We start from the raw sequence: 72,089 nt of genomic DNA, 5'->3' as shown, positions 1-72,089 counted from the left end.
TCTTTCCCGCCAGCAACAGGTGGGAGAAAGTTCCTAGTGGTGGCAGTAGATTACTTCACAAAGTTGATAGAAGTTGAACCTCTGGCAACGGTCACAACCCGAAACATACAGAACTTCTTATGGAGGAACATAGTATGTCGCTTTGGGCTACCTTGAGTACTGATCTCCGACAATGGCAAACAGTTCAAGGATATCAAGTTCCAAGAATGGTGCCAAGATATGGGAATTCGTCAGAACTTCACATCGGTCGCCCACCCGCAGGCAAATGGTCAGACATAAGTAATGAACAGAGCCATCCTCCGCGGACTGAAAGCACGACTAGACCAAGTTAAAGGGTTGTGGGCGGACGAGCTACCAAGTGTTCTATGGGCTCACCGAACTACGGAAAAAACCTCCATGGGAGAGACCCCCTTTAACCTCACCTACGGCACCGAAGCAGTAATCCCGGTGGAAATCGAAATACCTACACTGCGACTAGAAGCATATGACGATCAGACAAACGGAGACGAGTTACGTACCAACCTCGACCTATTGGATGAGGTAAGAGACCTCGCGCACATCCGGACAGTGGCCTACCAACAAAAAGTAGCTCGGTACTACAATGCCAGAGTAAAGAAGTGGAGCTTCCGCGTCAACGACCTGGTTCTCCGTAAGATCATGGTACCCGAACCCGGCGTGGGCAAACTTGGACCAAATTGGGAAGGGCCCTACAGAGTAAAGAAAGCACTCGGGGGGGGGGGGGGCATACGAGCTCGAAAACTTAGAGGGTAAACAAGTACCCCGAGCATGGAACATCGTCAACTTAAGGCGATACTACCTATAGACCACCAAGCGAAGTGGACAAAATCGCTACCAGAGCCTAAGGGCTAGGGTGCCGAGCTAACGAAGGAACCTCGGCATAGGCAAGCAAAGAAAAGTCAGCCAAAGGCGAAGCGGAAACAGCGAAATAATAGGGACATCGGCATCTCAGAGACTAAGTATTAACACCAAAACAGGCCGTGTGAGTGCAGTAACCCGCGCAAGAAACAGATCGGACGTATGGTCAGTTCGGCAAATACGGTCAGTTCGGGAGAAAGAACAACCAACACTTAACCAAAAGAAAAGTCATTCCATTTCAAAATAAGGGAGTGTACATTTCGAACAAAAAAAAATTCACAGGCCCGGAGCTACTTCTTCATTATTGGAAGGCACTTCAACGATACCTGAAGGCCCTGCCTCGCCCTCGGAATCTGACTCACCATCAGCAGCATTGGCCATCTCCTGAGTTATGCGCGAAGTGGATATGGCACTGATATCAAGCTCGGGGTACGTATTCCGGATCATCCACCGGCTTAGCTTAAAACCCCTTCTGTACGAGTCCACCATCAGGTCATCAAAGCGCGGCGAGGCGATGTACTCATCGACGGCCTTCTTCTTGGCATCTTCGATGCCTTGAGAAAAGATCTGCGTCGTTTCCCTAATGTCCTCCTGAAGGTACTCAACCTGATGCTGCAGATCCAGCCTTAGGTCCGCCATGTGCTTCACCACTACTCCCATGGCCTCGGAATCTCTCTGAGACCTCGTCTGCCAGATCTGTGCAACGCGAGCAGCCTCGTCAGCAGCGCGAGCAACCGCTTCAGCAGCTCGGGAAGTCATCTCGGCAGCACGGAGAGCCTCTTTGGCAGCTCGCGCTTGCCTCGAGCTCCTTTCCACTTGGGCCGCCAAGGCATGGATAGAAGAGTTCACCTACCAAAAAAAAAAGAAGTGATCAAAAGAACGACAGCAAGAGGGATAAAAGCAAAAAGAGCTCAACAAAAAATCTGACTTACCACCATGGCATGAGTGACAGCACGATAGACCACCTGGTTCAATGGGAGATCAGTCCATGCCGCGACCTCCTCGGGGAAAATGGCCTCCCTACTCTTCTAAAGAGCGTGGTTCGGCGACAACACACTCCTAAATTCCCCTTGGGCCCCCGAGCCTGAGGGCCCAACTCGCGTATAAGCAGACCTAGAATAAGCAGGAGCACCAGAATAAGTGGGAGCCCCCGTGTAAGTAGTCTCAGCATAAGGGGCCCCTGCCGCTTCTTGCATTGGAGGAGCCATCTCGGGCTCCCTGGGCGGATCCTCTGACGGGTAGTCCGGTACCACAGGCTTCGCATCCCGGGGCAGCTCAGCACGAGTTCGTTTGGCGACTCGCTTCCTCCTCTTCATGCCCTGAAATAGGTGCCCACCACGAGTCCTTTCTGTGTCCATCACACCTGCAAAAAGAGTTCGGCATCAGAAAAAAAAAAAAAAAACAAAAGAAACAAAGCAAAACAAAAAACCTCTTAAGTAAGGAACCTACCCGAACTCAGGCCGGCCGCAATGAGCTTGGCCTCCGTCAGATACTGATGACACTTTAGCCCAAGCCACGCCCATTGCCAGAGGCCCTTCACCGTCTCTTTGTCAAGCGTAACACCGGAGTCAGGGGCGGCCATCCCCCACCCAGTCTAAAATGGCCACCCCAGTACACTTTGCACCCCGAAGTAGTCCCGCTTCCACGCCGAGACCTCGTTGGGAAGTTCATGTAAAAGTTTAAAACCCGGGCGAGGAGACAGGTAATACGCCCACCTACGCCCGGGAAGGGGACCCACTTGCTTCTTAAGCATTAAGATGGAAGAGAAGATTTCCAAGTCTAAAGGAAAGCCCTATTCGCAAAATTGGGAGATTGTCCCCACTAAGTTACGAATGGAGTTCGGGTGAAGCTGGCCGACAGTAACGCCGAAGTGGTTCATGACCTCGACAAGGAGAGGGTGGAAAGGCGGGCGCAACCCCACGGCGAGCTGCTCTCGGAATATCATGATCTCATCAGGACCGAAGGTATGAAGTAGGCGTACTCACCAGGCAGGTTAAACTGAGTAATAAGGGACTGAAGCCCCTCGGGCGTCATGGTCGAGGGCCCAAACTTGTCTAACATTCGACCTCGACGAGAAGTGGACGCCAAACTGCTCGAGGTGACTTGGCCTATGGGCTCGAACTCTTCCTCAAGTTCTACCTCAGGTTCACTAGAACCGTCGGGGGATGCAACTCGGTTCGTAGAACCTGCATCGGACCCCCTTGAAGAACTGTCTGAGCTATCCGAGCTAGACATCGGGAGGAGAAGATGGATTCTAGGAAAGTACTCACCCGGAAAAAGGCTTGAACGGACTGCGAAAACTTGAACACGAGCTAAAAACTTGAGTGCAAACTAAAAGCTTGGACGCAAGCTGAAACTTGGACGCAAGCTCAAGAAGCAAAGCGCAGAAGTGACAAAACAACTGGGGTCCCCCACTATTTATACTCACAGTAACCGAGAATCAACGGCTCAGATCAAAGCCAATTCAATGGCCCGCAGTTGTGCTGACCACACGTCCACCAAGACCGAGACGTGATTGGCGCACATCTTTCTGAAACTGACAGAACGCCGGCGCATGTCTTTTTGAAACTGACAGAAAGCCAGCGCACGTCTCCTCGCATTAAAGGCGGCAGCGGCGCGTCTTTTCAAATTTGAAAAGACCCGTTGTCACGTCACCCAGCGACACACATTTTGAAATAAGCGCGTGCCGCCATGTCTGTCAGCATTTTTTAGACAGATTGGTGCGTTTTCCGTCTCTTTGGCGTTCGAGAAAACCCAGAAAAATCCAGACGAGCACCTCGCGTTATCAGTCAAAACCAGTTCGAAGTACGAGACAAATCCACCTGCCACCTCGCGAACTCCTCGCGCCAAGGCAAATCCCTTGAACGAGGAGTGGGGGGCAATTGATGAAGGAAGATTTGGCCCGACCTCGTAATCACTCAACACGTGGCAAAGGCAACAGCTCGGCACAATAGCACGCCCAAAGCGCGAGCACCGAAGGGAGGAACCAGCAGTCTGAACTCCCTACCAGCAATCCAAACTCCCTACTAGGGGCCCGAACTCCCTACAAGGAGCCCGAACTCTCCCTTAGGCCCCGAGCCTCACACAAGGCAACAACCCGAACTGGCCCGTCCCATGGCAGTTCGGGACACTCCCCTATCCGAACTCAAGACTTCACCTCGCTCACCACTCCAGCACTTTGCCTCCAAAACGCCAAACTGAACAAACGTACCATACCTGACACCGAGGAGGTCCGTATCCAAGGGCGGTGCACCTGACTGACTTGGGATCTGATGCTTGATAGCCACACTTCAACGGCCACCTGCCACCGCCACCAACCACAGAGACAACTCCGACAAAGAGAGCAGTGGCGGTTCTGTCCAGCAGAGGGGATGACACCCGAACTAGCAGGAGCTCAGAGATAATCATACCTGATCTAATAGAAGCTTAGAAGTGAGTGCGCGAGGTGGTTATAAAAGGCTCCCTACCCCCCAAGAACAAGGTATGTGAACTTTGCGCCATCTGGTTTTATCTTGCCTTCGAGAGAATTCTAACTTGAGCTTCGGAGCAATAACACTGGGTTCCCCCCGGAGTTTTCTCATCTTCTCCGTTTCAGGTTCCCTGTAGCTCCGTTCAGAGGCAAGGTCGTTGACAGCTAGGACCGGCCGGATTGCGCACCATCACAACCCAACCCAACCCAATTGCAAATATGGCATCTAGAGTTGTGTCTGTGAGAGAGAGAGAATTGAATATGCTATAGAATTCTTTCACTATTATCAGCCTATCATTCTAACAATATGATGATCCAATCCCATAACACATTCTACAACAAGATATATGAAAAATCTGATGAAGCATGTGTCATGGCTAATAGATGCTTGAATATATACATTGTACATCCCTTTCATGGGTGGACAATCATAAATAAGATGATCACAAACTTAGATGTGTCATGTTCAGGTCTCCTCTTCGATATTTAGAAGAGAAGCAATGTATAAAGTTTCAACTTGAATTCAGTTAGCATCTCCAATGTTAGAATTTAATTCAGTTAGCATCTCAATTTTTTTCATCAACGTATATGTGATTTTCTCAATTTCACCAGTAATCCTTGCATGAGCAGGTACTATTCTCCAAGTGATGGAAATGACTGGCATCCCTGACAATTATCTTCCTGCCTATGACTTTGGAACGAGTTTTGTAGTAGTGTGGCAATCCACAAACACAGATTTTTAACCATCTGGATGGTCATGCCAGGTTCTGAATTAAGAAGAGCAAATTCCATTACTAATATTTCACCATGACCATAGAGGAATGATTCTCTTTCTTCCTCTTCTACATTAGGTGATTCTCAGTTGTGGAGGCATTACTCTAAGAACAACTTATGTTATTCTCAATTTTTTCATCAATGTATATGTCATCTTCTCAATTTCACCAGTAATCCTTGCACGAGCAAGTTCCATTCTCAAAGTGATGGAAATGGCTGGCATCCCCGACAATTATCCTCCTGCCTGATTTTGGAAATGAGCTTTGTAGTAGCTTCTCGGCCCCAATGCATAAATGGTAATTTGGTAAAAGCAGAAATTCCGACTCTAAGTAAAGACTTCCAACCAGCCTCTACTGCTGGATGGAATTCCCACATTTTATGACCTACTAGTAATTAAGCACATGCATTGCACGTGAGAAAGTTTTCTACATATTAATTAATTGAATTTTAGATATCTCATAGTTAAGATAGAAACTAAAAATTAGCAAAAGTAACAATATGATTAAAAATAAACTTAAATGTTTGTAGAAAATAACAATTATTATTATTAAATTTTGTATTCCATTTCTATCATAAATAAAAATAACTTTTATTTTAATAACTATTTTTATTTAATATGATGAATATATATAACATTAGAAATGTTCTCAAATGTTTTTGACAAAATTCTATGCATTTTCATTTTTGATGTTCTATATTTTTTTAAATACTTATTATTCAATTATGACATCATGGATTTCTTTGAAAAGTTGGATCATTGACCTACCATCTAGATAAGAAAATAGCTTTGCTTTCATATTAGTTTTAAATTAAGGAAAATTATAGTTAAAGCCAGTTGTTGTACATTTAAAATTAAGTTATAGGTTGATCCAGAAACCAACAAACTCTAAGAATCGACTCTACATTTCAAATTATAAAAACCTCACCATGTCATCAAAAGCTTATGTGGTTATTGCCAACATGGGACTCTTAATCCATGTTGGACACAACAAAAAACTTAATACCAAAATTGCCCTTTAATGTTGGGTGATTAGAAAATAAAAAAAGGGATTTTAGTTTCTCCCCCGCCCTCTCTCTCTCCCACTCTTTCATTCTCACGGTTGTCTCTCTTTGTTTAATGATTGTGTGATTTGAAAATAAATAAAAATGGTTTTCGGTTTTTGTATTTACGTTCTCTCTATCAATTTCACTCATTCTCTCTTTACCTATCGTTCTCCCTCAGTTTCTCTCCTGTTTCCTCTCTCATTCTTCTTTTTTTATTTTCTTACACACTTAAATGGTATTAATCAAATTGTATAAAAGCACATGAGACCAACTTGGTATGGTTCAAAAATCATTACACAAATTTGCTAAAAATTTACAAGAAACTCTTGACTATAAAATTTACACCAACTTGGTAGAAATTTATAACTTGATTGTACAAGTGGTTGGTCCCTTTAATTCTTTTATATGGTTTGATTAATATTGTATAAGTTTGTAAGAAAAAATAAAAAAGAACGAGAGAGGGAGTGGGAGAAAGACTGAGGGGAACGATAGAGATTTTGAGAAAAGGAGATATTGACCGAGAGAAAGAGTTTGGGAGAAGAATGAGAGAGAGAGAGAGAAAGAGAGAGAGAGAGAGAGAGAGAGAGAGAGAGAGAGAGAGAGAGAGAGAGAGAGAGAGAGAGAGAGAGAGAGAGAGAGAGAGGTTTTGATTTGGCTACAGGTCGAAGCTGAGAGAGTGGGAGAGACAAAGGGAGCCGGAGATTAAAAGATGACTTGAGCATGAGAGAGAAGGGAGGGAGATCGAGAGACAGAGGGAGTGGGAGAGAAACTGAAAACCTATTTTTGGTATAGGCTTTTTGTTGTGTCCAATATTGATTAAGAGTATCATGTTGGAAACAATCACATAAGCCTCCAATGACATGGCAGGAGCTTTTATAATTTGAAATGTAGAGCCGATTGTCAAAGTTTTGTTGGTTTCTAGACCAACCTACAACCTAATTTTAAATGTACGGCTTAGACTATAATTTTCCCTTCAAATTACATATTTCATTTACATTATATAAAATCATTTTTACTTATCACACTTAATTTTTGTTTGTCTATGATATGATTTGACCCAAACCACTACCCCACCACCTAAAAATAAAAATAGTTTGATTTCTAGGTTGACATTAAATTTTGTATTATATTTCTATCATTGATAAAATTATTTCTTATGTATAATACTTATCTTTGTTCAATATAATGTATGCATAATATTAGAGATATACCCAATATTTTATTTTTTATAAATATATAACATTAGTTATGTGCCCAAAATTTTCTTTATTTTTTATTTTTATGATTCTTTGTATTTTCTATTTTTAAAATTTTTCTATTTGACTATGACATCATTTCATTTCTAGGTAGATTTTAAATTTGGCATTCTATTTTCATCATTAATAAAAATACTTCTTACATTTCATACTTATTTATTTTAATTTTTATTATTTAATTATGACATTATTTATTAACCCATTTGACCCCAAATGGTCGAATTGCTTGCCTACCACTAGGAGGGAAAAATAGTTTTGTTTTCAAAATATTTATTTTTATATAGTTAAAATTAATATTATGGGTTTAATTACAAGAATTTAATGATGAGAAAAATATATCTTAAATATAGGATTTAATGAGAGAGAACAGAAAAATATTTTTATTTCCAATTGGTTTAAAATTTTACATTCCATTTCCATCATTAATAAAAGCATTTCTTATTTATCATACTTATTATTGTTTAATATGTATGTTAAAAATGTTCCCAATTTTTTTTATTTTCTATTTTTTTCATTTTATCTATTTTTTATTTTATTATTTAATCGTGGCAACATGGATTGACCCATTTGATCCACAATGGTTTAATTTCTTACCACCACCTAGATGAAAACACTTTTTTTTCTAGTTAGATTTTAAAAGTATAAGCTTTTATGTTATTAGAATGATTAATTTATTAAGCATGGATTTAATTAATAGAACTTAATGATGAGAAGAAACAAAAATGACTTAAATATATGATTCAATGTACATGAATGCAAATTAATAACTTAAATGTTGGATTTAATGAAAGGGAATTGAATGCATTGAATATCTTAAAATTACCTCTTTTCAACTCATTTAATATCAATAACCTATTACCCTATTTGCCCTCATTTTTTATAAATAAATTCAATATAGAGAGGTAAATTTTGTCCTAAAAAAATTATAGAAATATTCTTGAGGCCATTCATGCTTTTTAAAGTAGTATAGATTAGAGCTATTCTTGAATTCCTTCATATGACTTCACTTCTAATCCTGTCATTTCTAGTTTTACTGATCCAATCACCTAGGTCCAAGGGTTTACATTTTGATAGGAAATTCAGAACTTTGAGGTTTAAATTTTGAATCATTGGATCTAAAAACTTTTAAGAAGTTCAAAAATCTGAAGTGTCGTGTTAAATTAAAACAGTCGAGTAAAGATCATGATGCTTGATTTTTCTTGATTTTCAAGTAGAAATCAGGAGTTACTATTTTTAGTAATTATTATGTATAGTAAAATAAGATCTAGTAATAGAAACCAGAAGAGGATAGATCGAGATTAAGAGTTGATCAAACGAACATGACTATTGATAGAAATTCCAAAACGCCAAACAATAAATATGAACTGAATGAAAGATAAAAAGAGAAATAAGTAAGAAACATAGAAGAAAAATAGATGATTAAGATATGTTAAGTCTATTTGGCATGTTGGGTGCTTCTTTTGAAGAGGAAATCCTTACCGCATTTGCAAGAGCTTGTTTCAAAGCAGAGAAAACTGGGATTCCTACAGTTCCACTAGACTTCATCAACCATTCACTTTGAAGAGTAATTAATAGAGGATGGATCAATATGATAGTAGTGAAGTCATGATGAGTTGAATGGACTCAGGTGCTTCTGAATCGCATCCAACCAAAATGGATTAACTACGGCCAATGGATGAGGAGTCTGATTCTGAACTACTTGATCAGGTCAGTTGTCTTCTTAACTTCTTTTTCATTAATTGTTCCTTCTTCCCAGATGAGGAGTTTGATTCTGAGTCTTTCCTCTTACAATGGAGGATACAAAGCTTACTTTTTATCAGAGGCCTTTCTCCATTCCTCCAAGAAAGATTGTTGGTTGATCATAAATGACAAGGTAAACTATTTTCTTATATAAAATGTATGTGCTTTAGAAATGACAAGTACGTACCCAGTCTCTAGTCTCCTATGTTTAGGTATTTTATTTAGTTCTTCAATATATATATATATATATATATAGTTCCTTACCATTTCAGAGAATCCCATCAGGGTCTGTTTTGATGATTATTTCTAGTTTAATTCAGGTTTATGATGCAACCAAGTTCTTGGAAGATCATCCAGGAGGTGAAGATGTTCTTTTAGAGGCATCAGGTAGAGAAAATCCCAACTCTATGAGAATTTTATAATTTCTGTTTTTATTAATGATTATAAGAAATTAACAATTTGAACCAGACAAAACTTCTTGGAGAGATCAGCTACATGGCTTTTCAAGGCCATATCTTCTGTCTAGTTAGAGCCTTCTTTTCTCAACACTGATAGGCTTAAGAATTTTAATTTGAAAGGTCTTTTATTTCAGTGCTTGAATTCCAAGAGGTAAAAAGGCTAGAAGGCAAGTCATTCAGTGAAAATAGTTGTGACATGTGAACCACCTCTGGATGTTGGTTTAAACTAAAAGACAAATGGGGTGTCTTGACTGTTGTTCCTAACATATTTCACATAGTTTTTCTTAGATGTTTCAACTAGCAGCAAACAAAAAAAGGGGTTTTGCAAATCCAGAGAGAATTGGTCTAATTCGATTAATTCTTTGGTAGATGTGTGAATGCCTAATTACCCAGTTCTTTTAGAGGTCTAATACATGCAATTGAACATAATTCAACTGAGCCTCAATTCCACCTACTTGGGTCTGGTTACATGAATCATGTCCCACCATTGTGTTCTATCAAGAGTTAGCAATGTTTTCTAATGCCCTGTCATTGAAAAAAAAAACACAATTTAGGATTTGTGTTCATATTGGATTGGATAAAGGTTTTGATGTTGGTTGCCAACCTGACATAGTCCTCTTTTAAATGAGCTTGAACCAGTCCTTCCATGGTGGTTAAAATATAAGAAGAGACTAGTCTAGAATGTCCAAATTGTAAATCAGCACCAAGGGGTTATCTTCATCTTGTTTTCTCCTTTTTATTTTTCAGTTAATAGCCTTTTTGAAAACCTTGTGGAAATGCTATCACTTTATCCTAGTTTCATAGCATTTGAAATCATAGGCTTGTGTTCATCCAAAATGATACCATGGACCAAATGCTAATAGAAAGCAGAAATGAAATCACATTGAATAGCTAAAATGAGTTCATTTTATCATTCCATATTAGGTGAAATGATTTCTATCTGTTTGTTTTCAAAAGCCATAATAAATAATGATTTGATTTTTGAAAATTTCATCATTTTCTACTAATGATGGTGTATATGCCATTGACTATTGAGATTTGATCATTTGAGAGCACAAAGCAGAGCAGAAATGTTGGCACTTGGAAGAGACGCAGATGGACAAAACTTAGCTCTCCACGTTCCAGAGCCTAAACCATACCATTGTGCTTCATTGTGATGCAGCGTGGAAGCGATAAACCGGGCTGGCTATGCAAGCACCGGGTGAACCAAGTTTATAGCGAAACAAGAAAGAGAGAAAATCTCTAGAGGAGAGAGAAAAGGTGGCGAGAATTGAATAGAAAATCTGAAGTGTGTATTAACTGAAAACAATAGCAGTATTTATAATACATCTGGAAATCATAGAGTAACTAGGAAAGAACAACTAAGATAGATATCAAAACATCTAATCTGGATAGGATCGGATTCTTTGCCATGATCTTCACCGTCCGATCTCCATGCATGAATCTTGGAAGTCTTGGATTATCTTGATCTCTTGAATTCTTGATTATCTTGAATTCTTGAATTATTGATTATCTTGAATTCTTGATGGATCTTGAATCCTTTCTTGACTTATCTCTTTCTTGGATCTTGACTTATCCTTATCCTAGGAGCTGCCGCCCCTAAGGTGATGTGGGCCTTGTGATGGGCCTCCATCATTCTCCCCCACTTGGAAAGAACTCGACCCCGAGTCGTGACTAGGATATGCAAGTGTCATCTCTAGCAGGTAGCGATGGATGTCAGCAACATTGAAGGTCTTAGAGATACCCATATGATCTGGTAGGTCCACGACATATGCATTGTCGTTGATTTTCTTCATGATCTTGTATGGACCGTACTTCCAAGGCTGCAACTTGTTGTATTTTCCCATGGGAATCCTTTCCTTCCTCAAGAATACCATAACTTCGTCACCAACGTCAAATACTTGGGGCCGACGATGCTTGTCTGCTGCCAACTTGTACTTGGCGTTGGTTTGCTCTAGTTTCTACTTCACGGCTTCTTGGACGGATTGGATCTGGTCCGCCATCTGTTCTGCGGAGGTACTGACACCGGGTACTCTGGGTAATTTTACTAGGTCTAGTGCATGATTTGGAACCTTCTTGTAGACAATGGAGAATGGAGACCTACCTGTAGAACTATGTACTGCATTATTATAGGCGAACTCAGCCTGTGCAATGGTGAAATCCCATTGTTTTGGTCTCTCCCGACATATACTGAGAATCAAGTTACCAAGGGTCCGGTTCACCACCTCGGTTTGTCCGTCTGTCTACGGATGGGCTGTGCTGCTGAAATTTAGTGAAGAATTAAATAACCTCCATAGGGTCATCCAAAAGTGGCTTAGGAACCTTGTGTCTCGATCTGATGTAATAGTCTTGGGTACCCCATGTAGACGGACAATCTCCCTGAAAAATAATTTTGCTGTTGCTGATGCATCTGTTGTTTTCTTGCATGGGAGGAAGTGAGCCATTTTAGAGAACCTGTCAACTACCACGAAGACGGAGTCCATGTTCCTTTGGGTCTTTGGCAGGCCTAGCACAAAATCCATGGACTGGTCTTCCCAAATAGCAATAGGAACGGGTAGGGGTATGTAGAGACCAGTATTTTGGGTTTGCCCCTTAGCTGTCTGGTAAATATAGCATCTACTCACAATGGTGGACACATTCCTCCTTAATTTCGGACAGTAATAACGCCCCTTAACTGCTTCAATTGTCTTGTCCCTTCCCAGATGTCCTACTAATCCACCCCCATGCAGGTCCCTAATGATTTTTTCACGGAGGGAGGTGCAAGGGATGCACAGCTGTTCCCCTTTCATAAGGAACCCATCATAAATGTGGAAATCATCTGCTGACTGCCGATTCACACATTTCTCCCACACCTGTTGGAAGTCCTCATCTTGGGCGTATAGGTCTTTTAGGCATTCAAAACCCACAATCTCAATACCGAGGGTCTTGATGAGGGCTACTCTTCTGCTAAGGGCATCGGCCACTTTATTCTGTTGTCCAGCCTTGTACACAATTTTGTATGGGAATTTGTCAAGGAAAGCAGACCATCTAGCATGCAAATCACTCATTAATTGTTTTTGCCCACTGAGATATTTTAGGGCCTGGTGGTCAGTGTAAAGAACAAATTCCTTTGCAATTAAATAGTGTTCCCATGTTTTCAAGGCTCTTACCACAGCATAGAACTCTTTGTCATAAGTAGACCACTTTCTCCTGGCTTCACATAATTCACTAAAGAAAGCAATGGGTCTCTTTTCTTGGGACAATACAACTCCTATGGCAACTCCACTGGCATCACATTCAACTTCAAACAGTTTATCAAAATTTGGTAAAGCAAGGACAGGAGCAGTTCTTAACTTTTTCTTTTATGAGAGCAAAACTTTGCTCTTGTTCTTCTCCCCATTGAAATTTCCCATTTTTCAAACATTCAGTGATGGGAGCTACAATACTACTAAAATGCTTAATAAATTGCCTGTAGAAAGTTGCTAACCCATGGAAGCGCCTCACATCTATGACATTTGATGGGGTCGGCCACTCCCTAATGGCTTTCACTTTTTCTTCATCTACTTTAATTCCTTCCTTGCTCACAATGAATCCCAAGAATAATAAATTATCACTCATAAAAGTGCATTTATTCAAATTAGCATATAATTTATTTTCCCTCAATGCTTTTAGGACCTCCCTAATATGTCCCATATGCTTAGTGATAGATTTGCTGTAAATTAAAATATCATCAAAATATACCACAACAAATTTACCAGTAAATGGACGCAGTACCTGGTTCATCAGCCTCATGAATGTGCTGGGTGCGTTGGTTAGTCCAAAGGGCATGACTAACCATTCGAACAGGCCATCTCTAATCATGAAGGCTGTCTTCCACTCATCTCCGGGGCGGATTCTGATCTGATGGTATCCACTCCTGAGATCGATTTTTGAGAAAACCACAGCCCCATTAAGCTGATCTAGCATGTCGTCCAGCCTAGGAATGGGGAATTTGTAGCCAATAGTAATTTTGTTGATAGCCCTACTGTCGACACACATTCTCCAACTGCCATCCTTCTTGGGTGTTAGCAAAGCTGGTACTGCACAAGGACTCATACTGACTTGAATGTGTCCCTTTTTCAATAATTCTTCTACCTTCTCCCGTAAAATTTCATTCTCCTTGGGACTCATCCTGTAATGTGGGAGGTTTGGTAGACTAGCACCTGGAACAAAGTCAATATGATGCTGTACATCTCTCATGGGAGGGAGTTCATTTGGTAATTCATTTGGAACTACATCATGGAATTCATCCAGTAGTCCCTACACTTCCACTGGAATTTTATTTTCCTCCAGAGTCTCATTCATATGTTCTCCCTTTACTACTAACAAATGTATCTCATGGGTATCCTTACATTCTTTCATAAATTCAACAAAATGATGCTGTACATCTCTCATGGGAGGGAGTTCATTTGGTAATTCATTTGGAACTATATCATGGAATTCATCCAATAGTCCCTACACTTCCACTGAAATTTTATTTTCCTCCAGAGTCTCATTCATATGTTCTCCCTTTACTACTAACAAATATACCTCATGGGTATCCTTACATTCTTTCATAAATTCAGCAAAATGATGGGTAATAGTAAGAAATTTTTTCTCATTTGCTTTTGGGACCTTAGGAATATTCTTTTCAGCCATGGGTAACAAGGTGTAGCGTATACCTTCCTTTTCAAGTTGGTAGGTATTCTTCCTACCCATGTGCCTTGCATCTATATCAAATTGCCAAGGCCTACCCAACAAAATATGGCAAGCATCCATGTTTACAATATCACAATATACTTCATCATTGTACTTACCAATAGAAAATGGTACCTTGCAGCGTTCCTCTACTCGTACGCCGCCTCCTTCCTTAATCCACCCAATTGTGTATGGGTTTGGATGTTTACAATATCACAATATACTTCATCATTGTACTTACCAATAGAAAATGGTACCTTGCAGCGTTCCTCTACTCGTACGCCGCCTCCTTCCTTAATCCACCCAATTGTGTATGGGTTTGGATGTTTTTCAAGAAGTAATTGTAACTTGTGTATGACATCCCTGCAAATAATATTTTCTTGACTGCCACTATTAATAATTAAATCAAATAATTTACCCTTGATAGTACATCTAGTACGGAACAATCTGTGCCTTTGAGAGGTATCTTGATTTTTCTGGGACAACATTAATTTTCTTACAACACAAGTATACTCTTGATGTTCGTATGGACCCTCTTCATCTTCCCCATCAGGTCCACAGTATACTTCCTCCTCCACATCTTCTTCCTCCTCCCTTTCTACCATATTAACTGCCTTCCTCCTAGGACAATCACTGGACCTATGTCCAACCTCATTACATTTAAAGCATTTAATAGGAGCAGGCTTTGCATAGGGATTACTGGGTTTAGGAGGTTTGGAAGGGTTACCTCGAGTATGTCCTCCTGTGGGAACCTTACCAGCGTTAGTTGTACTTGCCAGGTGGGAAGGCTGAACTGCTGGGACTTATTTGTTCCTGTCGACAGTTGCCGGCCTGTTGTCACTCCCGCTGTACCGGCGATAATTATCACTACGTGCCTTGTCTTGGAACATCAATTCTGCTTTCAAGGCTAGGTTCCTTGCTTCCTGCACACTAAGAACCATCTGTACACCAATTTTATCTCTAATGGACGGTCTCAAACCGCTCAGATAACGGATTGCCTGTTGGTTATCACTCTCAGATAATTGATTTCTTTCAGCTAATCTAAAAAATTCAGATGTATATTCATTAACACTACGAGAACCCTGCGCACACCATTGGTAAGATTCAAACATGTACTGTTCATAATATGGGGGTAAAAATCTACCTCTTATAAGCTGTTTCATGCGCCTCCAGGTTCGAACAAGACCCCTTCCTTCTTTGATCCAAGTCTCTCTCATGCGTTCCCACCAAACAGATGCGCCTCCCATTAATCGGAAAGCCACCAATTTGACCCTTCGTTCCTCTGGTATCTCCATGTACTCTAAGAAATGATCGACTTTTGTGATCCAGTCTAGAAGTCTCTCTATGCCAAGATCTCCACTAAAAGTACGAATGTCTACCTTGAGTTTAAATTCATCACTATTCCTATGGGGACTGAAATTACCTTGATTGTGCCAATTTTTGTCGTTTCTGTCGTTGTCGGGAAAAACTGGAGCACCACCGAATTCTAACTCATCATCACTATCGCCATCAAGAACTGGACGTCGGAACGCAGTATTGATGGGTGGTCTGTCGTGGTCGTCTCCTTCGGTTGGATGTGGATTCTCCCGGTTCCGTGGAACAACCTCCCGTAACAAGGTTCGCAGTTGTTCAGCCATCTCTGCCAACTGTTGTTCGATGTTACGTGTGGCCGTGCGCTACTCTTCAATTGCTCTCCAAACAGCTGGGAACTCCTAGTCTCCGTCACGGGGTGGGTTGCGACTGCTACCGTTTTGGTTGGCCATATGACTGGGCGAATTCCTTGCTTTGATACCACCTGACGCAGCGTGAAAGCGATAAACCGGGCTGGCTATGCAAGCACCGGGCGAACCAAGTTTCTAGCGAAGCAAGAAAGAGAGAAAATTCTAGAGGAGAGAGAAAAGGTGGCGAGAATTGAATAGAAAATCTGAAGTGTGTATTAACTGAAAACAATAGCAGTATCAAGAAAGAGAGAAAATCTCTAGAGGAGAGAGAAAAGGTGGCGAGAATTGAATAGAAAATCTGAAGTGTGTATTAACTGAAAACAATAGCAGTATTTATAATACATCTTGAAATCATAGAGTAACTAGGAAAGAACAACTATGATAAATATCAAAACATCTAATCTGTATAGGATTGGATTCTTTGCCATGATCTTCACCGTCCGATCTCCATGCATGAATCTTGGAAGTCTTGGATTATCTTGATCTCTTGAATTCTTGATTATCTTGAATTCTTGAGTTCTTGATTATCTTGAATTCTTGAATTCTTGATGGATCTTGAATCATTTCTTGACTTATCTCTTTCTTAGATCTTGACTTATCCTTATCCTAGGAGCTGCCGCCCCTAAGGTGATGTGGGCCTTGTGATGGGCCTCCATCACATTGGTTGGGGGCTTGGGGCTGACTGCTGAGCACTGATGATAATTTTTTGTAATATTTGAAGATTTTATTTTACGAATTTATAAATAAAGTTTTAGATTGTTCAGCTAAGAAATTATAAGAGATTGTGAAACAAAGAGCTAAAATCGTCATTTTTTTCACTTTTTGCATAAAATGAATCACAATATATGAATAATATGGTTTTTTCAAAAATGAGGTCAAGACTATCAATAATATTTATACATATCTTAAATAATGTAAACATAATACAAGCATCCCTACTGTCGGCTTAACTATCATAAAATATATTAACTAGAAAAAATCAATATAAAGATACAAAAGGATCTGAACCTACAAAAGTTAAAGAAATCACTAACATTAAACTGAATATGTTTCAGAAGCAAAAGAGAGTCTCACCTGTTAATGTCGGTACCTAGTTGTCTATCTGGTGGTGAGAAAGCCAAGATCGAGGTCTCCCTCTGGTCCGGTTGTGAGAAAATCTGGACCGAGGTTGTTCTCCGATTGTGAGAAAGTTGAGATCGAGGTTGTCCTTTAGTTGCTGTCCGGTTGTGAGAAAATCCAGACCGAGGTCGTTCTCTGGTTGTGAGAAAGTTGGGAGAGAGGTCAGCAATGTTTTTAAACGACCACTGCTATATATTAGTATTATTAACGCTGCCGGTTTATAGCCACTTCTTGAACTACCGCAACAAATAATATATATTTTTTTTGTAGTGAGAGGTACTGTTCAAAACTAACCATCGGAATTGTAAAAGTAGCAAAGGTCAAAGAGTTCCTGTAATTCCCACACGAGCACATGCGGCATGATGTGGTTGAGCACATGCAACTCTTCGGCACTGCTCGTGTAATTGTCAGCTATCGAGTTGCTTGAATTCGAAGACGCATCATTGATTTGGAATCTCGATGCGGAGATATTGCGTTTGAAAGTTGAATTCCTTCTTGTATAGCTTGTCTCTTCTAGAGTTTCATAATGTATTCAAAGTGGATTTGGAGAGTATACAAAGAAGAAGAAGAGGGACGAAGGTAAAATTGTGTTTTAAGAAAAATTATAGGTCTCGTGTGTATAATTTTAATGGAATATTAACGAATACTAATGGTAAGAGTAGAATCAAATAGTAGGGATAACGTTAGACAATAATCAAACAATAAAGATATATTTAATCCATTAATTAAATTATAAGAATAATTTAAGAAATTTACTCAATTTTTATTTGATTTTAATCGAAAAATACTCGCCCCTATTCGGATATGAAAAATGTGTCTTATTGGATCCACGAGCAAAGCAATATCGACCAAAAGATCAACCTTCACAGGAAGGGGTAGGTATGACATACTGTTCAGGTTAGAAAATAAACAACAACGAAGCACCTTCCCGGCATACGCAACAGCAACACCTTGCTGGATTAGGAATTGGCTCCCTGACGTATGAAGCACCTTGCAGGGGGTTCAGGTCTGCTAGACAACATTGGTGTCGAGGCGAGGGATTTGATGCTGTCGACAGCAAATTTACTGGCGTCACACCCTTTAGTCATCGAGACCGGATCTGCTCTTCCACAAAGGGCGCTTCACTCATGCCTTGCACGCACATCGTATCATGCATTGGAAATATCTTTCGTATTTATGAATTATGATTAATGGAAGAAGTTCTCAATGCACGGTGGATGTGCATGTGAGACACCCCGTGTGAGGAGCAGATCCCATTCCTTAGTCATCGTGAGAAGCAATCTCCTTATGCAAGTCCCTTTCTGTAGCTATCCCTCTCTCTATGGCATCCTTATGAAAGTCCCTCTCACACAGTGGTTAGGGTTTGGGACAAGACCGGCTTCAGTCAGAGCAAGGCTCATTCAAACAATGTTAGAACAGCTTTTACAACTTTTGATCGAAATATTTCCTACTTCTATACTTTATTTCATGGAGAGATATTCCCAATGCAAGGCAATGATAGCTGTTCGAATGGATTTGATCCGACTAAATCCGGCCAGAGTGTTTTTATCAAATTTCAATGATAGGCAAAGCACGCAGATCACTCTCCCTCAATCATCACATCACCGTCCATGTTAGCACCACGTCATATGCGCATTTCGTGAAACATGAAACCGTTGGGGGAAGCAAAAAATCTACCATTTTCATTTATTGGTGTTTTCTCGATAAACAATCACACCGAACATGCATTTAAATTTTAATAAACTTTTATCGCGCCAAACGTGGCGCCTAACGGCGTTTTATTGAAAAAACGCCCACGGTTCCAAATACGCTTATACGGTCCGAATCCGATTAGTTGGCAGTTGCTGTGCCCACGATAAGTATTTCTTAAGTCGTCATGTCACGTGTATAACTATAATTTCTCGAGTGTCCGCGGGGAGAAACCTACGCGATTTTCGAGTTTCAACGCGAGATCGGTTCCGAGACCCACTACTGTCACCGTAAGTTTACTTCGATCTACATCTAATTATCTTCTTGTCCTCGATTTCTCTTTCTTTTTGTTTAATTTCGTTTATAAAGTTATACACATTTGATGCGATTTAATTTCTAATTCTTGTCTGTTCAATCTGATCTTCTTACAAAGAAAATCTAATTTTTTTTTTGTTCACTTTTGATTGCTCGTATTGCAATATTCAGAATTCGAGAATCCAATTTTCTGTTTTAGAGTTTTGGGCTGCACATATAAGTGCTAAATTTGGGGGATCTAGATCTATGATGCTTTTGTGTTTTTTCTTTTCTTTTCTTTGGCTGCATTTTAAGGTACTAGGGTTTTATATTTACAGAGAGAATTATAGTACTTTTCCTGAGGATTTCCTATGCCAATGGCTCTAAGATTTAGACTACTGATGATAAAAAGGAAAATTTTTACTATTAATTAGTTTAGATGTTCTTTTTTTTTTTTGGTAAAAAATTTAGATGTTCAAAGATAGGGAAAAGATACTTTTCCATCTGCTGGCGGAGGAAAACTGCTTATGGGTCCGAATCGTTTTTCAAGTTCTTCGTATTCTTATCTGGTGTGTCGGTAGAATGAGGAAAGAAAAAACGCAGAACGGTGGTTTGTGATTTTCTTTAAGGGCTTTTAGCCGATAAGGGCAACTTTTTGCCCTTAATATCAATAAAAATAATAATTTTTATATAATAATTAAAATATTTGAGAAAAATATCAACTAAGGGCACTATACAGTACTCTTGTTCGTCTTCCTCCGCTAATAAAGAAAGAGTTACCTGTGCCAAAGAAGAGTTTTAATGTTTTAAGAGATGAATCGATATAGCCGCACGATTCCTCACCATGAAAAAGGAAAGGAAAAAATCTGAAATAAAACCGGTAAAAATCATGGAATGGACATCGACCTCCTCTCCGAACTGCTGTTCCAACGCCGGAAAATTAGGAATTTCTGGTGATAAACCGCCTAACATGAACTTCCCTGAAACCACTCCTGTTTTCTTCTCTTCTCTCCTCTCTCAAAGTAGTCAATTGGATGAAAAACAAAAACCGCACTCCTCATAGTTCGTCGATTTAGCTCCTGGCTTCACTTCGCCCAGTCTCTCTTTCTCTCTCATGGAAACCTCCAAACCCCCACCGCCATTGCGACCTTCAAGTAACGAAACCACTTTCATCTCATGATTCTCATCGTCTGTGTTTTCGAATCCAGATCCTGAGATTTTCAATAATTATATGAAAACTATTATTTTTATTGATATTAAGGGCAAAAAGTTGCCCTTATCGGCTAGAAGCCCTTTCTTTAATCGTCTCAGAGACCCATTTGATTTAGTCTTTACATGCATATAACTCATGGATCCTCATATACGGACAAAGATATACCTTCTTGAATTCAACTCAAATAAGCCTTTGGAGCTGTTTGATAACTACCGAATTGCTTATTAATTTGGCTTCTGCTAGATAAAATAATCACATAATGAAACATTTAGGGTTAAATAGTCAGTTTAGCATGCCATTCATTGATTAAGAAATGGCCTCTTACTCTAACTACTGGATTGACAAACCCCGCTACGTAGTTCCTCTCTGTTTAGACCTTATCTTTATTGGTCAAGTTGAATCTCACTATATCTGCCCAGAAAACAACGCTCATGCATGCTAATGGGCAGAAATTTTTTTCACTCTGAAAAGTTTCAATATTTCTATCCCTTTGAAGCAAAAGGGTTGTCCGTCACCCCCAACTATTCACATTGAAAGACATGCTGCCTATAGGAGGGAAAATAAAATAAAAAAAAGAGTGTCTTTTGGTTTTGATGTTCTGTATGGTGACCATGCATTTGACCTTTATGATCTTAATCCTACTCCTACCAAGTTCAGTTTTGTCCTTGATAGATGGATGCTTTTCTTAGGGTGACATATGGTTTACATATTGACTTGGATAATTCCTTATAGCTATATTTTTGAAATAACTCGTGTTTTGATAACTGCTATAGAGGAGATTTACCTGCGTTGGATTTAATAGGTTTTCTTATTATATAGTTCATAGCATTTTCAGTTAAGATCACATCTGTAGTTTTTTAGATCATTAATTAATCAGCAGTTGGTTCATATTTGCACATTGATGTTCCTATTCATGAAAGAGTGCAATCACTGAATCAGAAGCCACGGCAGAGGAGTGTTATTGTCTGGTTATTTTTTGCATTTGTTGGAATACAGAATGTGTATCTGGTAGTACTTATTATAGATATGAAGAGCATAAGTGTCCTAGACTAGCTAAGTGAAGCTCCTTATCTCCTTCCCCTTCCAAAACAAAATGGAAAAAAACTGAGAGCTTTGCTGTTTTCTGTATTCTTTCGTGAAGTGGGAACTTAAGTGACTAGAGTGCAGAATGACAGCACAACAATTGGAGCACTTACCTTGAATATTGAGAATATTCCCACTTCATACTATATACACACTTTTCAACTTCCAGATCATATTGATGTTCATGATGATAATAGTAGTATTATGGTTCTCGTACAATTTATAAACCTGTACTTGTGAAGAAAAAACGGAATTCATGTTTCTGCAGAAACAAATTTTCAATATCATTTCTGTTATCTAACTTGGATTATGGTAGTTCTGAATTACTACTAATAGCATGTGGTGTTGTTTGTTTCTTCTGCTCTTTTGCAGATGATTGACGACCGAGATTTGGGATTCATTGCCAATTTTCTTGGCATTTTTATAATTGCTCTTTTAATTGCTTATCATTATGTGATGGCTGATCCAAAATATGAAGGCAACTGAAAATTTGTCTGTTAACCTTGAACAAATACATGTCATCAATTTTGTTAAGAGAACTATTTTACAAGTGGAAATAGGTTTGATGTAGTTAACAGATTTTCACCCTTTCCCAGTGCATTAATGTTATGATTGCTCTGCTATTGTAAAGGGATGTTAATATGAGTTGGCGTAATCTTTGTTTCTCAACTTGTGGGTAGAGGCATATGTTTCTAACTAGAGATCATATCAGCACCCTGTGGGGCACGCCCCACATGCACATCTCAGTGTTCATTGGGAACATCTCCCATGACAAGATGTTCCCAATACACGGTTGGAATGCGCTTTGGGGCGCTGATGTGAACTCTTCTAACTAGTATTATTGAATGGTTGGAATGGTCTGAGCAAGATGTTGGTCCGATGAGTGCTCTGTTTGCGTTGAGATTGATCAAGGTACTCTTTTGTGTTAAACTAACATGACATACCTTTGGCTTGGATGGTTATACTTGTATTGCCAAGTTGGTAGTTTTATGGGTATTTTGTTTTGTTGAGATGTATAAAAGCCATCACTACCTTGGAACAATTGAAAGGGGTCATGAAGTCATGCCATTGTTAAGATTTAAATGATGAGTTGGCCCTATGGCTGTGCCCTTAGCCGAAGTTTCTATAATGGTTGAAGGAGTAATTCAGCAGTTAGGATGCAATTATCATCTGTGAGTTCGGCTTCAGTCAGGGCAAAGCCCATTCGGGCAGATTTTACTGTCTTGCATTGAGAATATCTCTGTATTTGTGTACTTTATTTCATGGGGAGATATTCCTAATGCAAGGTTACAAAAGGCTGTTAGAATGGTGTGGGTACAGATTTTCGCTGATAGAAAGGATCACCATGTTAGAGGTCTTGAATATAATGATCCTTCTGTGCTGCATTCACCCAATCCATATTTTATTTGTTCCTAACTGAACTGTATGTAAAAGAGGCTTTGGTACTCTCCCTTTTCTCCTAGCCATATTTGCAAGGGTAAATGCTTGGATTTCTTGTATGCATGATTTTAAATGTCAATTTCCATAATTCAGTTTCACACAGCCTGACAATTGCACGTAGTTGTAGATTTGCTAAGTAGGTTCTTGCAGGGTGTAGTGCTCGATTGGTTACCAACCATCAACATAATGCCCCAAGTAATTGAAGAAGCAAAAGGACCATTTAAAACCAGGAAAAAGAAAAGCATATAGTAAGACATGATTTCTGTTGGTAAAAGTAGTGAGGCATGATTAAAATATGCAAGGTGGAGTGTTGTTAGGGAGTTAGATATTTCATCCTTGCATCCATCGTTAGAAGAGAAAATCAAGTTCATAACCGTCATCCTTTGCCCACAAGGGGTGGGACTATTTCTTGTTGCATCTGAATGCATTATTGGGTAACTGTTTTTTAAACGTCGGAGTTAAGGTTTGAATCCAGTCTGCTCCTAAAACCCCAAGTAGCAGGGACCAACGTTGGGTGATGGTTTATGATATTTGTATCCTGTGCTTGTGAACCTCCATCAATAGCCCTTGCAGCGGCAATTTCTTCCAAGGACAAGATAGATATGCTTCGAATATTTGCCTCAACAAGAACACTGCTGCTGGCCTGCCGCCACCATCTGTCAGAGAAATGGAGCAACAACCATTATAAATGGCCAAACATAAGAACTAAACAGTAAGGCTCTATCTGCTTCAATGTAAAATGGATAGAAAACTTTTCAGGCTGAAATGTTTTTACCTATATTTACACAAGGTTTTTAAAACTGAATCGGACAACGAACCGGTCAGGGGTCCTGTTCCTGGGCCGGATGAATCAAATGGATGGCTCATTCTGACAAAGAACGGCTAAAACCATTGGATGGTTCGAATGATTCAAACGGTTTGACCGTCTGAATTAGCAGTTTGCTGACCAAATCAATGGTTTTTGGTGAAATAACGATTCTGGTAAAATGGAACCGGTCACCTGACCGTTTTCCGGTTTTTCCAGTCTGACCGTCTGATTTTGAAAACCATGATCCACTGGACGAACATTCTCTCCCAACTGCGCGAGTTGTTTCACTTGCCAAGTCTGCCGGTTATTCAACTTTCAAACATGAATGGGAACTGTAGTTGTATAATTTTTGCCATTCTGAAGTTTTGTTATTAAAGGGAAAGGCCTACTTGTCGGAAATCTTCAATGTGGCCAACTTTCTAAATTGAGAGGTCTAAACGACAGGAATCTTCAATGTGGCTAGATGGTTGGTGGGTCTAAACGGCCTTAGCCACACTTCGGGTTATCCTTTGTTCAATGGGCCTTTTTTTTTAAAAAGAAAGAAATAAAAACAAAAGAACTTAAGGCTATGTTTGGTTTGAAGGAAAATGCAGGAAAAGGAAGAGAAAAGTAGGGAAACTCATACAAGGTTTGTAAAGGTTCCCCACCTTACCTTACTTTTTCCTTCAAACCAAACACAGCCTAAGGGAACCCTATTCTAAATTTGAAAGCATACTCTGAAAGAATGATTCTCTTTTGTGCCTTTTTCCTTGAAAGTTGAAACCACAGCCCATAGAACCCCCAGATTCGAGAGTTTTGCACTATAACTTGCATACCAAAATTGTGGTTTGAAATGAAAGCCTCAACGAGTATTTGGAACTGCAGTGTTAGTGTTTCCATTTAGCCTCCACATAAACACCTTGTAAATGTAAGGTTCAAAGTATCAATACAATATATCTGATACAGGGTGTATGTATTAGTTTTCAGGGTCATTGATACTCTAAATTTAAACAACTAAGTTATTTTGTCTTATTTAAATGTTAACAGGTGATGCGATATATTACCTGATAAACTGCTATAAAAAACAAATTAAAGAAAGCAAATGAAACTCTCTTAGATATGCTACTTTTGTGTATCAGTACTTTTAACCATGAGTACACATTTTAACTACAAAAATCAGATTTGGTTAGGCAAATTCAAATACAAACATTTCTATCATCATTTATGTCGGGTTATGCACAAGGGGGTGTGAGTAGGTGCCAATTGGACTGAATTTGGTCTAATTCGATCCAATCCAATATGAGTCTATTATAAATGGACCAGGTCCAATCCAATCCAATGATTGTTTTAGACCAATTTGAACCAGTCCAATTCAATGTCTGGACCGTCTAATCTGTTCAAATTCATTTTGATTTAGATTGGTTTCAACTCAAACCCAGTCCATTGACACATATATTCTTATCTTATATCAATGGACCAGATATTAGCTTAATCCAACCCAATCTAATATAAATTTGTTACGGATGAACCAGGTCCAATCCAATCTCATAAATATTTTAGACCGGATTAGTTCCAGTCCAATGTCTTATTGATCCGTCCAAATTGATTTTGGACTGGACGGGATCCAATCCAAAACCGGTCCATTGACACCCTTAGGTGTAAGAAGAAAACTTTTTTTTTCTTTAGTTATCTTATGTGATCTCTAGTGGCAGTGTGACACATACTTAAAAGTACAATTGACAATATGTACCAAAAACACCTCGCTTTACTAATATTCAATTCGATAAATCATGCACAATTAAGACTTAACTCACCATGGTACCAAGCATCACCGAATGGTGTAATCATTTACGAAATTATCATTAAGGCTGTGTTTGGTTTGAAGGAAAAGGAAGGAATAGGTAGGGAAACCTATTCGAATAGGTTTCCTTCAAACCAATCACAAGCCTGAATGATCATTACCAATAATCTTGGGAGATCAAATCTCCACAGAAAATAGGACAATTACACCAAAATAGTAGAAGCAAGAAATACGTTGGCTTAATACCGTGGCATAAAGAAAATCAGTGGTTACCAATAGAAAATAAAGAAAATAAAAGAAAATTTATGTACATGGACTAGATGTACAAGAGAATGACAACACATGCCCCAAACAACAGAATCTGGCACACGAAAATAGCAGTTATATTGAGAGGTGGCAACCAAAATAATTGTTTTCGACAAAACATTTTTTGGTTGGGTGAGGGTTAAATAAATTGGGGAAAGCAGCTTCCTAATGTCAGCTTTGTTTTCTCAGGATTTAAGCTGCACTAATTGGAGGTGGAGATGCTTTTTTTTTGTGAAGTCTCACCATCTTCCCGAATACCAATTTCTCTCACCCCACTGTCCTCAATATCAATGTTTCTCACACCACTGCAGCTTTCTTCCACACCCTTATCATCCTCTTCATCAGCTTCGTCATTCAAAAGAGATCCCTTCTGTTGGAGTTCTTTCACCTTTCGGTACTCATCATAATGTGCTTTTCTGTGTTCTCTAAAGCTCAAACTGCTCCTATCAGCTTCAGAATCTGAGGAAATACCAAAACAAGAGGGGTAAAAGAATAACTGCTAGTAAGAAACAACGAACTCTATATTCTAAGTTCAGATTAAATACGAAATCAAGTATATCTCAGAAAAAACTGCAGAAACATGTTAACAATTCCATCTTTATTATAGAGTGTAGTTTAATGGAGTAGGAATTTAAGAAGATCAGAAGAATTGGCCATTGGCAGAGGGCATGAGATCATGCCATAATGATGAGTCCGATCTTAAAAAAAAAATGAAGAAATGAGTGGAACTTGTTTAAAAGGTCAAGCATAACAAATAATAAGCAAATAATAAAGACAATAATGGATTATGAATTTATAAGAAGGGTAGGTGGAGCGAGAAAAAAGTCAGGTAGCAAATTTTGAAAGTTCAAACTACTAGGTCTGAGTTAAGAGAACCTTCATTGTCCTGTTCCATGGCATCTGCCTCATCCTCAGAAGACCAACCCCCTGAATGGCTGGAGTGGTTTCTACTCGAGGAAGCTACATCATTCAAAGCAGTCCGAATAGCTTCAGCATGAATAACATCATCAATGCATTCATCAAAAGCCCGCCGCCCGGGCGGAGGACCTACATGAGCAGACACTATCAAGTTAACATTACCAACAATTATCCAATTTTATATTCATGATAGAGTTAGACAATGGGCAATACCATCATCATCACCACCATCATCATCATCATCAATCATAGGGTGGTACGGAGTCTTGGGCTCAGTGATTTTCTGCCTTACAGGTTTATTAGCTTCAATTTCAGATAAGTTTGCCTCATTCCATCTCACGTGTCCCCTGATCTCCAAACAATCATGAAAAGAATTGTATTTATTACTGATAACTGGCTCAAAGATGCATAGAACATATTGTTGTAAAACTAAAATATACATCCAGTAACATGTACATATGACCAGCTTAATGTAAATATGAACTTCAAATCATTCACAAGCAATCTATCCTCCAACTCCACTAACACTCTTGCAATGAAACCTGACCAATTTACTTTATCAATAATGACAATCTTTTACAGGAGAACTGCAACAAAGCTCTTTATCACCATCCAAACAAGAACTGGTCAAATAACAAGGACCAAAAATTCTGTTACATTAATATCCCGCATGTGGTCATGATATAATGTAAACATCCACTATCATGTAAATTTTGGTCCATTACAATGTCAATAAAATTATATCGTATCTTATTTGTTTTATCAATATCAAATTTAATAGTAAAACAAAATATAAGAATGTGAGGAGATGCATGTTACTGAGTCCAAAAATATGAACTTAGTAGTTTTTATTTTTTCTAAATTAAGCCATAAGCTGTTTCAAAAAATAGAAGGCATTTCCCCTTTTTGGTAATCGCATTTCCTCTCTTTTTTCAAGAGAACTTCACAATGTCATAGCATGCCATCAGATGAGAATCCTCCTCTACCAACCTATGTTCCAAGGAATATGCCAAGGCAATATATTCCTTTTGGATCTGTAGTAGCACCAAGCAGGCCAGCACTGAATTAGGGGTGGCCACGAACCGAGCTCTTCACAAGCTACTCGAGCTCGGCTTGTGAGGCTCGCGAGCTGGCTCGAATATATATATATATATATCTATATTATATTATATATATATATAATATAATATAATATAATATAATTATAGAAAATAATATATATAATAAAAATATTATAATTCTTATTTTTTTAAATATCAAATAAAAAATATTTTTATATAATTTTTAATTTTTATAAAATATTTTTTCTCAAGTCGAGCTCGAGCTCGAGCCTCATACTATTCGGCTCGGCTCGAATCCACCCCTACACTGAATAATTTCATACTCATAATGCAATAAGGGAATATGAAATACTATTTTTATTCAGTGACATTTAGAACTCTATTAATTATATGAGGAATATATGTACAGTACACTGCATCAATTCTCTTTTTTAAATACAGTAGAGTAGCACAATGCTGTTCTCCCCAGCTCCTAGATAATACTTCTGTACCACCTCATTTATTCTAAAGGATATCCTTCCCAAACCAGCTGCTTCCTGTTCATTTCTTGTTGAGCTAATGAACCAGCAAGAGAATTTATGGACCGTTAGAATCCAAGGAAAAACTGGTTCCATGCAGTTAGCAGAATGCCTTTTTCTAAAATTCCAAGGTCCTTCCCTTTCTTCAGTATCTATTAACATCAAAATGAAATACCACGGTCATGGTTTTGTTATTTAAATCCTTAAAATGCCACATGTGCTTCCTGAATGACTCATTTTATAATGGTAGGACATTTCCAAAAGAAGGGAAAACCTTTTTCACCAATTTTCCAGCATTAACAGGATCAATCAGATTTATAGGATTGAAAGTAGAAATAATTACTATCCCTTGCTGAGGCAAGCTTAATCAAGAAATCCATCATAATTCAGGTATACATATCTAACTAGAAGATATCAATTGAGCTTTTAAGCAGTCATTTATAGTATTTGCTTGTAGGCAGATACAATAGTGTGCCATAGAATGAATACAATACACCAATGCTGATAAATATAAATTGTAAACTCAATGATCCTTGGTTGAAGTTGATCAATAAAATCTTAAAAAGCTCCAAATAATTGGATTAAATGCATAAAAATACCTCATTTCTTCTAACACTGATCTGCTCAACTGAACCACAACACGCTAAGCACTGGCCAGTTGTTGAAATGACCTAATTTCACAGAAAAAAAAAATACCAGTCTTATTTCTTCTCTCAACATCTTAAGAAAATCTCCATAATTTATCAATAGTCCAGGTTTACTGTTAAAAAATGACAGCCTGGAATACTGATCAACATGGTTATTACGTTTGCCATCTATGTGGCATCCCAAAATTGTTCACAGGATTCTCCATTACCCTCTTTATATGCGACAAATTCCAGACAAAAAGTCCTTGCCACATCAAAAATGTCATTTTTACCGTCTCTTATGCACAAAATCAATAAATTCATAGAGGATAAACACAATACAAAGCAAGGTATCAGGTAAAACTTGACAAGGAAATAGATAGGGGGCTAATTCAAAGGGTCTCTTAGGGCAGCCCAGTGCATAGGGCTCCCACCAATGCGGGTCTGGGGAGGGACATGTACACAGCCTTACCCCTGTACATACAAAGGCTGTTTCCAATCAAAGGGTCTCTAAAAAGGAGGTATAAATGAGGCTATACAGTATTAGGGCTGACAATCTTGACCCCAACCCATTTGACCCACCCATATCCACCCAATCTATTAGTGGATCAATATGGGTTGAGCAAACTCATTAGGGTCAGTAGAAAAGGGTTAGGGTGGGTTGGGTCGAGGGTACCCATTAGGGTCAAGATGGGTTGGGTCACTCTATCTACACTCGCCAAATATCAAAAAACGGAAGTTGTAGAGATTCGAACCCAAGCCTCATGATTAGGGTTCAAGTCTCTTAATTTACATTCTTTAACATACATGCATAATAAAGTAATATGTACAATAAAGTCATTAATTAACACAAATTAAGAGGTGGACTAATGGTAATTAAGCAATATATAAAAATAAGAGGTCATGGATTTGAATCTTGCTAAGCACATTTTAAAATTTCTATTAGTTAAAGACCCAGGTGGTTTCATGAAACCAAGACTGGTTCACCAGTTTTTCAATTAAAACGGCTGGTCAGCCGGTTTTTTAACGAAAGCGGTTATTGGAGTAGGACCGGACCCACCAAGGTCTTGGGTCACAATTCAAGTGTTCAACCGGGCCGACCAACCAGTCCAGTCTGGTTTTCTAAACACTAGAAGAAAGTTGTTGGCAATGATAAGTTATGGAGCACTCATTGTCAGAAGTCTAGACATACTTGTGATACATGTTGAGATCTTCATAGGAAGCCAAAATGGGCCCATGAGTTGAATAAGAAATCAAATCAAAATAAGAAACCAAGACAACAAGGTCAGAAGACGTTTAATGCAGCAAACATGGCCTCTCAGGAGTCTCAACCATCTACCACACTACCTTGAGCTAGGGACGCTCTTCTGTGACCGATCCCAAGGAAGATATCATTAATTCCTTCCGTGACCATTTGGAGCTGTAGGGCAATCCGTTAGATGGATTATGCTCATCCTTCAATTTCATTTACGTGTACATCAAGTAATGGTAAGTTTGCCACAACTTTCCATGTGTCATCTCATCCCTCAAACTCCCCTTGGATAATAAATTTTGGAGCCCCAAACCATATATTGGTAAGTCAAATTGTTTGCAATCCTATCATCTTGTGTTTGCCAGGGACAAGATGAAATAGGCTAATGGTTCCTTTTCCACCATAGTTGGTCAAGGAACCATCTCCTTTCCCTTTGGACTTACCCTTTCTAATGTGTTACATGTTCTAAAATTGCCTATAAACTTGTTCTCTGTTAGTAGTATTACAAACTTGTTAAACTACTCAGCGACCTTTTTTTTCCTTCTTCTTGTATGATACATGATTTGGCCTCAGGGAAGATGATTAGTAGATGTCGTATGGTGAATGGTCTCTACATGCTGGAGAATAAAGCTAGTCTTGCAGTTACTAAGTCTAAGAGTCAATCTAGTAAGAAAGAGTCAAATCTACTTATGGCATAGTTGTTTGAGTCACTTATTTTTTGAATCATTAAAGTTTTTGTTTCCAGAATTGTTCAAGTCAGTGCCAGTGTCTGAACTCACATGTCAAACTTGTTAGTTGAGCAAACATCATAGAAATCATTTTGCTTTAAGAAATAATAAATCTGATTTTCCTTTCTACATTGTCTATTTTGATGTTTGGGGCCCTGGTACTTTACCCTCTAAGATTGACTATAAATTCTTTATTACATTTATTGATGACTACTCCAGATATACATGGGTGTATCCAATGCGATCCAAAGATGGAAGTGCCAAAGATTTTAAAAGATTTCCAACCCATGATTTTCACTTAATTTCAGATGGAGGTCCACATTTTCCAATTTGACAATGCTAAAGAGTATTTCCATATTGACGCCACGGAACTTTTTGCTTCATGTGGATCCATTCATTATAATTCTTGTGTCAAAAGTCAAAACACCCCAACGGAATAGTGTTGCAGAAAGGAAAAATCACCATCTCCTTGAAGTTGCTCATGGGCTACTCACACATATGAATGTTACAAAATGTTTTTGCATGGATGTTATTTTATGTGATGCCTATCTTGTCAACCATCTCGCTTCTTAGAATACAAGGCCCTTCTTCAGCTCTTGTTCCCCAAAGCTCCCTTATTTTCTTTTCCTATTTATGCGTGTGGTTGTCGTTGTTTTGTTCAAGACTTGTCTCTTTGTGGTAAACTTGATCCTCGTACTATTCCATGTGTATTCTTGGGATACCCATCTTCTCAAAAGAGTTACTGGTGTTTTGAACCCGTTTCTAGGAAATATTATGTTTCTATGGATGTATCTTTCTTTGAGAGTGATCCTTTTTTTTCCTGTTTCTCCTCAGGGGGAGAATAAGGTAGAGGAGAAGAATCAAGTCCAAGTCCTTCCTCCATTACCTGACCCTCCTCTGTTCCGTGTTTTGGTTTGTCATTGCAAGAGGCAATTGAGTTCAAGAGCTGTGGAGCAACTTGAAGTTGTATCACCAACATCATCAGATTCATCGGAGGTAGATCCTACCCAGTCAGGTGTAAGTGCAAGAGCCAATTGGCGCCTTAAAAACTATGGAAGAGATCAATGCCTTACATAAAAATGATACATGGGAGTTAGTGGATCTTCTTGAAGGTAAGGAACCAATAGGGTGTAAGTGGATGTTCATGGTGAAGCACATGGTTGATGTCACAGTGGAAAGGTATAAAGCCCGGTTGGTGGCAAAAGGCTTTACTCAGGTGTATGGAGTAGATTATGCAAAGACATTTGCTCTAGTAGCTAAAATGAATTTCATCAGAGTCCTTTTATCTCTAGTTGTTAACCTTGATTGGGATCTTCATCAGTTAGATATCAAAAATGCCTTCCTGAATGGTGGTCTCGAATAAGAAGTGTACATGGTTCAACCTTCTGAATTTTGTGTCTAAGGCAAAGAACAAAAAGTGCAAAGGTTAAAGAAGTCTTTGTATGGACTAAAACAATTACCAAGAGCTTGGTTCAACAAGTTTCATCTAGTTATGTAGCAGATGGTTACAAACAATGCTAGACTGATCATACATTATTTGTGGAAAGAGAAGGAAAGGTTGCAGCCTTGATACATTCTTAGCCACTCATTTTGAGGTAAAGGATCTAGGTCCCTTATGGTATTTCCTTGGAATTGAAGTAGCCTGCTCACAAAAGGGGATCTTCATTTCACAAAGGAAATACATCCTAGATCTGTTACAAGATTCGAGAAAACTAGGGGTGAAGCCAACTGACTCTCCCATTGATGCAAATCATAGACTGGGTGATTGTTGTGGTGAGACTATCAAAGATGTAAAGCAATTCTAGAAACTTATGGGAAGGCTATTGTACTTGTCCATGACCTTGACCAGACATTGCTTATGTCATGGGTGTTCTTAGTCAATTCATGCATGCCCCTAAGACCACACATTTAGAGGCAACTGAGAGAATCCTTAGGTACTTAAAGAAGTTTTTAGGACTCACAAAAGGGGATCTTCATTTCACAAAGGAAATACATCCTAGATCTATTACAAGATTCAAGAAAACTAGGGGTTAAGCCAACTGACTATCCCGTTGATGCAAATCATAGACTGGGTGATTGTTGTGGTGAGACTATCAAAGATGTAAAGCAATTCTAGAAACTTATGGGAAGGCTATTGTACTTGTCCATGATCTTGACTAGACATTACTTATGTCATGAGTGTTCTTAGTCAATTCATGCATGCCCCTAAGACCACACATTTAGAGGCAACCGAGAGAATCCTTAGGTACTTAAAGAAGTTTTTAGGACTAGTTTACTATTCCAGAAGTATGGGCATTTGAAGGTTGAGGTGATTATAGGTGTTGATTGGGCCAAATTAGTTGATGATATAAAGTCCACTAATGGGTATTGTACCTTTGTGGGAGGGAACCTAGTCACATGGAGAAGCAAGAAACAAAATGTAGTGGCTAGGTCCGGTGTTGAAGCTGAGTATAGAGCAATGTCTCACGAAGTGGCTGTGGTTATGTGGATAAAAAATATGTTGAGTTGGGTTTTCTAGTTGATAGCCCCACGTCTTTGTATTGTGATAACAAGGCTGCCATCAATATTGCAGACAACCCAGTTCTTCATGATAGAACTAAATATGTTAAGGTGGACAAGCACTTTATCAGGGAGAAACTTGTTAATGGGGAAGTGCATACTCTATATGTTAGTTCCAAGGAGCAACTTGCAAACATTTTTACAAAGGGGCTACATCACTTGCGGCACAGTGACTTATGTAACAAGTTGGGCATGATTGACATCTATGTCCCAGCTTAAGAGGGAGTGTTAGAACTGTTATAATTCTGTACTTTAGTGCCATAAGGACATATTTGTAATTTTTACTTTATTTTTTATTAGTTTGGGTCACCTTAATATAAATACAAAACGATGGTGCTGCCAGCCCAAGATTTTTTGACTCCAAATCTTTTTTCTTCTCTTCTCTCTTCCCTCTTCTCTTCTCTGACTTTCTACCATAATTTTACCAAGAAAACAATTATGAATACCAATACTCAAACCCAGGAACAACCTTATGTTGTTGCAATCAATGGGACAAGAATGATAGCTCAAAGCTCGATTGAATAAAGCTTAACCACAGCCAGATGGGGTTGGCTGCAGAGACCATGTAAATACATAGAAGTTGCATATGCAAGGGCATGTCATCATTCATCAGCACTCACAAATCACAAAATTTGTCAACTCATCCACCATAATAGCATTTAGGTCCATTGAAGTATACATCAGTCCAAAAATAGTAGCATAGGAGGAAGCAAAAGGAACCTAACAACATTAAGCAACTGCAATAATCTTGATGGATCTTTTCCAATTCCTAATTTCCTTTGTTTTTCCCTGATCCTCTTCAACCAATAAGAGAAGCCTCTAGGAACAACTCCTATGTGGTGGTGTAAGAAAAAAAATCCATGATGTCCACATTCCTAGTTCACAGTTTTGAATATTTTTTTATTGGAGTTCACAGTTTTGAATATTACTACTGAAATATGAGTTGGAAGGATTTGGACATGTACCAATTAATTTCAGACGTACTAGCTAATGATCCTATCCAACCATACATGTATTTTGTTTGGCACTGGCCACACAAACCTAAGAAGACTTTGGGCTTTTTTTTAGTTTTATTTGGCAAACTAAATTAGGTTTAATTTATGATAAAACAACAAGCTTTGGATTTAAAGGGGATCCTCATCATTGTAAATTTATTTTGATTGGAACCTACCATCCACTTTGAGCTAGGTCTTTTATTTGACAATTTTGACTTAGGAATTAAACTAGATTTTAGTTACAATAAAAGGCTATGAGATGCCTTTGTAGTTTGAATTAGGAAACAATATATTTTTAGATCTAGAGAGAGAACCATATCACTCTATGTATTATTATAATTTAATAATACCTTCCCACACGTTTGAAGAGAAACTCTCCTCTTTGAGGGCTTTGCATATAATACTAGATGTGACTAGTGTTTTAAAAGCACAAGGGGCTTTTTGCACCTGAGGCGCAAAGCACAAGGCAAGGCATGCACCCTTTTGAAGCAAGGTGAAAAATTTTAAAAATAAAAAATAACAAATAAAAAAATTGATATTAATTAAAAAATACATACTTAAATTTTAAGCTAAATATTTTAGAAAGCCTATTGGCTCAAATTAAAGTGCATAAACATAATACATAAAGCATATGCAAGGTGAAAATGTAGAAATAAAATTAAACATAGCATATAAAACATATTCAAGCACTCGACAATTTAAGCACATGAAACTTCAAGCTCTTTATTTCTTTCCCACTTGCATTACTCTAATTTTACCAGCCACATTTTATTGAGCCCCTTGAGGCAAGCTCAAATAAGTCCATCCTTAGTTTGCCTGCCAATGCTCCTAGAACCCCTATTTGCTAATATTGTTCACTTCATTCTTCATGGTAAAAGACATTTTTTTAAATATAAGGAACTAAGACTAAATTATAAAACCAATTTTTTAAGTAGAGATTAAGAATTTAAGACCCTAGCATGGACTTATTGGGGCATGCTTCAAGGGGCACATTTGGGGGTTGGGGGTGGAGCCCCCAACTCAGCCACCATACTTAAAAAAATACAAAAAGCACCAAATTTAACAAAGGTGCCTGCCTAGGCTGAGGCACAAGGCACACTAGGTGCATGCTTTTCTAAAGTGGATACACCCGGGCCTAACCAAGGCACAAGCCTTGAAATGCACCTCGCTTGTGCACCTAGATATGCCTTTTCAATCACGGTCTATGACACTTCATTACGTGTTGTTTTCTCAGGATCGTAGTTTCTTTTTTTTTTTTTTGTCATATTGTCTTTTGCATGAGTGCCTAGGCTGAGGCACAAGGCACACTAGGTGCATGCTTTTCTAAAGTGGATACACCTGGACCTAACCAAGGCACAAGCCTTGAAATGCACCTCGCTTGTGCACCTAGGCATGCCTTTTCAATCACGGTCTATGACACTTCATTATGTGTTGTTTTCTCAGGATCATAGTTTCTTTTTTTTTTTTTTGTCATATTGTCTTTTGCATGAGTGCACCTAGGGGTGGATTCGAGCCAAATCGAGCCAAATATATAGGCTATTCGAGCTCGGCTCATCAAAACAATGTCAAGCTCGATTTGAGCTAAAGACTTGAGCTTGAATTTGGCTCGACTCAAAAGCTTCCAAGTTCGAGCTTGTCTTTGAGCCAAGCTGCCTATAAAAAATAAAATTTAAACATATAAAAGTTATTTTTTTAATTTTGCATACAAAAATTAAGAATTATAAAAATTACTTATTATCATACATATAAAATTAAAAATATTATATATAATATTTATTATTATACATATAAAAATAAAAAATATAAAAATTATTTATTATATATATTAGGTTCGATTAGGCTTGTGCAGTGTTTTAAAAGTGCAAGGGTCAAATAAAGGATAAGCACCTCTCAACAAAGGGAAATCCAGAGTCCCAAACTTCCAATAGGGTTTAATGAATTCTACTCAAATTGTTACACTGAGGGAAATATAGTTCTTTAAATTTTAGATACTTCACTAGCTTAGGTAAACAAAGAAGGGTTAGAATACTTCTTTCAATGGTGAATCCATGCTTCAAAATGGGTATTAGTGGAGGAAGAAACATTTGAGGGGGGGAATAGATGAAGTGAAAAGATAATCTGAAACAAAAAGAGTCGTTAAAACATGGGGATATCGATGTAAAAATGGAAAACATTAGGGGGAATATGCAGAACCGTTAAAACATGGGACATGGATGAAATAATCCAACCCCACCCCACCAACCAACCACATAGAATATGATTTATAGAGGTGAAGACCAAGAACTGAAATAGCAAAACCTCCAAGTTACAACTTTGACAATGCTGCAAACAAACAATACTTGAATGGAGAGAAGCTAAATAATGGAGCTAGAGAAACCCGGAGGAGGAGGTAGCGGGTAGGTTAACATGATCTAAAAAACAGGAAAAGCTGCGTGGATGTACCAAGCTCCCAAAGAACAACTCTAACAAGCAAGGGAGGAGAATAAAACTACAACCTTGCAAATTATAATGGAGCCTTAAAGCAACGTTTGAACCAGAACCTAGCGTTAGAAACTTAGAATCAAAACAAAAGTAGAGAGGGAACCAATGTAGTGTCGAAAGAAATACCCCCAGTTCTACAGAAAAGAAACCCTGAGCATCCATGACCCCCAAAGAGTCAATAATTTGCAGAGATTCCTTCATTGTGTTCAGAAAATATATGAATATGTTAGAAACCCTATTTGAAGAAATTGAAATTCATGAAACGCAACCTAAAACCCAGTTGAACAAGTGCATATTTCAATTACAATCTTCAAAGCTTAGAACGCATAACGCTTCAAAAGGAATTAAAAAGACAGCAAAACAAAAATCCAAATCGAGAAGATGGAACCTAAAAATTATGCAGAAAACTTTTAGAAAAATAATAGGGAGAGAAATCCATACCTCGAAGAGAAAGGAGAAATCTGGAATCGTCAAAGCTGACAAAAAATGGCCCGTAAAATCTTTCAAATGAACAATGCCAATGTATAAAAACGTTTTTGCCCTTCACCGCTCCCTTTCGGCCTCCCCCATACATTCTCATTTCCCAAACTAACCTTTTGATAGCTAGAAAATGTCAGCTCTGCCCCAGGGAAAGCGTCGTTTTGACCCTAATGACCCCACTTGAAGCCATGCGTCCACATAGAACTGAGGACATCCAACCAACCGCTGTAACTGTCGGCGAATCCGTTCCATTACTATTTCAAGAGACCACAGAAACACACATGGAAGAAATCTTCCTCCTTTCTAATGCCGCAGAGATTGTGGAGCCCACGATGCCTGCCACGTGTATAGAAAAAGGGCCCTAGTCTTCCCCATAAGATCTCTCAAGACCATCGTAAAAATTCTTGGATAGAAATTGTAAAATTGAAATAGGAACAAGGGTCCTTTGGGTATAAACAAATTTCTCAGCGATGAAAACGTTGAAAGTGAAGAAGGAGCCAGGGTGGAGTCGTGGAGTGCGGAAAGAGAAACAGGGGCAAAGTGTTTTTTTTTTTCATTTTTCATTTTTTATTTTCATCGGCTTCTTATATTTGAAAATTTTGCAGTCCAGAAACAAGCATGAGATCCCTAAAATCCTGCCAAGTTTTCTTCAACCCATTGTTCTTTTTGAGGTACGGATTTAGGTCTCGTTTAATATCTCGAGTTTTGATTCACGATCCATCTTTTATCCGTAGTCTGTACTACTTGTTTGTAATTCTTTATTTCTTTGTATTTTTCTTTGATCTGGGGTTTAATCATGGTTACTTCCGATGCTTAAATCGATAGGCTTCTGCCAATTTGCCTGCTCTACTTTCATTAGTGCTTTCCTCTTTTTCCTTGTCCTTGGATGGTGGGTAGATTCTTTTAGCGATTTGGAATTTAGACCTCATTTTCTAGGTTCAATTTCTTAAGATTTAAGAGGTTTCACCGTATTTCTTACTTGCTTGTTTAGTTTTGTCTATGCGAATATCAATGGTTTTTGTTTTCATTACATCATTATATCAATCTTCACTTTCTTGATGGAGAGAGTGGATTGTAGTTGCATGATATTTCTTGTTTTAAGATTCAGGTTCAGGTTGTTGAATTTGAGTTACAAGTAGTATAATTGATGATTTAAATAAGCTATTCACATAATTTGCAACATCCCGAATAAATAAGCTCTCCAAGAGGAAGTAACCACGAACTGAGTGTTGTAAAACTATTAGGCGAAACAGAAAAAAAGCAAAAAAAAAGGGTGTTTTAGAAAACTAAGTTCTAGTAACTCCTTTGAGGATGCAAAAGTTCTTATCGATCTTAATAAAATTTACCCATTTGGATACAGGTAAAAACAAGAGTGGTGAAGTAGATAGTAGTCATTTGCCTTTATACTTGCATTTAGAAGTAGCTTCTTTTGTCTTTTTCTGCTTCTTAACATGAGCATTCTCTTTCTTTCCAGGATTTCCAACTGATGAGCACTAGCAGAATTTGTCATTGTGAAGTCCTTGTATGTTAACCTCGAAGATCTCAGTGGAACAGATAATAAAGAGAAAAACAAGGACGGGAAAGACATGTTTTCATTATTCTATGGACTCTGGAATTATATCTTTAGCAAGACAGAGTTTCATGTTCTTATTCTTGGGATCGACAAGACTGGAAAAACTGTAATATATTTCTCTATTTTCTTTACAAACTCTGTATTCTTTTATTATTTCTAACCTCCATGTAATAATATATGGAGTTCATTATCTGTTCCTTTTTTGGTATATAGTAAGTACCCAATTCATTATTTTTCTGCCAGTCTGAGATCCTGGAAAATAAAAAGTAATATTGTTCTTAGGTGTACTCAGGTTCGGTTGGGCTATTTTTTTAAACTGAACTGGTCCTACCAGTTAACCAGTTGACCGGTTCAGTTTTCTGGTTTTTTTATATTGATAACATATATTATGAATAAATATATATGATATATTATAAATATGTATGTTATATTATAAAATAGTATTTATAATATTTATATAATATATATATATATACCGGTCAGTTTGGTTAACCGCATTTTTCAGTTTGGTTTTCTTGGTTCAGCTTGGTTTTTCAGTTTTTTATGAGCACCCATAATTGTTCTTCTTTAAATGCAATTCTCTTTTGTATGTCATTATGGCATTTAGGATGTAGTGTTACCCAAACAAGTAACAACCTACCCAGCCTTAGTAGCACAGGCAGGGCTTAATGTATCTGTTCTTACTTGTTGGTTTATATGCCTTAGCTGTTGTCATTTAAATGGTCAAAGTAAGCTCTTCTAATTGCAATTATATATCTTTGTCTCACATTTTATCTGGCTTATCTATCATTTTGTTTGAAAATTTTGAAGATCCAACTTAGCAATCATGTTATGACATGTTAGAATTCTTGGTCTACCTAGGTGGCACATATGGTTCAGTTGTTGACACTCTATAGCTTTCTTTAAGGCACAAATGATCAAAATAGTGACCTCAAGTAGCTTAATTCCAGGGTGGTAAATAGAGCACATTGTTCATTTGAGTTCTTAAAGTGATATTTTTCTGCCATATTCACTGAAACGAGGAAAAGGTAACAAGGGATGAAATTAGAAACATGCACTGATGTACATTCTTGAGAACCTAGGGTAGTCTCAAGAGGTGACAAAAGTAAGGAAATTGGATTAAGATGTTGGTCATGTACATGGAAAATTACCTACTGCATCAATGTGGAAAAAAAACACTTGGTTGCAGTTAAAGGTTTGGAAAGAGGTAGGAAGGAAGCTAAAAGAGAAAGTAATAAGAAATGGCCTAAAGACTGATAACCTTATCCGTGGGGCGGACCTTGAGTCCATGTTATATTATGACCTTTTCAGTATTTGAATAAAACTTATCTTACTTTTTTTTCAAAAAAGAAAAAAAAAAAACTAATGAAGGCTATGGTCCTTAATTGACCAACTAGCTGGGATAAGGCTCTCTTGAGTTGAGTTGATGATGCCCTCCAAATGGGGCCTCAATCTACATTATAGTTTTAAAGTTTTGCAATGTTCCACCAGGCCCTGGTTTACCCCAACATAAACTTTCTCTTTACATATCTGACCATGCTAATGAATCAATCGTGCTATTTGCTAATCTCGACATCCACCTGAATGAGAAATTTGGATTGAAATTCCATGCTCATGTATGTCTTGCCAAAAACTGCAAGGTCCAAGCTACTTCTTTCCCAAATTTCAACCAGTTTATCACCAAGTTGCAGCCCCCATCTACTTAAATTTCTGTTGTGACAGCTGTTAGGTGAATTTTGATCTACTTTTTCAAATAGATGGTTCCTTATAGGAACTACATTTATATGGATTAGGAGGACAGCAAATGTAATGTAAGATTCTTTGGCCAAGCAAAAGGTTCACAGAGAACAACTGTTTTGGGCTGAATTGTAATTGTAAATAGGGTTTCTGGGTAAAATATCCCAGCTCTGTTTGTACTTTATCAAGTCTTATATATATATAAAGTTCACACATCATAATGTCTGCTGAGGCTCATTATTTGAAGTTTTAATGTCTTAAATCTGCATTTATTGCACTTAGAAATGCACCAATCATGACATCATAAAGTTCACACAGTCTTAGGTTAATGAAAATTCAATCTACAAGATTATCCTCTCTTTATTAAGGGTAAAAAGATTTTGATTTTGACATCAATTTGGATCTTATTCAAAATTGAAATGAAAAAACAAGTTATTCAAAATACTAGAAAATTTGAATAGGTCTTGGTTGAAATTTTGAAATGCTGAATATTTCAAAATTGCTTGAATTTGAATTATCTTCAAATTCTAAAAATTCAAACTTTGTGGTGAGATCTACTCGCCTCAGAGGTTTCTTCGAAGGAACCCTTCGGAGGCCAGGAGAATCCAAACTATGCAGATCTCAATATGAAAACTATGAACAGGCTGAGAGCCTGAGAGTCCTGGGTTCGGGCCTGCTGGATAGGCTGGCTTCTATCACTTTAAGCCTTTTTAAATACACAACATATGATTTTTTTGTATTTGTAGTTGTTTTCTCAATTACATTGCCCCAAACTCCACATGAACTTGGCTTGTTGTTTATGGATTTGCAGACTTTGCTAGAGAAGTTAAAGACATTGTATTCAAACTTGGAAGGACTTCCTCCTGATCGTATAGTTCCAACTGTTGGCCTCAATATAGGCCGTATTGAAGCATCAAATACAAAACTTGTCTTCTGGGACCTGGGAGGTCAAGTACGTCATGTTCTTTCTTAGCCAAACCATTTCACTAGGTTGTATTGCATGCATAATGAGATTTTCCTTTGCTGTTCCTGCAGAACTCTGTATGAGATTTTGATGCCTAATAGTTGATATTGAGCTCATATTATCTAATATTTCATATCTGACATTATTAAGTGATTCTGTTGGATCACTGTGATCATAAGACATGCTGAACAATTATTTCCTTTTTGCTCTATTTTATTTTTTAATTCTGATTTTTTTTTCATTTCTGTATTTATTTCTCTGTAAGCATGCATTGGCTCATATATGCATGTAAACATTGTGAAGAAGTAATAAGGAAAGAGATTTTAACCACTACTGATGAAAAAATAAATGTAGTGGTAAAGAACAGGTTGGTCACTACTGACTTCAAACTGGCCAAATGGAATATGGTTTTTCTTATGGTTTTAAGCATTAAAATATTTCCTTTTTTTTGTGTTGCAAAATCAAACATCACATGTAATGTTCCTGCCTTTACCAAGCACTTCAAAAAACTTCAACTTTTTGATGGGGTGAGCAGAGAGGAGTTACAAAGAAACTGGCTGCAGATTGTGTACACTTCCCCATCCTCTCCAACTTCAACAGCTCTTCCTCCCCCAAGTAGAGAGTGTGAGTACCTGTTGCAGTTTGATGGCAGTTTTAGAAGGTCACTGCTTCCTCCCTCAGCAGCAATAGGGGGCATTGTTAGAAACTCTAGTGGAGACATCTTGTGGGCCTTTAGTGGCCCAGTTCAAGCTGCAGATGCCATCTGAAGCAGAAGTCCATTCCTTTCTAGAAGGCTTAAGGGTTGCTAAGAGGCTCCTTTTCGGTCCCTTAGCAGTAGGAGATTCAAGGATTGCCATTAAGTGGGCAAAAGAATCAGATGAGGAATCATGGAGGTTAGCTCACCTCCTTGCTGAAATCTATGAGCTGTTTTCTCTGCTGAACTGCACCTTTAGATGGATTCCTCGGGAGATCAATAGAACAGAAAATGTTTCAGAAAAGCAAGGCTTGGGAAGGGATTTTTTATATAGTGCTAGTTCTTTACCATGTTGATCCAGGCCCTTCTTTTTGCTTTTTTTTTTCTGGCCTAATTGTATATCCCTCTCCCCTTTTTTTGAATATTAGTTATCTTTCAGTTAAAAAAAATTCAACTTTTTTTGCAAGAAAAAAAATCAACTGAACTATTATTTTTTGAGATAGATATATACAATGTTACTGCCATTGTGTACAGAATATCAACCAAATATAGCATTCCAATACTTGAAGCATGTAATTTTCTCTCTTTGCAAATTTTTGGGTCCATTTCCCTTTGAGGCTCACAGTTGTTGCTTAAGGATGACTTCTTTGCGATGACTATTTTTTAAATTTAAGCTAATGAATTAATTGTGGCTCCATATCACACTCTATGTATTCATAGAAGAAAAAAAGATTTAGACAACATAGAATTTTTCTTTTTTTTTTTGAGAAGTAACATATCAATTCATTAAAAAGGAAAAGTACAACCAGAGGCTATACAATGGAGGTACAAAAACGACACTCAAACTACAAACCCAATGGGAGATACAAACAGACTTTCAAAGTCAAAAAGAGAACTGTAAAAAGAACTGTCAACTTTAAACTGAGTCGAAGACCAGGAGAACAGCTTCCCCACAATCTTCTGTCACACTTCCTCTTCTTGACAGCTTTTGTTTTGAAATATCCTTGAGTTTCTTTCTTGCCATATCAACCATAACACAGCACCTGGAATCAGATACCATAGAACTTTCCCTTTCTTGCTTAGGCCTTGTACCCTCCAGTTGTTGATGAAAGCAGCCATTGATTCTGGGCAGCAACTTCTGATTGCGAAAATTCTGAGAATCCTTACCCATATTTTGAGTGAAGCTACGATGCAGTAATAGGTGGTCAACAATCTCATCATCACTGTTGCACAAGACACATCTTTTAGAGTCAATCGCCACATCCCTCCTAACCAAGTTGTCTCTTGTAGGAATCTTATTCAGGTAAGCAGCCCAAATAAAGAAAGACACCTTCGATGGAATGTATCTGCACCAAATTACATGCACAGGAAATTCCAGATCTTCCTCTTGGACCAGTTTACCATAGAAAGATTTCACCGAGAACTGGCCTTTGCTATCTGCAACCCAAAACCTTAGATTGTTTGTCATGTTACACTCAAAAGTCATATTGCTATCATTTGTTTGTCAGCCTTAGTTTCCACTTGTTTATGGCAACATGGTCATTTGAAACATGCATATATTTTTTTAGCCATTTTGCATGATGTCAATGAATTTCCAGTACCATGTAATGTTATCATTTCCTTGATTCTTCCAATATTCAACACACTACTTCCAACATTCAGGAAATGTTTACTAATAAAAAATAAATAATAAATAAACAAATAAAAATCCAGGTGTTTCCTATTTTTGGTTATTAGCATTTGTATCATTTAATCTTCAATGTTTCTTCACCATGATTCTTTGAAAGACGAACGAGGGAAAAGTAATATTTCATCATCATCATCATCATCCAAGCCTTATCCCAACTATATGGGGTTGCCTACATGAGTCCTGTTCTGCCAATCTGTTCTAGAAAAGTAATATATCAACCTTAATTAATAATAAGATGGTAAGCTAGTCGGTCTTCTCATGTGTGAAGTATTCCTCTTTTTTCAAGTCACATCAAAATACAGTGCAAGACTGTACAAAATCATCACCATTATCATCCAAGCCCTTATCCAACTATGGGGTTGGCAACATTAAAAAGATGAATAATGTATACAAGCATCCAAATTTCATACTTTTCTTGCATGATATTTGATCTTTCGCAGATGGTAAGGAACTTATAAATTTTAGTTCTGAACATCAGCATAACATTAGTACAATTGTTCAGTTAGGTAATTGGTTTTCAACAAGATTTAATCTGGTTGCAATAAGCATCTGAGAGTTTTCGAATATTTCCCAAAGATGGTTGAGAACACATGCAACTTGTTTCTTGCTATGTGGGAGTGTTTAACTTTGTTCTGTCATACATGAATATGCATTTGCAGAGTGGTCTACGAACAATTTGGGAGAAATATTATGAAGAGGCGCATGCTATAATTTATGTCATTGATGCTGCTTGCCCTTCACGTTTTGAAGATTCAAAATCCACATTGGGTTAGTGACTTTTGTTTACCTAATTTTATGGAACATTTCTTAAGTATCAAAACATTCTTGAAGAAATTGTTTTAGCCTAATACCTCTAATTTATTACCAGAAAAAGTACTACGGCATAGAGATCTACAAGGGGCCCCAATTTTGATACTAGCAAACAAGCAGGTGAGATGGTCCATTTTCTCTTTCAGGCCTACCAAAAAATACAAGTCAACTTTCAATTGACTTGCAAGCTGAATGCTACTATACATGTTCATTGTTCACCAGTAAGTAGAATAGCATTGTAAATATTCAGGGCATTTATTATAAGGCATGTCGTGTACCGAGTAAGAAATCATTCCAGTTTTTGTTTTCTGATTGCTTAATTTGGATTGTTCATCTTGTACATTTGTTTTTCTGGTTACTACGACTATTTCCTAGTAGTATATCCCTGTGGAGTATCATATTTCTACACACATCATAGAATTAATATATGGAGTTCCATGTCTGTATCTCACCTTTGATTGCTTTAGAAGATGACTTGCCTGGAAAATGATAACTTCCCATCTTGTTGTTGTTGTTGGCACATCAAATTACTTATTTTTCCAAGAAATTCCTTGTTTCTTTCGGGATGAGTGTTGAAACCTGCCGGAATTCTCTGGGCATTAATTAGGAGAGAAACAGAGTGTTTGACTATACACTCAAGTTTGGATGAAGTAGCAAGGAAGGCAGCTGGCCTTCTGTTCGAATCACTGTCTTCGTCCAAGTTATTTAAGAACTACCTTTTTAACTTTTTTAATTCTAAGGAGTGTGGGTTGAGCTAAATTTTTGTGGGTTCCTTGTTATGTTTTTGTTTTAGGGAGACAGTTGCATCCATTGCAGAGTCGCTGTTTATTTTGGTTTTCCTTCTTATTAATATAATTCACACGTTACTTATCTAGAAAAGTTATCATTTGATGGCAGGATATTGCCAATGCTGTGTCAGCAGAAGAACTTAAAAGGTATTTGGATCTAAAGGAGTTGGATGAAAGGCCTTACATGTTTGAAGCAGTTTCTGCATATGATGGGTGAGTAAAGAGATTATAAAATACCACTAGCTTACCCCAGAGGCCAGAGACCACAGCCCTAAAAAGAACCTCAAGATGCTATTTTCGTTTTGAAAGTAACCTTTCTAATTCTAGGTAATTATGATGGGTTCTGAAAGAATTTCTTAAACTGGGCTTATCTTATCCCTGTAACAAAAACGTGTTGGCATTTGCTTAGAAATGAAAGGATTGTGATCTCCATTGCAGGACAGGGATTCAGGAAGGCGTAGACTGGCTAGTGGAAGTTATGGAGAGAAGTAAGAGAACAGAAATGTTAAGAGTTCGTGCAGGTGTGACTGGGCCTGTTTCTATTTAGGATTGGTTGATTAAAGCCTCAAAAAGTTCTTATAAGCAAGATTGGTCTGCTGCTTCTAATTAGTGAATCAAATGGATATAATTGCAAAGAGATGACAAAAGGATTGGTGTAACAAATTCATGCCATATATGTCAGAATACAAACATCTTTCAACAAGTGGCTATTTAATGCCACATTCGATTAAAGCATGATTTTACTTTTTAAGTCAGGGTCTCATTTGATGTTTCCACGGTGCAACTTGATGAAATTTTGCAGTTTAAGAAAGAAATAAAGTAATTTGATTGAATTAATACAAGACTCGTTGGCTCTGCTAAGCAGTGCATGTTTGACAGCACATGGAATTTTTTACTTCAGCTTCCATCAAAATGACCTTAAAGGCTAATAACAGATGGAAAACTTTATTGTACTAAAGAGAGTATATTTGTACCAGAACAGCAGGGAAGAATCGGCTTCTCTTCCGAGTACAAAATGCTTGTTGATGAATGATGACAGAACACAGAAGCATTGCCCTCGTTGGAACTTGCACAAAGAATGGGGAAAGCGTTTGGGGTTGGGAGGCACCCGCTTAATCGAGTCACAAGAGAATCGCCCCAAGAAAATCATTCTGCACTACCGATGGCCTTCATCGTTTCGGTGTCAAGTTCTTTCCCCACAATCCCAATTCCCACAACTAGACTACAGAATGCTAGATTTTGGAAGTTCACCTAAGTTCCGTTCCAGGAGTGAATCAGTGGAAAATTATCTTTGGAAAGGAAGCCAGAGTCTTGTCATTTCAATAAAGTTAACCTTAGTTCCATATCATTTTGGCCTTTGGGGTGCTTATTAGGGGGCATTTCATTGGCACATGCCTAGATGAATTTGTATTTTGTAGTGACAAATTTTATTGTTACCACACTTTGGACAATATAACATGTAATAGCGTTTGCTGTTCCTTTCCTTTCACCGTATAACCTGTTACTACACTGCAACAAGATACACAGTTTATTTTATAATATCGCTATACAAATAGACAGTTCATTTGCTAATTTTTTGATTAATTAAACAGTGGGAAATTCACAAATTTGAAACGGGCATGTTGTAGAAGGTGGCTCGACCAGTGTACACCAATTTTCCAGTTTCCTTTATCCTGAATTCAACTGAAACTACTATCACATTCCTTCCACGCCTGACTACGGATCCAACAACCTCCACTTCAACCTGCGTAAGAAACCACTGTTATTCAGCAGCAGAATTTAACAATAATGTCCATAACATAAGCAACAAATAATCAATCAGAAAACTTTTAGTGAGTAGCAAGGTAATTAAAAACTCTCTTAAGCTGTAAATAAGAAAAATATGAATTCCAAGACTATCTTTATTTGTACACGAGATCAGTTTCTTGACTAAACTTCAAAATATGGCTGTATAGTTGCAGCTTCAAAATGCCATTAGAAAAGTTCAAGTTAGAAATCTGAATTGGATACCTTGTTTAACCAAAGTCTACCTTCATTACCTACGCTCATAACCAACTTATTATAGAAAGGTAATGTTGCTATAGACATTTGGAATCTAAGACCAAAAAGGTCCACTATGAAAGAGACTGAACCTCTCTATACCAGAGCTTGACATGGATAAGAACATCATGAAGAGACAATTACTCATCGCAGATGAATCTAGAGTATACCCTCCAGTCCTCCTTACTGGAAAATTGTATGTTTTACAGTTTAAAGGTATTCGCTATGATCAAATTATATAAGAACACTATTAGGAGCTTCTTTTCTCTTCGATCTTTTTTGCTTTCTTCCTTTCTTTTTTTGGTTCAATTAAAAAGGCCATAACTAGCCTTGGGATGCTAGACTCTCATGAAGAAACTAGAGTAGCAGAGAAACTGAGGCCAGACTTTCACAATTCAAATACAAAGAAATGAAAGTGCATGTATGCTAATGCTCTGCCTGAAACTAGTATAAAATGTCTTCAATCAATCCAAAATTTCAGCAAATGGTATTCCTTAATATGGATGCTCTCATCCCTCTTATTGTACTTCTGTCAAAATTCATAAAAGAAGTTCATATTAAAGCTTCTGCTCTGGATTTGTTGCCTATGGCCCCAAAACGAACTGCTACGCCAACTTCCAAAGATGATTAAAATAGTGGGAAAGGATCCTTCAACTACTAAACTTAAATAGATTTCAAACCCTCCCCCAATTTTATTACAATATAGACACACTTGCACAGTATACAATCTAGGTTAAATATTCCCAGAAATCAAACCACAGATAGTCTACTTCGATGGCATTTCCAACACTTCCCATCTTTTCCACTAAATACAATGCCCATCTTCACCACCAAACTGGAGTTTAGCTTATGTCCAAACTAAGTTCTCGCATATTAAGTCTCCACTCCAAGATTTTCTAGACTTCCCCAAAACTGGCTTGTCACAACCAAGTGACCAACACTTTCCACCAGCAAACAGCGTTAAGAACCAAATTCTAAGGGTCTGTTTGGTTTGGGGTCGGAATCTGGAATCAGAAGCGGGATTGGATAATCGGAATCATCTGGAATGGTATGCACCAATTCCAGACCCCCTACTCCCCGCCAACCAAACGGACCCTAAAAGAATGCCCAAACCAGGATAAGGCAGAACTCGCAAATACAGTATTGATATGCTTAGGGCTAACAAAATTAATTCCTAGTACAAACATGTTCTTGAATTCCAATCCATCTGTTGAATTTTGATCGCCCTTCGCCCCAATTTTAGTCCCCAAACTCACCTTCCTGCTGACACCGGAAGATATATTAAAAGCTTGGGAATACCCAAAGCCATGAAGACTCAGACTTAAAATCTCAACTTCATCAGCAAAGCAAACAAACACCCTAAGATGACAAAGTAAATAAATATAATTCTTTAAGAAAAGGGTCAGAAATAAAAAGAACCAAGATTAGGTAGGGAAGGGCTCACATTCCTCCCAGCAGTTGAGAGATAGGACGTTGCCAATTCCCCAAGAAACAATTCCTTATTCTCGGGTGCAGAGACGGTTCGAGCACAAGCGATCGCTATCAACTCCGCAACACACGCAACTACACCTCCGTGCAACGAACCATAATAGTTGAGTAGAGGAGGACTGGGAGTGAGAATGCAAGTAATCCGGCCGCGTTCGATGCGATCGACCTTAAGAAAGCTGCGGATGAGATGAGATAAATAATCATTGATTTGAGCACCTTCTGGAACGTCCTCGGAGATTCCCACATTCTTGAAGAATCTTAACACCGCGTCAATCGACGACGACAAAGAAATGTCTCCTTCTTGCCCTTCTCCTCCTTGGCGGTGGTGTTCGAGACTCGAGGGAGGGGAAAGGGAGAGTGGTTGTTTCTCTTCCGGCATCCCGTGAAGGCTTGAGATAAATTGAATCGACTACCTCTTCCTTTTCATCGCTTTATCGATTTGTAAAAGAGAGAGAGAGAGTTACTCAGTTACCCTTGTCCCTCCGGCTGGAGTACGCTGTACCTGTATCTGAAATTCCGCTTCCATTTTCCATCTTTGCAAATTGCAACCAGCATCCTAAATTAAGCGAAAACACAAACAAAGGCTTAAATGGGATAAGTGATAACGTGTCAGTAAGCTAACAGTCCCCCGCTCCCGTCACATATTTGGGTATTGTCAATATAAATTAGCTTAATCAATATAAATTTTTGAGGGATGGTTTTGTCACATTTGATGTTTCAAAAATGGTACTAATTGTTGTATTTATAATTAAAAGAATTTGTGGTAGAAAAAAAGTAGAAGTGACAATGATACAAACACAACCTTAAAGATGTCTTGTAAATTGATTCATTAAACTTAAACATATCCTCATCAATGAAATGACGTATGTAAATTCATTTAAATGTCATATTCATGGTATTTTATGGTTCAGTTAGAGGAATAAGTCACAAAGTCTCTCTGCATAAACAGTTCCATTTTTCATACATCAGTGTGACTGCTCTTTAAGCATTCTAGCTCATATAGGACCGAAACCTTTGAATCATTAAATCTATTTTTTTTAATGATGCATTTGCTTTTCATTCCTTATTTTTATGTGGATTTGTCATTTCAAATCTTCTTCTAGCTTTATATTTGTATAGTAGTTAAAACAACCAACATCAGAATCTACATAACCAAAATTCAACTTGAACTGGGTGGAGATCATCAATCAATCTCAAGATCTGTATTAAAGCCTCACTTACCATTCTCACTAATGGTTGGAGAGGGAAAAGTGATATTCTGTGCTATTTTCAATCGTATTCAGATTTATAATATTTTTTGTTCTTTTTGAAAACTTGAAAAGAAATGAAGGGTAAAAGAGTCATAAGTTATCTTTAAGTCCTTTTAAAAAAGTCAAGATACGTTTAAGTCAATTACTAAAAACTCGGGGTATGTTTAAGTCTTTACCCAATTAGTTAATAAGTTGATTAATTGGTTGAGATTAATTTTATTATTAAACAAATGGTAATAGTGAACAAGGTTTTAAAAGCTAAAGGCAAAGGCAAGGTAGGCAAGGCAGTTTTATGCCAAAGAGGCAAGGCCTAAGCCTCTAAGTCTATGGATTATTTTTTAGGTATAACACATCTATATTTATAACCCTTTCTATCTAAATTAAATAATTAACATATACATACTAAAATCTTTTTGTAATATCATATGCATTTAAGGATATAAATTTTTGTTATGTATATTTATTTTAATATTAATCTTACATTTTGAAATTTTTATTTTATACATGAGACATAAGTAGGTCCCATCTATATGGAACATTGGTTTGTTCACTCATGGTTGGTTATTTAGTTACATAACCCATTATACATGCTAGTGGTAGCCAATGTATGCCCTTATCTCCAATTAAATTGATATACATAAAATATTTATCAGTAAATAAATAAAGTACATTATTGTTTTATGTTTTAATTAGTATGTTTCTGTGAATTACTCCTTAAACTGGACACTTATGAGACTCGTGTGTTGTCGAATTATTAGAGTTTATCTTGACAAGGCTGATATTGAATAGACTTGGAAAGTTTGTCCTGATAAGGTTGACATTAATGTGCTACCGAATTGGTGGAGCGGCCTCAGTTGTTAGGTTCAGACCCAAGCACAACTATTGGGTGTTTGGAAGAAACACTGAACCCAAACCAATTTTCAATTATGCCCTGTACCTTGGAGATAGATGGGCAAAACAAAAAAGTTGCACTTAACCCTAGACTTGAGTATATATTACATTATGCTTTGGACTACATTGTCTTTGATATGCCAACCAGTGAGATCCATCAATGGTCAAATATCTATATATGTTAGGGCAATTTAGAAAATTACTTGAGTGTGTGATCATAGTAATAGGATCAATCACTATGTCGAGCAAAGTGAATATCAAGGTTTACACTTTCTTTAATTGAAACCTAAACTACTAGTAGTGGATTTCGACTATATTTAGAATTTAATTTACAAAATGTAGTTATATGTTATATTACTATTTCATCAAAAAGGTTAGCAAAAGGTTTTAATCCTGGGATCCTCTGAGCAAAGAGTGTGAACTGCATTGTACAGTCAGGGAAGAAGTCCCTTTTTTGTGGGTAGTGTTTTAATGATTAAGGGCCGAGAGGTTAGGTGTAAGAGACCATTACAAGGCTAATTACCTAATGGGTTTTATCTTACATAAGCCCATTATCCTTAAGTCTTCATATGTGGATAAATCCAATGATCATTTACGTCTAAATGTTGGGTGCAAGATGATTGGGTCAGGGGGTTCACTACCCCTGAGTAGTGAATTTAGCCTAACATCTTCTAGAGGTAGGGCCGAACACTTATGGACTTGTGTAAGACCTTTATGGGTCCCTTGCCATACAATATTCAGGCCCAAAGTGGCCATGCAACACCTTGGAATGTGAACCATTAAAGAAAATGGGCCTAAGGCCCATTACTAACATGATTAATTGAGAAATCACATTACAATTTAAGTTGTCATGTGATTTGGGTTAAAAATGAGCAAGGATATGGATATAGAGCACACATTCTCTTAAGAAGATAACTCTTATCAATTAAAGATCTAATCCAAACTTGATTTGGATCATCTCCTAATTAGATTAGGAGAGTGCTCTACATAAGGGATTAAGAGGGGAGGGGCAAATTCACCAATTCTCTCCATTCTCTTTCTTTCTTCTCTTCTCCCTTGCCTCCTAGAACGCTTAGTTCGAGCGAACTGTGGTAGGGGCTGATTTCCATCAGTTCTCTATTATGTTTTTGCAATAAATACATCATATGATATCAGGTTCACACACCACATCGATCCAAGAAAGTTGGAGACCGGTTTTTGCTAAAGCGGTATTGCTGAATTGGCTTCACATACACACTACACCATCTTCGATTAGAGGCCAATTTTGGGAGTGATATTGAATGTGAACTACCACTTTGAGAGGAGTTTCACATTGTGGTCTTCGTATTAAGTATAATTAGTTTTAATTTGGTTTTCAAATCTGGTTCGATTCAGTGCAAATTCAATCTTGAAATTTCAAATTTCAAAATTACCAAGAAAATCGATTCTAGGGTGGGGTTAGAAAAAGTTTTAAAAATTCAACCAACCACTAAACCTGGTTCAACCATGTTTAATCTAATTTCTAACCCTTCCAACAGCTAGTATGCATAACAAATCCAGAGTTCTTAGAAGCAATGTGTGTAGAAGATATGGTCTTTGCTTCATTGGGAGGTCGCAATTCGCATAGGAGTGGTTGCAACATGTGTTTTCCACTCTTATGGAAGTACAAAAATATAGACCAAACATGATATATAACTTTATCCCAATGAGTTTGGATCAATATTTTCAATCCACCATTGACATGGATAATTAAACCAGTTGAACCATCACCCAGCAAAGATTCTAAGTCCAATTTTCCTAAAGCTTAAGGTTTGGGGTGATCTTTCTATCAATTTAGAGTAACTTTTCGAGATCTATACATCTCAAGAGGCCAAAGACGCCTCGTCAAAAAACCCTTTGTTGGTCTTAAATCCCAATTTTTAATATTTTTATAAATAAAAAATATAATTTAAACTTAAATTAACACGTATATATTATGTAGAATATAATTATATGATTTTATTGATATAATATATGTTTAGGGATGCTCAGAAAAAATCAAAAAACTGATCCAAATCAAAGAAACTGATTTGAAAAATCCAATTAATTGAACGAATTGGTTCGGTTTTCGGTTAACCTATCAAAAACCGGTAGTTAACTAAATCGATTTGTATATATACATATAACATAATGTTTAAATATTCTAATTTTATTTCCCCTCTCGAATATCAAATTCTCAACCAGTATTTTTTATTTTCCCTCCCCCATTTACCTTTTTCCAGTTTTCTCAAACCCAAACCCAAACCCAAAAATGAGAAAACCCTAGCTCAACTACTTGCTTGAGTTGGTTTGGTGGTTCTACCTGAATCTCTCAAACTCTCGTATCTCTCTCACTCTCTCAGACTCTCAATCCACAATCAACACTCACCCTCTCAATCTATCATTTTCTCAATCAAAACTCACCCTCTCAATCTCTCATTTTCTCAATCAACACTCACCCTGTCATACTATGGATCTCTCATTTTCTCAATCATTCCTCTAATCTCTCTCATCTCTCTCTCTCTCTCTGAGATTTCTCTCTCAATCTCTCTTAGTCCCACTCTCTGCACTCTTCTCTCGAACTACCAAAGGAAGGACACAAGAGACGATTCAAACGAGCCAAAAAGCACACTGAAAAAGGACTGACTAATCGAGTAAAGGATGCAAACATTGTTGGGCCTGGCTTGCTGCTCACCATTGCCATTGTTCTATATCTTTTATCTCTTAGGTAACTAACCCTTTCTCTACATCTCTATATCACCACATACATTTCTATATCTATTAGTTGATTTTTCTTTGGTTGTAGCATATCTAGAAAACCCAGATTTTTCTTCGGTTGTAGCATATCTAAAAAACCTAGAATCCACTAATTATTCATGTGCCATCATTTTAATAAAAATTGTAATATAAAAAACCCAAAAAAATGAAGATCGGTTACCACTTTTTCAATTCGGATTAATGTAAAATTAGTGATACCGGTTTGGTTTCAAAAATATAACCACAGTTAGGTTACATACATACATATGCTAACATGTCATGTTTGAATCAATGGTTGCAACCCAAAGGAAAAAAAAAAAAAAAAAAACTGTTCAACCTCTAGGTTGGTTTCTAAAACATTGGCATGGATTAGATGAATGAGCACCACTGTTGTGGCCTTGTGAATTCCTTTAAAAATGATCAATGGTGGTTCGAATTCTACTATTCTAAGACATGATTATGATGTTGTTTGGTATCATTACTAATTTTACTTGAAATGCTACCACATCAACACCACCTAGGCATTTGGACTTTAAACACAAATTTTTTGTCTTATTGAGATCATCGAGTTAAAATAGTTGTGGAACATTTCTACTAGAAACATAAATCATGCAGAGTTAGGGGAAACATCAATTAGTCTCCTTTCATAGTTGCCTACTTGAAAAAACATTCCAATGACCTAGGTCATAGTTTGCATAGTGCAGAGATATATTCTAGTGTATTACATGCTATAAAAGATGGATATATACCATCAAATACCCATAAACGCCACCTTCAAACAATGATTTTCTTTCCGGTTATATGCTTCGAATGAGGGGTAATTTGGCTCGACCTAGTAGACAGAGGACACGTGAATGCGACCTGCCAGCTAGACTAAGGCCCGAGTAGCTCGGGATTACATAACTTGCCAAGGTGACATGTATCCGATTTCTAGAAGCATGCTAGTTGTCTCCGAGATCTTCAGGATCATGTCGCACGACCGTAGCACTTATCCTCATCCCTCCCGAATCGGACGGACGCAATAGGCCTTATCGGCTAGAACGTTACCCACCTTCCAGCGCGGAATGGACTCCTATGGTTCGGGCCGAGGATGTCAGAGGTGTTTCATGAGACCCACGACAGTTCAACTATATAAAGGCATCAGCCCCTGAGACCCAAGTACGCGCAATTTGTGCTTACTAGCTTTCTTACATTCAAGTTACTAGCTCGCTTACACAACCAGTGACTAACTTAAGCATCAGAGTGACCACGCCGGTTAACCACCCCGAGCTCTCTGTGCTTCCTCTTTTTATAGCTCAACTCACCAAGCAAGCAACCGATGTTTGAGCTGCCATCCAGGTAGGAGCTCCAGATCGTGCACCATTAGCTTCTAAAACCATTAGATATACATCTAGATGTTAATCTATGTGCAATAATGAACCAAGCATCGAAAAACATTTTATTCTTAAATTTGACTACTAGATGAAATCAATATAGTAGGGTGATGTCACATTGCCTAATACCTCTACACAATAATGCTCAAAACACTTGTTCCATTGCATCTTTAATGTTGGAGCCTAAAATGGCAATAGTACCAAATACAACCTACTTCAATTCTTGTAAACATGTAAAACTTTAAGCCAAATAAGTGGGCTTAATTTACATGGTAGCCCTCTCAAGTTAATATGGACCTCTATGAGCCTAAGGCCCAAGTCTACATAGATATGACCCATGGCGCAAGAATTCAAGTGTACCAAGTCTAATTAGGCCCATATCCTATTGTAATAGAGTGGTTCTATTGGCAAGACCTCTAACTCCCACATAATGGAGCATGTTTCGGACTTAATCCCAACTCTACACCCCACTTACATGGAATTGGTTAACAAAGTAGGCTAAGGTGGCAACTCCAATCCTAGGCTATAAATAGCATTGCCTAGGAAGAAAGATGGCTCTTTTTCACAATCATATTTACAAAAGCTCTCATTCACCCACACCAGGACTTGAAAACTGCAAGCAACCACAAACTTTTGCAAACTCCAACTACTTCAAGACCAAGAGAGAAGAAAGAATGAAAGAAGCTTCTTAGTTCTCTACTCTACACTTTGATTCAAGTTCTCCTAAGAAGATCAAGCCACTACAAAAAGGTGTTTTTAGAGAAACATTCTTTATAGTCAATTAAGCACGAAGTCTAGAGTGACGAAATCTACATCAACTTTTCAAAAAGCACCAAAATCAAAGAAATCTACATTAGCATTTTAAGAAGTATGAGAAACATGCCAACAGTCCTCATCTTCACCGAATTTGACCATTAATCAGAGGTTGCTCATGTCATCGAGTAGAATCAATGAGAGTTAATTCCCTTGTATTTTTCTTTATTATAAGTTCATTTTTTATTTGTCTTCATATTTTGTGTTAATTTAAATACACGAAATTTGTGTCTACAATTCTCTCAACAAAAACATTCTCCTCTTTCTCCATAAAAAAAAAAAATGCTTGACAAGTCTAATTGCAAATCAAAGATTCACCAAGCAACAATGAAAGAATCCAATGGAATCATTTCATTGGACTTTCAACCTAATGGTCTCCAATCTCCAGAAGGAAGGGATCATACCATAAAACAAGGGAGGTCACATCCTTTCAAGCACACCTCCTCAATATCCTAATCGCTTTTACAGTTGATCTAGAACAGCCTACAATCACTAGAGATAAGTTGCTTTTCCAGTATGCCATCACTTCTCTACCCTCATCACTTCTCCAACCTATCTCTTGCTAGCCCAAGCTTAGAGAGAGAGAGAGAGATCTAACCATCCTTATACCCAAATAAAAAATGGACATCAATGTAGCATAATTGAGCAGAACCTCTCAAATCCTAAAACCCCTCAATACCCCTTTTGGTAGGGTTGTACATGGGTCAGATCGGTTTGGTTGCATGCAATTTTATCAACCGAACCGAATAGCTTGAGTTGATTGTTATGATAATCGAAACCGACCAAAAGATACACAAAACCGACTTGTAGTAAGGTTTACAAGGTGGTCGGTTTGTTTGGCTTCAACCAAACCAAGACCTTTTTGTTTTGGTTGGATTTGGGCCCATAACTCAAGAAAATTTATTTGTTCTTTATCATAAATACATCTCAAGAGCCAAAGACTCATGGCGGGAATAATAAATGCATTCCAAAATAAAAAAAAAAAAAGTGATTTGTTCAAATTGAGTTACTGTTAAAAGCATACATTGATAGAAGAAAAAGTAATAAAAAATAGACATTAAATATAAAATCAATGAGTTATTATTGTTTTGCTAGCATATTGCACATCCTAAGGGCTAAGGGCTAGGGCTTAGGTTTTAGACTTGGCTAATATAGATAGCTTTCATAAATAGAAAAATGACCTGACTAAACCTCAGATAAGCATGTGCTCAGGTTGGATCGGGTTGGTTTCGGTTTTCACATGTAAAAATCACAAACCAAACCGAAATCTCGGTATGTTCTAGTTTAAGAACCGAAACTGATCAATACCTTTTAAAAACTAACCAAATCGAGTTGGATCGGACCATTTTGGTCGGTTTAGTCGGTTTGGTTGTCATTGTGAACAACCCTAACTTTTAGAATCATCAAACTAATGATTTTTAAAACAAAAACAAATTTTATAGTGAACAAATTATATTGATTTATGCATTATAATATTCAATAACTAGATGACAACATGTTTTTAAAACCAGAAATCCAACATCATTTTTTGGTTTAAATTTTAAAAACATTCTACCTAAAAAAATGTTTTAAAAGCAGAAAACATATATACAACCAAAAAAATGCAAAATTATGCTCTTTATGTTTTTTATTTGTCTAGTCCACCTATAAATTGTAGTAAGGTTGATATAATAAAAGTTGGGGGGAATGATTCTCAAATGGATAGTGAATCATTGGTTGAGGTATTTGAAAATAAAGCCCAAAACCACTTGAAAGGCATCAATGACACCTGAAGGGCATTTGTATTTTTTCAAATACCACTTAACGGCCGGTTAATATCTGGTTAACAATAGGTACTAGATTGACAAATTTTAGAAGTTCAGATACTGAATTGTCGCATTTTAAAATTTAGGGACTAAAGTAGCACTACGCTCAAAGTTGGGAATTTTCCCTTTTTTTCAAAGCTATCGTAGACATATTGATCAGAGAAATATGCAACCCGGGTCGATGTGGGTTACGTTAAAACAAGCGTGCATTAGATCAGAATATGCACCCTTCCTGTTATAATAACAAGCCATAGTCGGAGCTAGAGGGTTGCTTGAAATCCCAAGCATCCGGAAGAAGTCTAGGGTTGCAAAGACCCATTTATACTCTCCGGAGCTTTTGGAGGACATAATGCCCTGGTTTGCTGCAACCAGTGATGATCTCTTAAGGAAAGGATGCATAAATGCTGCCTCAAGGTTGAAGCAATTCGATTTGGATTCGGGTGCATAGAGTTTAGTCGTGCACCGATCCAACTTAAGCATCTGCATCACCTCAAATCCCTGGACCACTCTCATTTCTTTAATTTTATACCATTGTATAATGACAACCTATAACATGGGTAACATGTCTAGATCTGACTCATTTTCTTATCTTTTCTCTTTCAGTGATCAGGACCATCTGGCCAAAATTCTTTCTAAACGACAGACCTTCAATATAACGTCCATATCGTCAGTGTTTCAACAATGTCCATGGTTTTGTTTTCTAAATAAAATGGAAATTATCTAAAACTCACCTTGAGTTTTCAACATTTCTCTTAAATTCATAGTAAATTTTCAAAATGTCTAGGAATCATTCTTTTTTGTGGGACTCATTAATACTAAAACATGAACTCGGTTTTAATTATTTTATTTTCTATGAGATCTACCAACTTATCCACCCCCACTAATCAATCAAGTGGGATTTCATAAAAATTCATGATAGTTGTGATTGGTCAAAACCCTAATTTACAGTATCATGCATTTCTTTCCAGAATCATAGGTTTTCCTTAAAATTAATTTTGTAATTTGGGCAAAACTTATGAACCAGGAATTGAGATAAGAAATTTGGATTAATCATATGGTAAAAGCTTTCAATATTAAGTATACCTTGTAAAACATTAATTAATGAAATATAAATAAATCACTTGACATCTTTAACTGATTGGTTAAAATTTTAATTTAACATGCAGTAAATATTTCTAATGCATCTTTAACCTGACCATTTGAAAAGTGCAATACCACAGTAATAACCAATGTTCAGAGAACTGGACTGCGCATAGAACCAGAGAAAGGAGAGGTTCACAGGTCAAAGGATTGACAAGGGTCGAACCGGGATGATGTGGCATATACATATATATACTACTAGTCATATAAATACTATATATAATATATTTTACAATTTTTAATATGCTTAAATATGGTGGATGGATGGTAAGTGATGAAGGGAAATTTGGCCCGACCTCGCAATCGCCCGACACGTGGCAAAGGCAAGCAACTCGGGACAGTAGAGCGCACGAAGCGAACATCGGAAGCAAGTCCAAGCTCACTACCGAGCCCAAACTCCAGACTGCTCTACTGAGCCCGAGCTCCCTACCCTGAGTCTGAGCTCCCTATTAAGAGCAAGCTCCCTACTGGGAGTCCGAGCTCCCTATTAAGAGCGAGCTCCCTACTGAGAACCCAAGCTCCCTGCAAGGAGCACGAACTATACTGGGCCCCAAGCCTCACAAAGCTGACCCGAGCTGGCCAATGGCAGCTCGGAACACTCCAAACCGAACTCAAGACACCTCGCTCGCCACTCCAACACTTCGCTTCCGAAACACCAGGCTGACCAAACGTACCCGACACCAAGGACGTTCGTATCCAAGGGCGACGTACCTGACTGATTTGGGATCTGATGCCTGACAGCCGCACTTCAAACGGCTTCCTGCTACCGCCACCTGCAACCGTCGTCACTAGCCGCGGAGACGGCTCCGACAAAAGGAGCAGTGGCGGTTCTGTCCGGCCAGAGGAAATGACATCCGAACTGGCAGGGGTTCAGAAGTAATCATGCCCGATCTGACAGAAGCCTGGAAGAGAGTGCGCGAGGTGGTTATAAAAGGCTCCTACCCCCCAGGAACGAGGTATGCTAACTTTTGTGCTATCTGGTCTACCTTGCCTTTGAAAGACTCTAACTTGAGCTTCGGAGCCCTTACGCCGGGTTCTCCCCGAAGCTTCTCTTCTCCTTCCGTTTCAGGTCCCTGCCACTCAGTTCAGAGGCAAGATCGTTGACAGCTAAGATCGGCCGGATTGTGCATCATCAATTGGCGCCGTCTGTGGGAACGCTTCAAAAGGCCTCCCTCCAAAACTTTCACACCCCTTTCTTCTTCTTTGAAAAACTCAATACTCATGGCCTCCTCCAGCAACGCCGGACGCGGCACAGAGACAAACACCACCGGGGAATAGCCTCAAGTTCCCATGGTGTGTGTTGGACAGTTCACCATCCCCCTCTCGGTGGACGGAATTCCCAATCTGAATACGCCACAAGCAGTGGCGCCTGCAAACCTACCTGCCACAAACATCCCCTTTCCTCTCCCCATCAAAACTACCCTCACTGAACCAACTACCATCCCCCTGGCAGCTAGCCAAAATCGGTTGGACGACCTAATGCAGTGCATGCGGGCAAAGTAAGCCCAGATGCAACAATTCCAGCAACACCAGCTCCACTAGCACCAAGTGTTGCACAACCTCTCCCAATATCACTATCAACAGCAGTTCCCCCAACTACCACCGAACCAACCATTACTTCCACCTCGCCACCCTGCTCCGAAGCCGGTCAAGGCCTCTCCGCAGGATGGACGCTTCCACCAAGGAATGGCCTCTAGGCCCCAGATCCCCCCAAACAGTCAGGCCTCGTCCCCAGGCCGGAGAGAGAGAAAAGTCATCCCCGCCTCGCAGCTCACAGGCGGGTCAAGAACCTCGCCTGCGAGATCGGCACCTCGGGGCTCCAAACCGGAGTTCCCACTCGTGGAAAACCGATTCGGTGCACTGGCAGCAGCGGACTACCAGCACTCCGGGCCCATCGAGCTCGGCAACACGGAGGCCAACAGCACCAGTACAAGGCCCACTCAGCAGCGAAGGCGCCGTCGAGGTCGACGAACCACCACACGCGTCCTGTCAGAGCTCAGAGGCAAAGGCAAGACGAGCTCGGACGAGGTAGGAGTTGCCCCGATTCTCTCAGTTCCTTCCCCGCTCGCGTCAGAACTCCTAGCAGTCCCCCTGCCCAGAGATTTCAAGCTCCCACCTCTAGACAAGTATGACGGGTCCTTCGACCCCAATGACCATGTTGACGCTTTCCAGTCCCAAATGCACCTCGCCAGAGCTAGCGAATCATGCATGTGCGTGGCTTTCACCACCACCCTCAAGGGGGTAGCCTGCACTTGGTACAGGAACCTGGCCCCCGGGTCGATAAAGTGTTGGGCTCAGTTCGTGCAGGTCTTCACTGCACACTTTGTCACCAGCAAACGGTGCCCGAGAGTAGAGGAAAGCATCTTCGGGGTAGTCCAAAGGGAAGGAGAACCCATACGGGGCTACATTTAACGATTCAATGAAGCATGCTTACAGATACCGCGGTTAGACCCCGTAGTGCAGCTCGCCGCAGCAAAAAGAGGGGTGACGCACAAGGAGTTCAAATGGCACATGGTAGCCAACCAGCCCGCGACCGTGGCCGAGTTCCTCAAGCTCGCGGACAAGTTCATGAGGACGGAGGAGAAAATCAACCAGCGAACCGAGGGCGAAAACGAGAAAAGAAAGAGGGATGGCGAGCCCTCTAACTCAGCCGACCGAAAAAACCCGGCCCGGGACCCAAAACCGAACCAGTCGTTCCGAGCTCCCCTGCCAGTTCGGACGGATTACACGCCACTGAACACGAGGCATACCGAGATCTTAATGACGATTAAGGATGCCCCGTACGTGAAATGGCCACCTCGCCTAAAGGGAAATCCAAACGAAAGAAACAAGAATTTGTATTGTAGTTTCCATAGGGACCATGGTCACAGTACCGAGCAGTGCAATAACCTCCGAGACGAAATAGAGGGGCTCATCCGTCGCGGATACTTAAGGAACTTTGTACAGCACAACAATAATAGCAATAAAGCGGATCGGCCAAGCGAGCACGAAAAGGACGCCCCCGAGACTAGCAGCAAGCCTGCCGAACCGATGCAGCGACAGCCTCCGGCAGAGAGGCCAATTCGGGGAACCATCCATGTAATTGTGGAAGGTTCGGTGGTAGCGGGGTGCACATCGGTGGCAGCCCGGACTTCAGTTCGCGAAGCAGTCCTCGAGGAGCGGAACCCTCCGAAAAGGCCAAAGACCGAAGAGGCAATCCTCTTCACAGAAGACGACGCGCGAGGAGTTCGCTACCCTCACGATGACGCGCTTGTCATTAAACTAAGGATCAGCGACTTCGAGGTTAGGCGCGTGCTCGTAGATTCGAGCAGCTCGGCAGACATCCTCTTCAAATCGGCGTTTGATCGGCTACAGCTGCCAAGGAGCGAACTAAAGCCCGCAAGCACTCCCCTGGTGGGCTTCAGCGGGGAGGAAGTCAGGCCCCTTGGAAAAATAACGGTGCCCGTGGAAGTCGGCACGTGGCCTTGTGCGGTTAGACTCAACCACGACTTCCTGGTGGTCGCGACCCCCTCCCCATACAATGCCATAATAGGGCGGCCAATCACGCATATCCTGCGGGCGGTGGTCTCCACCCACTATTTGGCCATGAAGTTCCCTACGAACTTCGGTGTGAGGGTAGTGCGGGGCGACCAGCTCGAGTCCCGCAAGTGCTACGTTGCCGCCCTAAAGGGAAAGTCCAAGGCGGCCGGCGACCTCGATCTGGAGCGGCCCGCGGAGCAAGGCGAAGAACGAGCCTCGCCCATAAAAGAAACAGTCGCGATCCCGACCTCGCTTACGGACCCAACTCGCGCAGTCCAGATTGGTGCTTCTGTCAAAGAACCCCTACGGACCGAACTGGTAAGTTTTTTACTCCAAAATTTAGATATTTTTGCATGGTCCGCGGCCAATATGCCCGGTATTGACCCTGGTCTTATAACTCACAAACTTAACACTGACCCTTTAGTCAGACCCGTTAGATAGAAGAAACGGAACGTAGCTCCAGAACGTTGGAAAGAGGTCGACGAGGAAGTCGAGAAGCTCCTCGCGGCAGACTTCATAAGGGAAGTCCATTACCCGAGCTGGGTGGCCAACCCTGTGCTGGTGAAAAAGGCGAACGGCAAGTGGCGTATGTGCGTCGACTACACCGACCTGAACCGAGCTTGCCCGAAAGACTGCTTCCCCCTTCCTAGGATCGACCGCCTAGTGGACGCGACCTCGGAACATGAATTGCTAAGCTTCCTGGATGCCTACTCAGGCTACAACCAAATCCGGATGGACCAATCCGACGAGGAAAAAACCAGCTTCATAACCGAGTTCGGTCTATACTGTTACAAGGTCATGCCCTTCGGGTTAAAAAACGCTGGGGCGACCTTTCAAAGACTTGTAAATAGGCTGTTTCGGCCCCTGATCGGCAAAAAGATAGAGTGCTATGTAGACGACATGGTCGTCAAAACACAGTTTTCACAAGAATTAATACAAGACTTAGATTCTGTCTTCCAAATCCTGCGTCAGTATAACATGAAATTGAACCCCAACAAATGTGTCTTTGGCGTCACCTCGGGCAAATTCTTGGGCTACGTTGTCAATCGACGCAGTATCGAGGCCAACCCGGACAAAATAAAAGCCATCATAGATATGAGACCACCTCGGAAAATAAAAGAAGTCCATAGGCTAAACGGCCGCATAGCCGCTCTAAGCCGCTTCATGTCCAAGTCGGCAGATCGCTGCCTACCCTTCTTCAAAGCAATCAAAGGCAAAGGGTTCGAATGGACCCAAGACTGTCAGCTCGCGTTTGACGAGCTAAAAGGCTACCTCGCCAGTGTGCCAACCTTAGCGAGGCCCGAGGAAGGCGAAGTCTTAGAACTGTACCTCTCGGCTAGCGACGAGGTGGTCAGTTCGGTACTAGTAAAGGAAGCAGACCGGGTCCAACGACCCATATATTATGTTAGTAAAATCTTGCAGGGAGCAGAGACAAGGTACCCGCAGATAGAAAAGCTAGCGTATGCACTGGTGGTAGAAGCACGGAAACTCCGCCCGTACTTCCAGGCTCACACCGTCATCGTCCTGACCGACAAACCTCTGAGACAAGTTTTACTCAAACCCGAGGTTTCCGGCCGGCTGACGAAGTGGGCCATCAAACTCAGCGAGTACGATCTCCAGTACAAGCCAAGAACTGCCATTAAGACTCAAGCCTTGGCAGATTTTATCGCAGAATGCACGTTTAGCCTCGAAGCCCCTGAGCCGGTCGAGCCTGAGATCCCTAGTTCGGGCGAACTCGGAGCTCCCAAGCCAAACGAGTCCGAACCCCGTGAAGTAGCAGCCAGTGTGGCATCCCTCCTAGTTAGACCAAGCGCGAACTGGGACGAGGAGCCCTGGATCCTTCACGTAGATGGTTCCTCGAACCAACAAGGCAGCGGGGCTGGAATAGTGCTACGCGACCCGAGCGGAACAAAACTGGAATATGCACTACGCTTTGAGTTCGCGGCATCCAACAACGAGGCGGAGTACGAGGCACTGATAGCCGGGCTAAACCTAGCGCACAAGGTCGGAGCAAAGCACATGGTTATCTGCAGTGATTCCCAACTCGTGGTCAACCAAGTTACAAGCGAATACGAAGCGCGCGAGCTCACAATGATTGCATATTTGGTAAAAGTAAAGGAGGCTCTGCTCAACTTCCAGTCACACTTCATCAAGCAAATCCCGAGGTCAGAGAACGCTGAGGCCGACGCCCTGTCCCGACTGGCTAGCACGAGCCACAACGCCAGGAGAACCGTGTACGTAGAGGACTTACCTCGGCCCAACATTCTCGGTGTGGCAGAAGAGGTCGCTCCCGTCACCGAAGCAGAGCCGAGCTGGATCGACCCACTCGCGATCTTCCTGTTAGACGGAACCCTCCCCGTGGACCACAACGTAGCAAAGAGGGTGCAGCGCCAAGCAGCCAAATACGTCATGATAGACGAACGGTTGTACCGACGATCCTACACGCTCCCCTATCTGCGATGCTTGCGCCCAGCCGAAGCCGAGCTGGTACTCTGCGACATCCATGAAGGCTTGTGCGGCGGACACCTGGGGGGCAGAGCCCTCGCCCAAAAGGCACTTCGACAAGGATACTACTGGCCGACAATGAAGACAGAGGCAATCGAGCTCGTCAGAAAATGCGACAAGTGTCAGAAACATGCCAGCATCCACCATCAGCCCGCTGCTGACCTCAAATACCTCACCAGCCCATGGCCCTTCGCCCAATGGGGCATCGACCTCCTGGGGCCATTCCCACCAGCGATAGGCAGGAGAAAATTCCTAGTGGTGGCAGTAGATTACTTCACAAAGTGGATAGAAGCTGAACCCCTGGCAATAGTTACAGCCCGAAACATATAGAACTTCTTTTGGAAGAACATTGTATGTCACTTCGGGCTACCTCGGGTACTGATCTCTGACAACGGCAAACAGTTCGAAGATATCAAGTTCCAAGAATGGTGCCAAAGTATGGGAATTAGTCAGAACTTCACGTCAGTCGCACACCCGCAGGCAAATGGCCAAACAGAAGTAATGAACAGAGCCATCCTCCGCGGACTGAAAGCACGATTAGACCGAGCCAAAGGTTTGTGGGCAGACGAACTACCAAGTGTCCTATGGGCTCACCGAACCACGGAAAAAACCGCCACAGGAGAGACCCCCTTCAACCTCACCTACGGCACCGAGGCGGTGATCCCGGCGGAAATCGAAGTGCCTACGTTGCGACTAGAAGCGTACGACGAACAGACAAACGAGGGCGAGTTACGCACCAACCTCGACCTACTGGACGAAGTGAGAGACCTCGTGCACATCCGAACTGCGGCCTACCAACAAAAGGTAGCTCGGTACTACAACGCGCGAGTAAAGAAGAGGAACTTCCGCGTCGGCGACCTGGTTCTCCGTAAGGTCATGGTGCCCGAATCCGGCGTAGGGAAACTTGGACCAAACTGGGAAGGACCCTACAGAGTAATGAAAGCACTCGGTGGGGGAGCATACGAGCTCGGGACCCTAGAAGGAAAACAAGTATCCCGAGCATGGAACGTCGTCAACTTAAGAAGATACTACCTATAAACCACCAAGGCAAGCACCCCGAAGCCTAGGTAGAAAACGGACTAAAGGACCGAAAGGGTCAATTCGGCAAAAAACGCAGCTCGAAGACAACCAGAAAAACAGCCATTTCATTTCAGATAAAGGTGTCAGAAAACGAACTAAAGGACCGAAATGGTCAGTTCGGCAAAAAACGCAGCTCGAAGACATAACCAGCACTTGAACAAAAAGCCATTTCATTTCAGATGTGTACATTCAAAAAAAAAAAAGAGAAAAGGCCATTACAAGCCAGGGGCTACTTCATCATTATCAGAAGCCACTTCGACAACACCCGAAGGACCTGCCTCCCCCTCGGAGTCCGGTTCGGCATCCGCAGCATTAGCCATCTCTTGAGTAATGCGCGAAGTGGATATGGCGCTGGTATCGAGGTCGGAGTACGTATTCCGGATCATCCACCGGCTTAGCTTGAAACCCCTCCTGTAGGAGTCCACCATCAGATCATCAAAATCCGGCGAAGCAATATAATCACTGACAGCTTTCTTCTTCGTGTCTTCGATGCCTTGACAGAAGATCTGAGTCCTCTCCCTGATATCCTCCTGAAGATACTTGACCTGGTGCTCCAGGTCCAGCTTTAATTCTGCCATATGTTTCACCACCACTCCCATGGCCTCGACATCTCTCTGAGACCTCGCCTGCCTAGACCGCACGAGGCGAGCAGCAGCCTCAGCAGCATGAGCATTCTCCTCGGCAGCTCGCGCCTGCCTCGAGCATCTCTCCACCTGGTTCGCCAAGGCATGAATGGAAGAGTTCACCTATCAAAGGAAAACGGGATCAAAGGAACGAATAGAAGAATAAAAGACGAACTCTAAAGAAGGGAGCACTTACCACCATGGCATGAGTAACAGCACGGCAGGCCACTTGGTGTAGAGGGAGCTCGGTTCACGCCGCAACTTCCTCGGGAAACATCGCCTCCTTACTCCGTTGAAGAGCTTGAACAGGCGACAGCACGCTCCTGAAGTCCCCCGGGGCCTCCGAGCCCGACGGCCCAGCTCGCGTATAGGCAGACTCGGAGTAAGCGGGAGCCCCCGTGTGTGTGGTTTCGGCATAAGGAGCCCCCGCCGGCTCCTACATAGGAGGAACCATCTCGGGCTCCTTTGCCGGATAATCCGGCACCTCGGGCTCCGCACCCTAGGATGGCTAGGCGCGAGCTCGCTTAGCCACCCATTTTCTCCTCTTCATGCCCTGGAACAAGTGCCCACCTCGGGTCCCTCGAGAGTCCATCATACCTGCGAAAAGGAGTTCGGCATCAGTAAGACGTAAAAGAAGAGCAAGACAGGATCACTAGGGAAAGAACCTACCCGAACTCAGGCCCGCAGCAATAAGCTTGGCCTCTGTCAAATACCGTTGACAATCCAGCCCAAGCCGCGCCCATTGCCGGAGGCCCTTCGCCGTCTCCTTATCAAGTGTGACGCCGGAATCGGGAGCGGCCATCCCCCAGCCGGTCTGAAACGGCCACCCCAGTGCACTTCGCACCCCGAAATAGTCCCGCTTCCACCCCGGGACCTTATTAGGGAGTCCGTGTAAGAGCTTGAAGCCCGGGCGAGGAGACAGGTAGTATGCCCGCCTACGCCCAGGAAGGGGACCCACTTGTTTCTTCAGCATTAAAATAGAGGAGAAAATCTCCAGATCCAAAGGAAAGTTCTCGTCACAAAATAAGGAGATCGTCCCCACTAAATTTCTAATAGAGTTCGGGTGAAGCTGGCCGACCGTCACACCAAAGTGGTTTAGAACCTCGACGAGAAGAGGATGAAAGGGCAGTCGCAGCCCCGTAGCAAGCTGTTCCCGGAAAATCACGATCTCATTAGGACCGTGTTCCCAAGGGAAGCTGCCCGTAGGGATGAAGTAACCGTGCTCCCCAGGCAAGTCGTAGTAGTCTATGAGGGATTGAAGTCCCTCAGGCGTCATAGTCGAAGGGCCGAACTAATCTACAACCCAGCCACGACGGGAGGTGGACGCCGACCTACCCGAAGCACCTCGGGCTGTAGGCCCGACCCCTTCCTCAGGACCTACATCGGGCTCACTTGAACTACCGGGGTACGCAAACTGGTTCGTAGAACCTACATCAGACCCGCTTGAACAATCTGAACCCTCCGAACTAGACATCGGGAAACGGAACGGGATTCCAAAAGCACTCACCCAGGAAGAAGACTGAAGCAGACCATGAAAGCTCGAACAAGCAAGGAACCTGGGACGCGAGCTAAAAAGCCTGGACGCGAACTGAAACTTAGGCGCGAGCTCAAGATGTACAACAGTAGCAAGGACGCCCCCCCCCCCCCCCCCGCGCGCTATTTATATCTACAGCGGCCAGAAAGCGATGGCCCAGATCGAAGCCAATCCAACGGCCCACAGCCGCGCTAAACCGCATGTCTTCCGAGACCAATCAGCACACGTCTTTCCGAAACTGACGGAGCGTCACACACGTCCTGTCAGAGGACGGGTGTCAGCACGCACCTTCTCGAAACTGACGGGGTGTCGACGCACGTCTCCTCGCAATAAAAGCGTCTGCAGCCCAACTCTCGAACGACTGCCGTCACGTCTCCCAAACGCGCGCCCTTTTTTGAAAGTCAAATTAAATCGAGCGCCCTCAGCACAGACCAAAACCCTCCTGCTACCTTAGGAACTCCCCGTGCCAAGACAGGACCCTTGTCGCAGGGAGTGGGGGGCAATTGATGAAGGGAAATTTGGCCTGACCTCGCAATCGCCCGACACGTGGCAAAGGCAAGCAACTCGGGATAGTAGAGCGCCCGAAGCGAACATCGGAAGCAAGTCCAAGCTCACTACCGAGCCCGAACTCCAGACCGCTCTACTGAGCCTGAGCTCCCTACCCTGAGTCCGAGCTCCCTATTAAGAGCAAGCTCCCTACTGGGAGTCCGAGCTCCCTATTAAGAGCGAGCTCCCTACTAAGAACCCGAGCTCCCTGCAAGGAGCACGAACTATACTGGGCCCCAAGCCTCACAAAGCTGACCCGAGCTGGCCCATGGTAGCTCGGAACACTCCAAACCGAACTCAAGACACCTCGCTCGCCACTCCAACACTTCGCTTCCGAAACACCAGGCTGACCAAATGTACCCAACACCAAGGACGTCCGTATCCAAGGGCGACGCACCTGACTGATTTGGGATCTGACGCCTGACAGCCGCACTTCAAACGGCTTCCTGCTACCGCCACCTGCAACCGTCGTCACTAGCCACGGAGACGGCTCCGACAAAAGGAGCAGTGGCGGTTCTGTCCGGCCAGAGGAAATGACATCCGAACTGGCAGGGGTTCAGAAGTAATCATGCCCGATCTGACGGAAGCCTGAAAGTGAGTGTGCGAGGTGGTTATAAAAGGCTCCTACCCCCCAGGAACGAGGTATGCTAACTTTTGCGCTATCTGGTCTACCTTGCCTTTGAAAGACTCTAACTTGAGCTTCGGAGCCCTTACGCCGGGTTCTCCCCGGAGCTTCTCTTCTCCTTCCGTTTTAGGTCCCTACCACTCAGTTCAGAGGCAAGATCGTTGACAGCTAAGATCGGCCGGATTGTGCATCATCAGTAAGTTTCTTAATTTCTAAAACAAATGACTAGGGTTCAAGCCTTTTAACTTACATTTTCTTTAAAATACATGCATAATAATGTAATGTGTATAATAAATAGTCATTAATTAGCATTAGTAAAAAGGTGGATTAGTGATAATTAAGTAATCTATGAAAATAAGAGGTCTCGGGTTTAAATTTTGATAATAACAATTTAAAATTTCACTTATGTATGGACCTAGGTGGTTTTATGAAGTCGGGACCGGTTCACCAGTTTTCTGGTTCAATCGGCTGGTCAGCCGATTCTCAACAGTTTCTAAGCAAGTCTGGTTATTTGGGCATGACCGAATCAGTCAAAGCCTCGAGTCATGGTTCAATATCTTCAACCGGCTGGTCCAGTCTATTGAATCATGTCTCTACTAGAACAAATCAGCTTCCACACCATCTCTTAGTTGGAAAATGGATCATAATTGGACTCTTATATGTTGAATTTCAATTTAATTTTCAAATCATCGCATTTTACTTGGGGTAAATTACAAAGACCCTGTAATATTTTAATGAGGTAGGCCCTTATAATTTGTGGGTGAGAGTGAAAATGATAATCCTCTTTATTATTGTTTTTGATACTTGGTGTGAGTGGTGTGGTAAGGCTACGTACGGGTCTCCTTGAAGGACGAAAGCTGAGGGCAAAGGGTAGGCTAAAGTCTATGATTGACAGAATTTCCTCTCATTATGAGTTAGACCTCCTTTTATAGGGAGAGATCCCGAGGTCTTGAAAGGAATGAGCTAAAAGTGTTTTATTCCCACAAGGAAAGGGGATCTTTGATTCGGTGTCAGTTGTTAGGGAACACCGCTAGGGTTTCGCCACGTGTCTTATGAGATATCTCAAGAACGATGTTTCCTTCCATCTAAGGATTCTCATAATACACGTATGTTACTTCCTTTTCCGAGTCTCCTAGACTGATGTGATGCTTATGTTTGTCGTGTTCTTTCGCTCGTCATTGATAAGCGGTGGCTATGAGCTCATCGTAGATTTGCAATGGATCTGATCTCATCGTAGCCTCACGATGGCTTTATGTTCATTGTAGCCTCACGATGGCTTTATGTTCATCGTAGGCTCGCGATGGCATTGAGTTTGTCTTTAGTATTGTGGCTTTGGGTCTATTGCAAGCCCGTGGTGGCCCTAAGCTCATCACAAACTCATTTTAGGCTTTGAGCTCATCACAAGTCTGTGCAGGCTCAGAGCTCATTGCAGATTTGTACCGAGTGTGAACTCGTCATGGGTACCTTTGTGGCATCGGTTGAGCACCTTCTATGCTATTACAGTTATGGTGATCAACATATACCTACACTTGGCCTCTTATAGCTTTGTATAATGTTAAATTCTTGACAAAACATTAAATTGTCTACGCATTTTTTTAATTATTGATAAAATTATGTATTCCATCTTGTGAAAATTAGGAATACCTCACTTTGATAATCCAATAATTAATTTGTGGATATCAAACAGACAAACTAGATCCTTGGTTTAATTTGGTATGATTTAGGTGGTTTAGAATTAGATTAGTTGAAATCTTAATATCAGCTAGATGATTGAAATTAACTAATTAGCTTCAGAAGAATAATTTATTGGCTTAGATTTTGGGTTGAGTTAGTTCATTTACATGGCTAAATCAATTAAATCTCCATATATAATTTGGGTGGTTGGAATTAATTGACTGATGATATACGGACATTCTTAATTCTCTTCTCCAAAAAGACCGCTTTCATGGTATAGATTTTTGGGTGTATTTGATACTCGATAGCCCAGATTGGCTGAAATTTTTTTGTATGGATGGTTGAAATTAATTTAATATGCTAGGAGGGCATTTTCATGGCCTAGATTTTATTTTTTTGAGGGGGGGGGTAAGAGCCTAGATCTTATATATATAGTTCACTTTAAAAAGAAAGAAAATGGCTATATATATAGTCGGTTTATACACAACCAAACTAAAACCAACCTGATTTCGTGGTTTATTTTATTTTAGGCACTAAAATTAACCGGTATTGTTTGAAAACCAACCAACTTGGCTGAATTGGTCAGTTTGATGGGTCTCATAAACAGCCATAGATTAGGATTAGGGTTGGGGTTCATAACCTTGGGATTTGGCATTCTTTATTTTAACTATTTGTCTCCTTTTTGCTATTAAAAATTCACTGTTCATAAAGAACATTTTAAATGTATAAAGGAGATAAGTCCTTAAAATAAGAAATGCTAAATGTAGCCTTAACACGGCCCAATTTGCAC

General features: G+C 40.0%; 4 protein-coding genes across 4 annotated transcripts; 2 read left to right on the top strand and 2 right to left on the bottom strand.

Moving 5' to 3' along the window:
* Positions 1 to 21,803: 21,803 nt before the first annotated feature.
* Positions 21,804 to 22,100, top strand: LOC104596143 (dolichyl-diphosphooligosaccharide--protein glycosyltransferase subunit 4A). Its single transcript, XM_010257181.2, has one exon. It carries the CDS (start codon positions 21,804 to 21,806, stop codon positions 21,915 to 21,917), a length of 114 nt encoding a protein of 37 aa, XP_010255483.1. The 3' UTR covers positions 21,918 to 22,100.
* Positions 22,101 to 25,676: 3,576 nt separating this feature from the next.
* On the bottom strand, positions 25,677 to 37,414 carry LOC104596142 (protein phosphatase inhibitor 2-like). The gene is made up of 5 exons (XM_010257180.3): positions 37,345 to 37,414; positions 28,862 to 28,933; positions 26,897 to 27,035; positions 26,642 to 26,812; positions 25,677 to 26,224 (listed from the first exon to the last, which is right to left on the bottom strand). Exons 3-5 carry the CDS (start codon positions 26,931 to 26,933, stop codon positions 25,968 to 25,970), a joined length of 465 nt encoding a protein of 154 aa, XP_010255482.1. The 5' UTR covers positions 26,934 to 27,035; positions 28,862 to 28,933; positions 37,345 to 37,414; the 3' UTR covers positions 25,677 to 25,967.
* Positions 37,415 to 37,612: 198 nt separating this feature from the next.
* On the top strand, positions 37,613 to 46,390 carry LOC104596141 (uncharacterized). Its single transcript, XM_010257176.3, has 7 exons — positions 37,613 to 38,054; positions 38,858 to 39,062; positions 41,505 to 41,645; positions 44,701 to 44,809; positions 44,910 to 44,971; positions 45,749 to 45,852; positions 46,078 to 46,390. Exons 2-7 carry the CDS (start codon positions 38,970 to 38,972, stop codon positions 46,184 to 46,186), a joined length of 618 nt encoding a protein of 205 aa, XP_010255478.1. The 5' UTR covers positions 37,613 to 38,054; positions 38,858 to 38,969; the 3' UTR covers positions 46,187 to 46,390.
* A 702-nt stretch (positions 46,391 to 47,092) lies between these two features.
* LOC104596140 (Thioesterase superfamily protein) lies at positions 47,093 to 49,681 on the bottom strand. The gene is made up of 2 exons (XM_010257175.3): positions 49,124 to 49,681; positions 47,093 to 47,383 (listed from the first exon to the last, which is right to left on the bottom strand). Exons 1-2 carry the CDS (start codon positions 49,544 to 49,546, stop codon positions 47,240 to 47,242), a joined length of 567 nt encoding a protein of 188 aa, XP_010255477.1. The 5' UTR covers positions 49,547 to 49,681; the 3' UTR covers positions 47,093 to 47,239.
* Positions 49,682 to 72,089: the final 22,408 nt, after the last annotated feature.

This window comes from Nelumbo nucifera, chromosome 1 (genome assembly GCF_055504915.1).
Source record: "Nelumbo nucifera cultivar China Antique chromosome 1, China Antique-T2T, whole genome shotgun sequence".
NCBI lineage: Eukaryota > Viridiplantae > Streptophyta > Magnoliopsida > Proteales > Nelumbonaceae > Nelumbo > Nelumbo nucifera.
The sequence above is the reverse complement of the archived record's forward strand: the minus strand, read 5'-3'. Positions and strand labels throughout refer to the sequence as shown.

Excerpts from the sequence above, each read along its gene's own strand:
- LOC104596141 (XM_010257176.3), top strand. The coding sequence starts at position 38,970 with ATGTTTTCATTATTCTATGGACTCTGGAATTATATCTTTAGCAAGACA. Across the intron at positions 41,646-44,700 it reads TCTGGGACCTGGGAGGTCAA|AGTGGTCTACGAACAATTTG; the intron begins GTACGTCATGTT and ends ATGCATTTGCAG. Across the intron at positions 44,972-45,748 it reads TGATACTAGCAAACAAGCAG|GATATTGCCAATGCTGTGTC; the intron begins GTGAGATGGTCC and ends ATTTGATGGCAG.
- LOC104596142 (XM_010257180.3), bottom strand. The coding sequence starts at position 26,933 with ATGATTGATGATGATGATGATGGTGGTGATGATGATG. Across the intron at positions 26,813-26,896 it reads TGATGGTGGTGATGATGATG|GTCCTCCGCCCGGGCGGCGG; the intron begins GTATTGCCCATT and ends CTGCTCATGTAG. Across the intron at positions 26,225-26,641 it reads CATGGAACAGGACAATGAAG|ATTCTGAAGCTGATAGGAGC; the intron begins GTTCTCTTAACT and ends GTATTTCCTCAG.
- LOC104596140 (XM_010257175.3), bottom strand. The coding sequence starts at position 49,546 with ATGCCGGAAGAGAAACAACCACTCTCCCTTTCCCCTCCCTCGAGTCTC. Across the intron at positions 47,384-49,123 it reads TCTCAACTGCTGGGAGGAAT|GTTGAAGTGGAGGTTGTTGG; the intron begins GTGAGCCCTTCC and ends TTTCTTACGCAG.
- LOC104596143 (XM_010257181.2), top strand. The coding sequence starts at position 21,804 with ATGATTGACGACCGAGATTTGGGATTCATTGCCAATTTTCTTGGCATT.